The sequence below is a fragment of the Capricornis sumatraensis genome, chromosome 1 (genome assembly GCF_032405125.1).
Source record: "Capricornis sumatraensis isolate serow.1 chromosome 1, serow.2, whole genome shotgun sequence".
NCBI lineage: Eukaryota > Metazoa > Chordata > Mammalia > Artiodactyla > Bovidae > Capricornis > Capricornis sumatraensis.
In genome coordinates this window covers 56139259-56204658 of record NC_091069.1, presented here as the reverse complement: position 1 = coordinate 56204658, position 65400 = coordinate 56139259, and the positions used below count along the sequence as shown (strand labels likewise).

Genomic DNA, 65400 nt, shown 5'->3' with positions numbered 1-65400 from the left:
TATATTTGGAAGCCATTTCTTCCAAAAGAAAGATCAAAGCTCTTGACATTTCTGTAAGTGTATAGGAAGCGACTTAGTAGCGGCAGCAGCAGCAGATGAAACCTCCCCTTCAGAGGTGCTATAACCCAAAGAAGTGTAATGGGCTTTGAGAAAGGCTCTTTAAGTCAGAAAGTCCTTTGTCCTCATTCTTAGGCAAAGGTAGCTAAGCTAGCAGTGCCAGTTCCTATAACGGGAGAGGGAAAGAGCTGGCCTCTGCTCACATCAGTCAATGATGTTAAGCTGGTTCTTTCTCAAAATTGCGCTGAGTATTCTGCCTCTGTAGCTGTACTTGAGATAAAAATAATCCCCAGCCCTTCTCCCAATTTTCCAAAAGCTGAAGCTATTCTGAGGTTAAGTGTTTCTGATTTATGTCGTACCATCTCCCATAAACAAGGCCAAGAATACAAGCTCCCAATCGTCAACGTTGTTTTATGAAGGGATTAATGATACCTACTGAGGGTTAAGGCTGTCTCATCAGCCCTGAAGACCTAGCCTCTCTTGTTTACAACACAGCTCTCCCTACGCGTACTTTTATTACAAAGGATAAGGCAGCTATTTTTCCCTTTAAGAGGTAAATTTTTTCCCAGAAAGATGTGGGCAAAACTGGGCTTAAATAGAATGTTCTGAATGTTTGCATCACCCTCAAATTTGTATGTTGAAACCCCAAACTCCAATGTGATGTTTTAGGAGGTGGGACTTTTGGGAGGTAATTAGGTCATGAGGGTGATATCTTCTTAAATGGAGTTAGTGCCTTCATAGTGGGAACCCCAGAGAGCTCTCTCACCCTCTTTCTGCCATGTGAGGTTATAAGAAATAAGTGATAGAAAGACAGGTGGAAGGAAGTTTTCTCACTATACAAATTTTTTGTACTTTTGGAATTTTGACCCATGGGGATAAATAACCTATTTTTAAAATGAATAATGATGTTCCATTAGATCCAGTTTAAAACTTCAATTGTATGCCTCGTTCAAAGCTTCCTCCCCCTTTCAGGTCTGGCATGAACTATGGACCCCCAATCTTCAGCTAGATGGAGTAAGTTCTCTTTTCTTCTCTATTTACTCCTCCCCACTTCATTCCCTTGCTCTTGGCCTGCAGGGGTGGGGCGCAGTTCGGATAAAATCTCTTTGAATGTGCTGTTTGCGGTTCTCTCCTGATGGTCCACATGCTCTAGGTTTCTGGCTCTTTGTGGATTTTTCAGTAGCTCCTCTCCTCCTTTCCTGACTAGGGAATTCCATCTGGACAGCATCCTGATGTGAGTTTTATGCTCTTTGGCTGAACTCGGGTAATTCCCTCTGCTCCCTCTTGCTCCTGGGGGTGGGGGTGGGGGGTTCTTCCATGGTCTTTTATCCTAAGGTTCTTTGTTCCTGTAGATCCTTCTTAGGGGGAAGCTCAGCTTTCTTTCCTAACGTCCATTTCACCGATGGGACTATTACGCATTTTGCCGCATCAGATACTTCCCTGCCTGTCAATGAGGGCTGCTCCAGGCTGGCCCCCTGTCTGGAATTATCCAATCAGGCATCAGATGTTAGTCTCTAGGTTGCTGCTGCTGCTAAGTCGCTTCAGTCTTGTCCGACTCTGTGCGACCCCATAGATGGCAGCCTACCAGGCTCCCCGGTCCCTGGGATTCTCCAGGCAAGAACACTGGAGTGGGCTGCCATGTCCTTCTCCAATGCATTAAAGTGAAAAGTGAAAGTGACGTCACTCAGTCGTGTCCGACTCTTAGCGACCCCATGGACTGTAGCCCACCATGTTCCTCCATCCGTGGGATTTTCCAGGCAAGAGTACTGGAGTGGGGTGTCACTGCCTTCTTCGTCTCAACAAAACTCAAGTTTTCCTGAGTATTCTTTGACCAGATCTACTTTAAGGCAATGTGAAGGGGGCATGAATTTCTGCCTTGGATTTAATGTCATATTTTTTGTCGGTTTGCTTAGGAGCCCTCTCCCACTAATTTGTCTGGGAGTGGGGAAAAAACAAGACAAAACAAAACACACATCAAACTGACAACTCATGACTCAGAAGAATTCCCTCACTGAATGAATTCCTGTCTTTTGCTTATTGGAGCTGCTGGACAGTGACAGTGAAAATCCAAAGACAAGTTTGGCCACCTCTTACTAAAATCAGGAGAGAGGTAGCCTCTAGGCTCCCCTCCTTAGAATGTGGAGGTACTTATGACTTGTTGCCAAATGAAATGTCCTGTTCCACATCCAGTTACTAATATTAGTAAAAACCTCACAATATTATCCTACCACGTGAAAAAGAAAGTTCCTATTTTTAATAACTACCATTTACTGAAGGTTTACAAGGTACTAAAAACTTTATATACTAATACATTAACTGTTCATACCCCTATGATGAGTTAGGGAGTTTCATCCCCTTCTTGGTGAGAAAACCTGAGACCCAGAGGTCATATAGTCAGTGGCAGAGTTGGAATTTGAATCCAGATCTGTCTGACTCCAAAATCAATCTGCATACAAAGATAAATGGTATAGATCATGTCTAGTGCAGTAGCCCCTTATTAACGAGCTGTGGACTCGAGGTGGTGGTGTAGTTATTAGGAGGGGTTGAAATATCTTTAGGAACATCAACCACTGTGGGTGAACTCAATAAACAATGTAAATGGTATTTCTCTTACATGTTAAGTCAGTAAATAATGAGTTCTCTCTTTGTGCCTGGCATTGTTCTAGGTGCTGGAGAGACATCAGTTTCAAAAAAAAAACAAGAAACCACCCTTTCTTTGTGGAGATGAAAATTCATTAAAATCATACCAAAGTTATATATTCCATCATCATCATCCATTTTAGTAATTAAATGAAACAAAAATATAAGTATTATTATGTAAAACTTTGCTCTTTAAAATGAGTCTTTATTCTGGACCTATCTGGAAACCACTGGTAATATTTAAATGATAGCAAAGACATGATCCATTAGATGAGGGAGGAATTTGGGGTTCAAATCCAAGCAGGGACTTGTAATATCCGGGTCACAGAGCAAATACTGGGCAATCTCCATGGGTAATCCTACTCCTACTTTATACGTATCTCTGTGTAAATTATGATGATTACTTAAGTAAGTTAGGGTTATAATTTCATTGATGATAAAGATGAGGACTAACAATCAAGGTCAAAGGCAGAGAGGTGGGTTACTTTATTTCTTGCTAACCCTTGGACTCTAAGACTCTAGGAGGTCCCTTCTAAAGCTCTTACAGAGGAGTGAACACTTTGTTCAAACAAGGCGTGGTCTCATTTGATCTAGAGCGTCCCTAATGGCTCAGATCCCAAGAAAGGGAATGCCAAAGAATGCTCAAACTACCGCACAATTGCACTCATCTCACATGCTAGTAAAGTAATGCTCAAAATTCTCCAAGCCAGGCTTCAGCAATACGTGAACTGTGAACTTCCAGATGTTCAAGCTGGTTTTTGAAACGGCAGAGGAACCAGAGATCAAATTGCCAACATCCACTGGATCATGGAAAAAGCAAGAGAGTTCCAGAAAAACATCTATTTCTGCCTTATTGACTATGCCAAAGCCTTTGACTGTGTGGATCACAATAAACTGTGGAAAATTCTGAAAGAGATGGGAAAACCAGACCACCTGACCTGCCTCTTGGAAACATGAATACAGGTTACGAAGCAACAGTTAGATCTGGACATGGAAAAACAGACTGGTTCCAAATAGGAAAAGGAGTATGTCAAGGCTGTATATTGTCACCCTGATTATTTAACTTATATGTAGAGTACATTATGGGAAACGCTGGGCTGGAGGAAGCACAAACTGGCATCAAGACTGCTGGGAGAAATATCAATAACCTCAGATATGCAGATGACACTACCCTTATTGCAGAAAGTGAAGAGGAACTAAAAAGCCTCTTGATGAAAGTGAAAGAGGAGAGTGAAAAGTTGGCTTAAAGCTCAACATTCAGAAAACGAAGATCATGGCATCCGGTCCCATCACTTCATGGCAAATAGATGGGGAAACAGTGGAAACAGTGGCAGACTTTATTTTTTGGGCTCCAAAATCACTGCAGATGGTGATTGCAGCCATGAAATTAAAAGATGCTTACTCCTTGGAAGAAAAGGTATGACCAACCTAGATAGCATATTCAAAAGCAGAGACATTACTTTGCCAACAAAGGTCCGTCTAGTCAAGGTTATGGTTTTTCCAGTGGTCATGTATGGATGTGAGAGATGGACTGTGAAGAAAGCTGAGCCTGGAAGAATTGATGCTTTTGAGCTGTGGTGTTGAAGACTCTTGAGAGTTTTGAGAGTTCTTTGTACTGCAGGGAGATCCAACCAGTCCATCCTAAAGGAGACCGGTCCTGGGTGTTCATTGTAAGGACTGATGCTAAAGCTGAAATTCCAATACTTTGGCCATCTCATTCGAAGAGTTGACTCATTGGAAAAGACTCTGATGCTAGGAGGGATTGGGGGCAGGAGGAGAAGGGGACGACAGAGGATGAGATGGCCGGATGGCATCACCTACTGGATGGACATGAGTTTGAGTAAATTCTGGGAGTTGGTGATGGACAGGGAAGACTGGCGTGCTGCAATTCATTGGGGTCACAAAGAGTCGGACATGACCGAGCGACTGAACTGAACTGAATGGCTGGTAAAGAACCTTCCCACAACGCCGGAGACCCGGGTTTGATCCTTGGGTCGGGAAGATCCGCTGGAGAAGGAAATGCCAGTATTCTTGCCTGGAGAATCCCATGGTTTGGGGAGCCTGGGGGGCTACAGTCCATGGGGTCCTAAAGAGTCGAACACGGCTGAGTCACTTAGTTCCACTGAATGACTAACACTCATTTGATCTTTAACTTCAGTCCTCCGGGATCTCCAGAAGAGGCACTCTATAGGCTTCATAATAGCCTGTTTAACCAAAAGCTTCATATTCCAAGAAGTTAGGTGCCAGGAAGGTAGCGTTTGGTCTTTCTCGTCACATCCTCGTCTTCACTGCACGAGTTCAGATTCATCGTTCCCTTTGGTAACGATGGTCCTCGCAAGGGTAACACCCTCTCCATATGGTAGATGGGGAAATTAAGGAAGTCTGCATCTTGGCCTTGAAAGGGCCTGGAAAGGTTCTGCATTGCTCTTTGCACCTCGTTTCACTGTTTCCTCACTCCTTTTGACACCGTGCCGGTGGCTTTGACTCCCTCTTTTCTCTTTTCCTTCCCTTTCCGCAGGCCCCCACCCAAACTTCCCACAAACTGCGCCCATTGAACTACATTTCCCACAACGCCCCGCGCCAACCGGCATCGGTGGGGTGTCCCCTCAGCTGCCAGTTGTAATTATTGTCGGGCCAAAGCCACGTTTCCGGGGAAAAGCCGAGCTATTGGCCATTTTTCCGTTAAGAAGACTTTTTCTTCTCTACCTGCGAGGACCAATGTTGCGTGAAGAAGCCTCTGTGGAGGGAAATTCATACCGGCGAACTCTCTGGCCACCCGTTTCCTCCTTGCACCTCGGCCCCCGCCAGTTTCCTCGGGGGCCTGGGAGTGTCATTGGCGGATGACCGCAGCCCTCGCCGCTACTCGTGCCGCTGCGACCATGGCCTCTGGCTGCAGCGGCCTCGCCGCCGCCCGCCTCCTGTCCCGCGCCTTCCTCTGTGAGTCCGGCCGGGACTCTGTCCTCCGAGCCTCCGCGAGTTCCCGGCCTCACCTGGCCCGGCGCCGCGGTCCAGGCCGCGGCTGGGCCCTCCGGGGCGGGATCTCGGGGGAGGGCCCAAGCTTGGGACCCCCGGGGACGGAGGAAGCTTTACTCGATATGTGGGGCGGGGACCTGTTGGTCTGCTGGCGAGTGGGGAAGTAGAGCGACTCAGCCAGGATTCGGGTCTGGGAGCCCTGCAGACGCGGTGTCTGGCTCTTGCACGCCCTTGATCCTCCGGCGATGAGTGGGGGATGGGGGTGGCATCTGGACAGGCTCTTTAGGAAAGTGAGAAGTGATGTGGCCCAGGATGAAGTCTCTGGGAGGGTGAGTGGGTTGAGAAGTACGGGCAAGAAATCGGTAGGAAATTGGAGGGTCAAGCTGAGCCTTGTACAGGACGGTCCTATACTTTTAAATTGTCCTTTCCTTAGATTGTAAGGTGAATCTGCAGGAGGATCTATTTAGAGTCAGCACAGCCCAGAAAACTGCAAGCTTAGGGTTGGCTAGGACCTTAACCAACTTACTTGTAGTGTCTTCACCAGGCTGTGTGAATTCTTCAGTTCCTGAAAACTTAACACCCAAGGTTGCTAATAACGCTGACTGTTGAAAATCCTTACTATGTTCAAAGTCTCTGTGTTTGTTAGATAGGTTGTGTAGGAAAAGACTTTGGCATCAGCCACATCAGAGTTTGAAGTCTGCCTGGTTCTGTACAGTCTAGGTAATAACTCTGGGGGGGGGGGTTGTTTCTAAATCTGTTTCTCAATTTCTGTTCACATTCCATGAAATCATTACCATATTTTAATCAATCTGAGACAACTGTCACTTGCAAGATGTACTGCTGTTTTGTCTGCCACTAACAGTGGGAAATGATTGTTAATTAAAGTTGTGACACGCCATTAGTTGTCAGTCTCATCCTAATTTAAGAAATGTAAAAAAAGAAAAATTGAAAAAAAAAGTGCATCCTAAAAATGATGAAGTCCAGGATTCACCATGCAGAATAAAGGGAACAATTTATATAAAGCACCTTGGATGAAATAGGTACTCAACCAAAGTTAATTTTTTCTATCTCCCCTTTTTCTGCTTTGCTGCTAGTTCTGCTGCTGGTACGGAATATTGGATGAGATGATTCATTTCTTGAGAAAATTACATTTTAAAAGTATACAACAATGATTGTACACTCTGTTGCTACACTTAGCTACCAGATCACCTGAGGACAAACTTTGGCAAGTAGGAAGAAGTTGGGTTTCTTTGGAAGAGTTTTCTGGAGATTTTTATTACATAATTTAAAGGATAATCAAGGATGTTTTAGGCAGAAAGAAAAAAAGAATTAGTTATACCCATGTCTTTCTTGCTTTTCTGAGTTTCTGAAAAATCCTTGCCTCAGATAGGTTTGCTGTCTTCGGAGCAGAGTCTATAAGAAGAAAGTGTCTGAAAGATTAAGATCTTGAATCCACCCTTAGCAATACTTAACGATCCTGTTCTCACAGAACTTGAGCTTCTTTATTCTTTATTCCTAGACTTCGGGATCCTGAGGCCTTAAGAGGTCATCTAGTGTAGCTTCCTGTTGCTGGCATGGCCTGGAGTTATCCTAGTCATGTGATTACCTTGTCACTAAAGGTCTGAGATCTAAACCAAGGTATCTTTTATATTAGAGAGGTTACAAATAACAGGGTTGTTATTTCAGCGGTAGGAACCTCTGAATCTCCCACATCTTTTGTCTTGTCACATTCCTCTTACTAGAAAAATCACAGCCACAACAGTAGCACCTTGCAAACTTTTGTTTAAAGACAGACACAAATTATTTAGGCTCTGAGGTTGGTAGTAGAACTAGAGTTACTGTGGCGTTTTGTCCCCTTTATTCTCTTAAGTTTGAATGCATGCTTTGTGCTGAAGGTCATAAGTGTTGCAGTGTTGATTTGAATTAGGAAAAAACTCCAAACGCTTGTCGATGCCTCTGAGAGACCTGTTGAGGGCAGCCTAGAATATTTAGAAATTCTTGAACCAAAAGAACAGTCCTTAGGAAAAGAGAGAAAGAACTCAGTTGAAGTGTGGCGAGAAAATAAAATGAAAAATAAGGATTTCTCCCATGAGAATGCTTAAGGATTTTATTAGCACCCTTGAAATTGAAATAGTGAAAGCTTTCAAGAAGTATATAAGGTAGTGCAAAATTGTTTGAAACACAAGCCAGTAGTTCCTATAAATTTGGTCTTTGAGAAGAAAATAGGGAACAAGAGCTAGTATTTTTTAATCTTTATTGTGGTATAATCAACATGAAACATTATGTTAGTTTTAGGTATACAACCTAATGTTTTGATATTTGTATATATTGTAATGTCTGTCTACTGTGATATGTGTCTATCACCATGCATAATTTCCCATTTTTGTTTCTTGTGATGAGAACTTTTTAGCTACTTTCAAATGTGCAATATAGTATTATCAACTGTAGTCACCATGCTGTACATTACATACCCATGACTTATTTTATAAGTGGAAATTTGTGTCTTTTGACCCCCTTTCCTCACTTGGCCTTTCACCTTCCAACTCTGGCAACCACCAGTCTGTTTACCTGTGAGCTCAGGTTTTGTGTCTCTGCTTTTTTCTTTAAGATTCCGCATGTAGGTGAGATCATCTGGTATTTGTCTTTCTCTGTCTGACTGATTTTACTTTGTGTAATGCCCCCCAGGTCCATGTGTGTTGTCACAAATGGCAAGATTTTCTTTTTTAAGGCTGAATAATATTACATGCTGTGTGTCTGTGTGCACATTAACATACAGACCGTGTTTTCTTTATCCACTCTTCTGTCTATGGACACTTCGGTTGTTTCCATATCTTGGTAATTGTAAACAGTACTGCAGTGAATATGGGGCTTCCTTTCAGTTTAGTGGTTTTCGTTTCCTTCAGGTAAATACTTGGAAGTGGAATTGCTGGGTCATATGACAGTTCTGTTTTTAATATTTTGTGGAGCCTCAATTGTGTTTTCCATAGTGTCTGCACCAATAACCTTCCTAGTAAAGGCACACAAGGGTTCCCTTTCTCCAGATTCTCATCAACACTTATTATTTCTTGTCTTTTTGGTGATAGCCACTGTAACAGGGGTGAGGTAAAATCTCACTATGGTTTTGATTTGTTTGTTTCCTAGACAATTAGTGATGTTGAACACCTCTTCACGTTACATGTTTTCCATCTGTATATATTCTTTGGAAAAATGTCTATTCAAGAGCCAGTATTTTTTAACTTCAGAAGTAAGGCGTTTTGATGCCAAAAAGTGAACCGTACAGCCGAACTGGTCCCGTTCCTTTGTTTGGCAAATATGGAAATAAACTCCAGTGTTTCCTCACCAGTATCAGAATGGGTACCAGAGCTCAGGTCTTCTGACTCTGCAGCAGCCTTTCTAGTACGTGCATGCTGGGTGATACACTGAACCTCCTTTTTTGAAGTTCTGATTTTTCTTTTTCTTTGGCAGCCTCACTGGTTTGTTGAGAAGGTTACTTCTCTACTTAGAGGTGTCATCTGCCTTTTCCACGTGTTTGCCAAATTGTACAGTCCTGTTTCGGGAATTGGGAAGATATTTAGAAGTGTAGTTTGGAAAAGGGGACCCTCAACAGTGCTGTTTCTGATAACTAGTACCTGTTGTCATTGCATCTAAGAACCAAATCTTTATTTCAGAAATACAATATGGCTTTGATCTAAATGTATCAGTGTAGCCATGAGAAGGTGACTTGATTACCTGACCTCAAACTTGTTTTTCCATAAAACTTAGTTGAGGATATTAAAAGTAATTTCTCCAAATATAGGGGAAGGCAGGCATTTGGTTGCCATAAACCCACATTTTTTAATATATTAATAACATTCCTAAAATTGGGATGTCTTATAATTGATGGTATCTTACAGTAAATTGGCAGCATTTTCTCCACATTAGTTCTTAATAGCATTTCTTAAAATTGGTAGTGTTTTAGATTTGATGAAATATAGTACTTAGAGCCCATTATACTTCATCTGTAAGTAAATACTAAATGAATATATAATTTCACATAGGAATAGTAGATTAGGGTTTAGAAGTAGGTGGCTGCTGAGCTACTCTGCTATACTTTAAGGCCCTATAGGTAGGGACCCCAATAGTCTGCATATTATAGACGCATAATACATATGATTAGTAAGTGTACATTTGTTAATATCAGGAATACATACCTGGATAAATGAGCGAGCAACAAGAGCATAGTTTGAGAGAGCAGTTGGAGTGGGAGTATTTTCATGAATAGTCTCAGGCTACTGGTTAGGAGCACAGTACTGGTCACATAGCACCATCCGTGGTCTTAGTCCCATGTGGGCAGCTGCTTTTGGCCACACTTGCATCCACACCACAGCCATCTTGTGGATGGCGTGGTCATTCTGGTGGGGAGAGGATTTGCATGTGGCTGGCTGATACACATTTTTTTCAGATTACTTAGTCTCTTCCGTTCATAGCCTTTATTACAGTTGGCACTGTTGGGGTTTTGTGTTTCTTTGTTTAATGTTTATATCTCAGGAAGCTTCATGAGGGCCTGAGTCTATCTTGTTACCTCTGAATCTCTAGTATCTGGGAGAGAGCCTGGCACAATGAATATCTCAAAGCAGTCTGGTCTTTTCATTCTCTGTCAGTAATAAATAGCCAGTAGTGAAATCACACTTTCTCTACCCTGGTTATTACGCTGCATGCTCTCTATATTAGAAAAGTAAAGAAAGTGAAGTCGCTCAGTCGTGTCTGACTCTTTGTGACCCCATGGACAGTAGCCTGCACCAGGGTTGCCATTTCCTTCTCCAGGGAATCTTCCCGACCCAGGGATCGAACCCAGGTCTCCTGCATTGTAGACAGACGCTTTACTGTCTGAGCCACCACGGAAGTCCTCTCTATATTATTATCTCATCTAATTCTTATGTTGCCTGTGAGGTGTATAATATCCCCATTTTTACAGTATGGCTGCATCTTTAAAAATATTTCAGATGGTAAAAATTTGCTAGTACATGTCTTCCTACTGAATGTTTTACATAGACATGGATTAGTATATTTACATATAAGCATATATAGGTTATACATGAGAATGTAAAACCCTTCTGACTTATTTGATTTTAAAATATGAATTGTGTGCTCTCTCTTTTTAGGAAATGATTGGCCTTTGTGCTTATGTAGGATGTGGACCCAGTTTAGGGAGGACTAGGCACTTTACTACCCAGTTTATAGGCGTCGTCTCCCATCAGCATCACAGCCTCGTGAGCAGCTGTTGTTCCATTTACAGAAGGGAAGACTGAGGCCAGGGAAGATCAAAAGACCTGCCTCAGGTCACCGAGTTGGTGAGCGGCAGACCATAAATTCAAGCCCAGGCCTGTCTGATTCCTGGCTGTGCTTTCAGCTGCTTTGAGAGGCAGTCCCAAGGTTAGGTTGGCCCATTTCTGAGAACCTGGAGAGAAGGTGACCCCACCACATTCCCTGGAGATGTCCCAAGGCCTTCACCACTGGAAAATTCTGCCTGGTGGCTGACTTTAGGCCTTCCTGCTGCCCTAATATTTAATTAAAAATACTCACTTCCATAACATTAGTTGAGTCATTATCTTCTCATAGGTTGATTTATGATTTGTCTGTCACCAGTTGTGTTTGTTTATGGCCTTTGTCCATTTTTCTGTTGGGCTTTTGTCCCCTCCTTCCCGTTGGCCCCTGGGTTGCTCAGGTTGCTATGATCTTCCTCCTTGCCTGTCACATGTTATGAAGCCACGCTCCTGGTGGGCCATTGCCTTTAACTCTGCCTGCGCTATGTTTTGCTTAGGTTTTTTCTCTTCTCGTGTAGTGGAATAGTCAGTTTGTATTACATTACTGCTTCCTGTACTTCATTTGTTAAAAACAAAACAAAACTGGTTAGCATGGAATTTGTACTAGATTGTAACAGCATTGAGGACTGCTAGTAGTATTTAGGACTGGATTTTTTTTATACAAATTATTGGGAAACCAATGATCTTTGCATGTACAAAAATAGATACAGGATTTTCCCCCCTCTTTTCCTGGTAATGGATTGACATTTTTCTAGTTCACACAAAAAGAGATGGAACTTTTGGTATTTAGTTCTGTATGTGTTTCTTTTCATAGATCCCATCTCTTGTCCTGAAATTCGAACATTTCCTGTACATGTGCTTTGTACAGCCCTGTACCATATGCCATGGGAGATGCCAGGTATAAGACATGGTCCTTATACGCATGGAATTTATAGTTAGAAGTTTTGAAGATATTTAGATGATACCGAAAGGAACTTGTGTGTGTGCTCAGTCACTCGGTCGGGTCTGACTCAGTTGTGTCTGACTCAGTCGTGTCCGACTCTTTGCAATCCAGGGATTGTAGCCTGTCAGGCTCCTCTGTTTTCCAGGCAAGAATACTGGAGTGGCTTGCCATTTCCTACTCCAGGGGATCTTCCTGACTCAGAATTTGAACCCGCATCTCCTGTTTCTCCTGCATTGGCAGGCAGATTCTTTACCACTGTGCTACCTGGGAAGCCCCAAAAGAAACGTAGCCAGAAATAATTTTGCTTAGAAATAATGCGGTAAAGGAAGTAACAAAATGTGTGCACCCTTTAGCCTGCAGGTGTGGTGCTTATAATTAGACACCGCATGAAAGTATTTCGTTTCCATTCTTCTTAATCTCAGATCCCCTCCAGACACCCCATTGTATTCACAAGTCACAAATGTCATGTGAAAATTCAGATTCCTCACCACATAACATTTTATTTGAATGTGAACTTACATGAATCAATGCATGTGAAATTCTTAGGAGAATGAGTACATTGACTCATTGAAAGGTGAGAAATACTTGTCAGACAGTTTGACTAAAGTATGCCCTATGTTCTAGATTTATTTTTAGGAAATAGGGTACTCTATTATAGAGATCAGGTTTGTATTTAAAACCAAAATATGATTAGGCCTCTTGAAGCAATGGACAGACCATTGAAGACAGCAGAAATAGAATAAGCTTTTTTTTTTTTTTAATTGTCATTATTTAGGACATTTGATTGAGAATTTGGATGGAGAAGAAATCAAGTAGGGAAAGAAAATGACCAGTCTGACAGGTTTAATGCTTCTAGCAGCTAGTAGCTTGCACTCTGTACCAGTCCAAATTAGAGAACTGTGGAATTGTTGGGAGGAAAGGTGAAGAGGTATAGTAGTGGTGAGGAAAAGGAGAAGCTGCTTTCCTTGGGGAGTCTGCAGCCTGTGATTCTGAGCTTGGATTGTCTATGGTGGGGAAGAATTAGGAAAATGACATTGTTGTTGTTCAGTCCCTAAGTCATGTCTGACTCTTGCGATCCCATGGACTGTAGCCTGCCAGGATCATCTGTCCATGGGATTTCCCAGGTAAGAATACTGGAGTGGGTTCTCCAGGTTTCTTTCTCCAAGGAAAATGGCGTATGCAACTTAAAATTTGGTGAGATTTACTAGGAATATAAGTATATTTTGCATTATGTCCATCTGAATGCAAACAAATGGCAAAAGCAGAAGAATTTCCTTGATTCTCTGATGTCACCAGTGGTAAGATTTATCATTGATTTGATTATGATTCTGCCTTAAATATAGAGCCGCCTGTCTTTACCTGTGTTATGGTGGCTTGGGGTGGTGGAAGTCTGGGGTCCTCCTTACAACTGTGGCAGTTGGGTGAGTGCGACTGGTGTAAAGGGCCAGCGAAGGGGGCAGATTCATTTTCTGTTTTCTCAAATTAAAAAGGCGTTTTTAATGATTATGGAACATCATGGCTTGTTGGGCAACACAAGGTTTTCCTTTGAGTTTCATAAATGCTTGATTATTCTTGCTTCATCTCGTTTCAGTATGAGTGATACCTTGTCTGGCATTGTACAGGTTTCTTGTTGGGGCAGATTGTGGTCAGAATTTCATTTCCTTATCTTTGAACATGTATTTTGGGGTTGGCTCAAAGGTGACGATAGTCTGTTGGTTCCAGCTTACCTGAAGCCTTAGTATCAGCTCATACAGTGGAAGGGGAGAGTTCAGGTACCCACATGTACATGATAGATCTCCCAAGATCCACTTCTCTAGATGCTGTAGAATGGTAGGGTCATCACGTAGGCTAAGCAGTACTAAAGGGCTCCAAGGTTATCTGGGAGGTGAGCTGCTGTTCATCACACTTGCAGATGTAGTTTTTATAAGCACCAGTTTTTATAAGCACTGGTGATGTGAATTCTTGGGCTCCATAAAGCTGATCTTAGAGATCTGGAGTAGAAGAAGAAGTAGGAGAGGGTAATGATCGGAGTTGTACTGATATTGAAGCCATGCTTTACAAATGTAGGCCGACCTGTCCTTTCTCAGGGTGACAGGGCCACTCCTGCCCCATGGAAGGAGAAGTGAACTACTGCCTTTGTTAAGGTGGAGTGTAAGAGTACTTGTGGAGGATAAAACTGTACCTTCAGAAAGCAAGTGTGGGCTCCAGATATCCTCATCTTATTTGCTCTTGGAATCAGATCTTGTACTTTTCCTCACTGAAAACTCCTGACAGATGGGCTGTGTGTTGAATATTCCAGGAGTGGGAGGGACTGTTGGGGCAAGTTCTGCCAGGCATAGCAGAGGGGAGGAAAGCTCTTCTGAGTTCTGTGGTTTTGCATCTCCAGCTGGGAGAGCCAAGGGCAAGCACTGGTGAGAGTGGGCTCTCAGGCCACAGTTCCTGTTTACTGTCCCGGGTTCAGGTGCTTAGTTATGCTCACTGGGCCAGGACTGACCCTCATCACTCCCTCGGGGCCCCTAGTCTAGTCCAAGAATGCAGCTCATCTGTGTGCACACAGAATACTTCCCTCCGGGTTGGTCGGGGCGAATTCCAGGCCTCTCTCTTCCCTCGAGATACAGGGGACTCCAAAATTCAGTTGTTGAAAGCTCAGGTGAGTATGGGCTTCCCAGTTGGCTCACTGGTAAGGAATCTGCCTGCCGATGCAGGAGACACAGGTTTGATCCCTGGGTCAGGAAGATCTCTGAAGGAGGGCATGGTAACCCACTCCAGTATTCTTGCCTGGGAAATCCCTCTGACAGAGGAGCCTGGTGGGCTACATGTGAGGTCAGTGAAGATGAATCAAGGGCTGCTCAAAGGGCCAGAAGCAGATCAGTTGTGGAGTCTGAGGGCTTAGGAGGATATGAGCTGTGATTCAGGACAAAAAGCGGTGAGTGGACTCTGGACAAATTTATGATGAGATAGATGTCCTTTTCTAGACCTGACTTTCATGGGCTACCTCAGTGGTAGGTGCTAGCAATTCAAAAGGGCTAAAGTGGACCACGGAGACAGAATTTTGGGGCTCTGATGGGGATTTAGAAGATAGCCCACAGTTTTTAATTTGTCTGTGCTCTGCTTCCTACTGATTTTTGAAATACAGGGAGCTGGCTCTGGGAGCTACTTAAGTTTCTCAGTTTCACTGAGGTGTAATTAACTCAGGTGAAAATAGCTCAGGTGTTTTTTACATGTTTCTCCCTCATCTCCTTTTCCTATTTATTTTATTTTCCCAATATCTTTTAGATGTGAAGTCTTGAATCTTCCATCAGAAGAGACCAAATTTAAGTAATTTTTGGATTATGTTTTAGACACATTTTATTCTATGGAAGTGAAAGTCGTTCAGTCGTGTCCATGGAATTCTCCAGGCCAGGATACTGGAGTGGGTAGCCTTTCCCTTCTCCAGGGTTCTTCCCAACTCAGGGATCGAACCCAAGTCTCCTGCATTGCAGATTTCTTTACCAGCTGAGCCACAAGGGAAGCCCTTATTCTATGACTTAACATTCAATGTTAATATTATTGCCAGGGAATGAGTTGCAGAGTAGTTCTTAGTAGTTCTGACAAAGCTGGCCTGTTAGCTCATCTTTTGTTTAGAGATGTTGGGCTTAAAAATGGTGGGTCAAATAGGGAAAGCATATGGCTGTTTAGTAAAGAGTATTAGAGTGATACCTCATTTTTAATTTGAGCTATTTATCTGAGCACCAGATTTCTTTCTGAGGAATAAAAATTATAAACTTAACCTCTCCTTTCTTCATTGAGAAAAAGCTACAAGATTGGGGTTCTCAGTAGAAAGGGAATTCTGAAGAACAGTGTCCCTTTTTTGTTTCTTTAATCAATTTTTATATTTAATATGTCTTATTTAAAAAGTGACATTGAAAGCTGCCGCCATCATGTGATAGCTTCCTCTTCAGAGGATTTTTTTTTGTTTTGTCACTAGGTTAAGTCCGTAGTCCAAAAGTTTGGAAAAAATTGTAATGTGTCATATTTTCTTTACTTTTCAGTGCAACAGAATGGAATTCGGCATTGCTCTTATGCAACTTCCCGGAAGCATCTCTATGTTGATAGAAATACGAAGATTATTTGCCAGGGTTTCACTGGTAAGCAGGTATGTGTATCAAGATTTTTATTTTTTTAAATGTATATTAGAGATACAGAAACATTGAAGTATTGTCCGTTTTTTTTTTTTAATATCACAGAAGTCATAATACATGTTTGTAGCAGAAAGGGGTACACTACAGCAGTGGGGTTGTATCTCAGGAGGGGATTAGGTGCTATAATCAGGTAAAAATTGTATTTGTTACCTCGAAAATCCCTCCCTAGGAGTATAGTATTTTGTTGGAAACCCACATGTTTTCTTTCAGCAAGTATAACACAACTGATATTTCTCCAACAGTGGAACAGGTCACTGTTTCTTTAATTAAGCACACAGTAAAGTAGATAGACATGAACTTGAGCAAACTCCGGGAGATAGTGGCGGACAGGGAAGCCAGGCATGCTATAGTCCATGGGTCACAAGAGTCAGATATGATTTAGCGATTGAACAGCAACAACAAGGTAGATGGCTTGTGTTTAGGCCTTGCTGCCTCCCTATCCTCTGCATACATCATAGAATTTGCGTAAGTTTAAATATATCTGTGATGTGATTTGACATTAAAGTGCGACCTAAGACTCTCCTTTCCCTCCTTCCTACCATTTTACTCCCCTGGAAGTCTTTCTGATAACAAGTTAACATGTATCCTTCTAGATACTTTTCTTACTCATGCAAACACTACATAATAGGCGTTCTACAAAGTTTATTCTATAGGATGTGCTCTCTTTCTCTGGGTGTATGTATATATATATTGAAAACGTATTATACAGTATATAATATATGTCATACATATATGTCTGTTAAATAAGTTCCTGAAAGTAAAATTGGGTGTCAGAGGTTCTGTGTATTTAGAATTCTAGCAGCTGCTACCAAGTTGCCCTTTAAAACATTTGTACACATTGCTAGTTCTCCTGCAGTAGATGCACAGGTTTTTTTTTAATCTGAAGGAATGCTAGCAAATTTATTGGAAGATAATCCCTAACTTTAACCCAAAGTGTCTCTTCCTTGGTTATTAAGGGAGACATGGCAGAATACAAGTGATGAATGATTTTTGTGTAATTTAAAGTTAATGATTTTTCTGTGATTAAAGGAACTATATATTCATTCTGCAATATTTTGGTCATCTAGCATTGGCATGTTTATTCTGTAAAGACCAGATTGTAAGCATTTTAGGCTTAGTAGGCCATGCAGTCTCTGATACAACTACTCCATAGCATTGGAACAGCAAAAGCAGCCACAGATAATATGTCAGTGAGTGGACATGGTTGTATGCCAGTGAAACTTAATTCACGAAACCAGTGGCTGGCCAGATCCCTCAGGCCACACTTTATCAACTCCTGATCTAGAGGAGGATACTCAAATATCCAAACTTCTATAACTTTTTTTTTTAAGTACTTAAGAATTGCTTTAAACATATTTCTCTTTTTTTAAAAATGAATTTTGATTAGAAGTTGTTTCATGTGAAATGTCATTCTGCTTTTTGACTTTTCTGGGCACAGAAATGTGAATTGCAGTGGACCGTTCTTCTTTTTCTCCCATTCTTCTACTGTTTTTAAAAAATAGCCATTGCCAACGAATAAACACCCAAAACCTTGAAATTTTGTTCATAGATAAAATTGGTTCACTCATACACTTCTGAGAGCTGTGTATTTTATGAATACCACTTCCACATACATACCTTTTAAAGAAAGCTGATGCTTCATGCTGATGAAGTACAGTTTACCATTCTTCTGCCAATTAAAATCATATTCAGTCCCTTTGGGAATATGTATTAGTTTTATTGGCGTATAATTAAATGTTTGAGTAACCCAAATTCCACACATAAATTTATTTTATAGAATGTTGTTTTTCTATTTGCTAAGCTTTATATGACCCTTTGACATTTTACATGGAGGAGGGCATGGCAACCATCTCCAGTATTCTTGCCGGGAGAATCCCCATGGATGGAGGAGCCTAGTGGGCTACAGTCCATGGTGTTGCAAGTTGCAGAGTCGGACACGGCTGAGTGACTAAACAGAGCACGTGACATTTTAACGTCTGCCCTTTTTTAAAGAACCATTGTCTGTGCTGTAAGCACTGTTTGTAACTGTCTCTGCTTCTTAAATTAGATGATGATTTACCTAAATATTGAAATCCAAGGCTGGTTTCAGTGTCTTAGTTACTGGCAAATTCATTGTTTCTCATTCACTGGGAGCCTTAATTGTCTATTTGTTGGTTAAATTTCTGCTTCTAGAGAATGATGAAGTCTGAAATTTAGAGTTTATCTCCATAGAAAAGGTAAATTTTGTCTCATTCTTTTTTTTCCACTGTGCACATTGTTGCACATATGAATGAGGAATATTTGTATTTCAGAGCAGATTCCAACCATGCCGTTTTCCCAAGGGGTGATATTTCTTGTACTGGCTGTTATGAGCGACTAAAACTATTCTTATTTTAACCATACACTGGATGGTAATAATGAGAAAACTAATGGAAACAAGGACATTAATAGGAAATGTCATCCCTGTTCAGCACTACATTAGGACTAAAAAGTGTGACCGTTTAAATTTATTTAGCCGTGTAGTAGTCTAGCACAGTGCTTCTTTAACTGTCTGGAATGAAGGACCAGTTTGGGTGTGTCTTTTTATTTACACTCTGTTGCAGAGCAGTACTTCTTACAAAATACAGTAAGTCATAGCAATGTCATACTGCTATAAAAATTTGCAGACATTTTCACTTATTTTTTTATTAGATTTTTCTTGTTTTTTTCTCTCTTCTTTTTTGTCATTTCCCCCCCCTCTTTTTGCATTTACCTCACTGCACACCCATAAGAGTCTATAGATAACACTTTGAATGGTACTGCTTTAACGAGAGCACTGCCCTGTGGTCCTTTACAAAACTCCATCATCGACTGGGTAAGTCAGTTAATGTGCTTGGGATTAGGTTTCCTGTTTTGAAGAATGAAGACTTTGAAATCAGGAAATTTCTGAAGTCCCTCTTAAAGCCCCGATTTTTATGCTTTTAACAGAACTTGAGTAGTTGACTCAACATTTTTTGGTCCTCATAGAATGACCACGTAGATCCATTTGGTTTTCAACAACTATTTACTGAGTGCCTACTGTATGTAACTGCTTTGGGTGCCATTTCTCAGTGAACAAAGTAGATAGAAATCAGTGCCTTTATGGAGTGGTGAGTAGAAGGGGGATGTGAGGACATCAGGGGTTGAGGAGCAGTGAGAAGGAGGTGTTCTTTTCAGATCAACACCAGGGAGTTTCTGATCACCAGCTAAAATTGAAAACAGAGTGAAAAGAGACCGCCTATAAAAAAACACACACACACACAAAACAGTGATTTTGGCTCTGCAGAGACCTGTTTTGCTTCAAGGTTGAAAGCTGTGTTCAGAAAGTTGATGAGGATGCTTGGAAATATGGCTATTCCTACCCTGTGGCTCAGTGGTAAAGAATCTTCCCAGTGCAGGAGATGTGGGTTCGATCCCTGGATTGTGAAGATCCTGGAGAAGGGGATGATACGTATTCTTGCCTAGGAAATTCCATGGACAGAGGAGCCTGGTGTGCTACAGTCCATGGGGTTGCAAAAGAGCTGGACATAACCTAGCGACTGACTGAACAACAACAACAAACAGCAGATACTTAGCATATTTGTTTTTCTTTTCCAAGTTGCTGAAGATTGCCTTTCGGCTCCCCAGCCAGCCTTTCTCACTAGTCTTGTGCTTTTCCTTCTCAGGGCACCTTTCACAGCCAGCAGGCACTGGAATATGGCACCAAACTAGTTGGAGGAACGACTCCAGGGAAAGGAGGCAAGACGCACCTGGGCTTACCAGTCTTTAACACTGTGAAGGAGGTAATTAATGGTACCTGAGTTTGGCAAGAAGAAAAAACCAAGGGAAGAGTTAGCACACCTTGGCTCAAGATCTTAACTGTGCCCCTTTTGGAAGAGTCACTTGCCTTCTAAAATTCCAGCAACCTAGAGAAGTTTGAACCGTGGTAAAAATGAGTGGGTTCACTTTAGTCACGTAGGCTCAGGATGTCCTCTCCGCAGCCTGGGTCACTTTTGCTTATAGGCATACATCAGTTCTTCAGGGAAGAAGTGCCGTGGCTTGGCTTCTATTTGGCTTGTTTTTCTTTCCTTACCATTTCTTCTTCTGGGCTGTTAGAAGTGCGCATGTCAGCATCCATGCTCGACCCCATCGCTCAGTGTTAGTGGGAGCTTTGCCAGGCACTGTGCCGGGTGCTTCATCTTCAGGGCCTCGTTCAAGCCTCACCACAAGCCCCCAGGTAGGGGCTGTTATCATCCCTATTTTAAAGACAAGGGTATGGCAGTTACAGAGGTTGAGGGTCCTGTACATAGTCTCACAGCTGATCAGTGGCAGACAACCTGGCTCAGAGTAAGTAAGTAGTGGGTGGTGTTCCTGTGTGGAATAGAGTCCAACGGGCAACTCACAGAGGCCTGGTCTCTTCCTCAACTTGCTGATTTCTCAATACTTTTAGAATGACATTAAGCTAAACTTTCTTTGTTACAAGGCTAATACGTGCTTATGGCACAAAGTCAGATGATATGAAGGTATGTACAGTTGTTTTATATGGTGTTTTCCACTTCTTGGATTTTGCCTTCATAGAGAACTTATTTCAGCTCAGTGTATACTCTTTCATTCTCTTTCTACACTTACATGAATATATAAAAAATAATAGTATTATGAAAGAAGCCATAGTATATATTCTTGGCTATTTAATTTTTAAAAAATCAAAGAAATAAACTTAGTACTTTGGATTGATGTATTGAGGTTAAAAAATAAAAATGTAGCACTCCCCTTCTTCTTAAATATACTTTTAAGGCATGTTTTAAAGACTTTCTTTTTTTTAAAGTACAAATGTATAGATTTACTCTCTTTTTGGAATACTAACTTCAAATTGAGGTAATTTGAATTTTTAATGTAAATTAAGATAAAGGATAAAACAAATATTCAAATTTGGAATTTTACTTTAAACTTGAAAATAGGGTATTTATATATGTGTATGTGTGTTTTAAGTATCATATTTTAGAGAGTAAAAAATTCATAAATTCTGTAGAATAATCATTTAAAGTTTTGCTTTGCATTTTTTAAAACTTCCTAGTTAAATTTGACTTGTGTCATGAGCCTTTTTTTTGCTTTCCTTTTAAAAAAAGTTTTTATTCCTAGCAGTTTATTTATTATTCATTTGATACAAATAGATATGGCTTTTGGAAGATAATGTAAGTTCTTTGACAGATGCTATTTATTTCTCACCTGTTCTGCTCTTACAAAGAGATTTCTGAGTGGAATGGTTACCTTTCATGTAGTATTACTTGCGGACATAGACCCTGTGGTCATAGTCCAGCTTCTGAAAGTCTTTGTATCCTTAAGAGGTAGGAACCCAGGGGATATATTTTCCATAAAATACCTGCACATCTATGATGTCATTTCTGTTGGTTCTAACCTAGTTTTTTCCTTTGGTCCCCACTTCCCTGTTATCATCTTGAACATAGTTTTTAAAACATTGATTTCAATTATTTTTAACCCTCAGCAAGTCGGCATGCTTTGACTTGTTCATCTCTCACTGTCAAGATGCCTCTCTTTATTAGGGATGCGGTAGAGAAAGCTCCTCGGCCTCTGGGAACATGGGCAATCAGTTTGGGATGATTCTCAAAGACGCTATCTGTTACTTCTGCCCCTTCCAGCTGTACCTGTACGTTCTGTAACTTGGTATTTGTATCCATTTAAAATCTCATGGCACGGCCTTCTAAAATGTTTTGATTTATATCTTAATTAAGCTACATTTTGACATTTATAGGGAGGTAGCCTGCTGTAGCTGAAAAGAACTGACGCTGTGGAATCAGATATACTTAGGTTTGAATCTTGACTTTGCCACTTCCGAGCTCTGTGACCTCATGCAAGTTATTTAATATTTCTTGGTCTCTACATCTTGATTTGTAGATGGGGTAGTAAGCAGGCAGGGTTACATAGTCTTTCTCAGGGCCTCTCACAATAGGTGCTGCCTCTCTTGGAGAGTCAGAGACACTGACCGTCTCTGTCTTCAAGGAGCTTCCGTTATAGGAGAAGAGTCACGGCCACATGTGCAAGTGGGTGGAAGGCTACATCTGTATTGATACATGTATGAAATATATAGAAGATCATAGAGAGAACAGTGGTCACATTGGTCGTCTTTGAGTGCCTTGCAGTGTGAGGGGCGAGGTAGCGTAGACTCTTAAACTTATATGACCGATTCTTGTTCTGTGGCTATTTATACATGTGTATTTTAGTTTATTTCTAGTCAGCATGCATTAGAGTAAAAATTTGCAGCTGGGAATAAAACCACTTCATTTTGCTTCCTCTTGATAATATTTATTCTTTGATCTATTTTTATTTTTTTAATTAAAAAAATTTTATCTGTTTTGGCTGCATTGGGTCTTAGTCGCAGCCTGCGGACTCTGTGGTTTTGGTGCATGGGCTCAGAGGTGCAGCATATGGGCTTAGTTCTAGCCCCGTGGCATGTGTGATCTTAGTTCTCTGACCAGGGATTGAACCCGAGTCCCCTGCATTGGAAGGCAGATTCTTAACCACCATAGGAGTTCCATGGTTTGATAATATTTTTAAAAACATGTTTGAGAGCTGAGTTCCAAGGTTTGGGGCTCACTAGTCCTTTTCTCCTGAGGAGATGCAGGGCCTTTCGTACTGAATAAGTGCCTTGCAGAAGAACAGAAATAAGCGTGGCCTGGGAATGAGGGGACCTGAACGCCAGTCAGTGCGTTCATGTGTGCTGACACGCTGTCACATCGCCTGAAGGAAGGGGAGGTCACAGAACCTTCCGTTTTCAAGGGGTGTCCCATTGGGGCAGAGAGGAGGCCGCACTTAACTCTGCTGTTTTCTGACAGCAGAGTGAACTGGTTAATGGGAAGAATGAAGACATCGAGTGTCTCCTGGTGATGTCCTTTCTTGATCCCGTGATATCATTAAAACCATGGTATTGAGTTTGTCTTACAAAGTGTCTGACTGAACCTATAGTAAAGTGCTTTGTATTAATGTTTCAGGCCAAAGAACAGACTGGGGCAACAGCATCTGTCATTTATGTCCCTCCTCCCTTTGCTGCTGCTGCCATTGATGAAGCTATCGAGGCGGAAGTGCCCCTGGTCGTGTGCATCACTGAAGGTATCCCACAGCAGGACATGGTGCGGGTCAAGCACAAACTGCTGCGCCAGGGAAAGACCAGGCTGGTCGGGCCGAACTGCCCTGGAGTCATCAATGTGAGTGTACAGAACGAAACGAGCCCGATTTAGCCTCTGAAGGCTAACTGTGAGTCAGTCCAAGTATATTTGTGTGTATGATCTCAGAGTTAAAATTTTTTTTTCACTTTTCTGATACTGTCAATTACTTTCCTTTAGCCTGGAGAATGCAAAATTGGCATCATGCCTGGCCATATTCACAAGAAAGGAAGAGTCGGTGAGTATGTATTTCTTATAGATTAAAAAACAAAATTTCTTGCCCCTATGCTCAAAACTCACAAAGAGATTTGATGGTACAAATCAAATTCATTTTAATTCATTCAATTTTAAGTTTACCTTGAAAGTTTTATAGTGAATTGATTCTGTGTCCTGAATTAATGTTTGAGGAACACTAATTCTACAGAATCAAGATATTTTTGGGTCTTTTAAAAAGATTCTTTTTCTTCTCAAGCACACTATGGATTCTTCCATGTATTTGCATGTATCCATAATTTTATCACTTAGTAATATTTTATTGAGTGATTATATCACAATTTGTCCATTCTCCCATTGATGAACATTTCTGTTATTTCTAGGTTTGAGTCATTATGAATAAGGTTAAAGTAAACTTTTGTGTACAGGCCTTTTTGTGGATACGTTTTCCTTTCTTTTGGGTACAGTGCCTATAGGTAGAATTGCTAAGTCATAGGGTCAAGGTATGTTCAGCTTTATAAGAAGTTACCAAATAGATCTGCAAAGAGACTGTGTTCTAAACTCCCACTATCAATGTATGAATGTTCCAGTCACTCTGTACTTAGGCTTTATGGGTCCTGTGCCGAGTTGCCTTTCTGATCACTACCCTGCTTTCTGAGGGGCCCATAGACCTCAAAAACAACTAAGAGAAGTTTAGGAAAGTTCTTTCGACCTTGGTCCTCAAGATGGCCATAACACATTGATGAGGAAATCCTCTGGGAGACTGCCTTTAACTTAAAGGACTTAAAAAAAATTTTCACCTGAAAGAAATACACGACACTACAAGATTTTCTTTTTTTTTTTTTGACACTACAAGATTTTCAAGGAGGTAATGGAGAAAAGATGACTTTTTTGGTACTAACTATTCCTATTTTGATACCAGTACTAATATTCTCAGAAGCCTCATTAGCTTCCAGTCCTTAAGCTAAGTGTTTAGGAAAAGGAAGGAATTTTCAGTCCCTTGGGTATTTCTGATTGGGACATCATGTAATATAATAGCAGTGCAATAATATAGTGGCTTTCTAGTTTGTGTTAATGATAACTAAAATTGTATAACAGCTAAAGCTAATTGAGTATAATTGTAGAAAGTGATTAGATTCCAAATTGATATTTAATGGTGCAGTATTTTTGTATTTATGTTAGAATTTTTACTGTCAACCTCTTGTGACATACTAGACTCCTACATCTTTTTAAAATTTTTATTTTAAACTTTTTATATTTAGATAATTATAAATTCACATGTAATCATAATACAGACAGATCTCTGTGTACCCTTTATTCACTGTCCCCCAATGATAACGTCTTACAAAATGATAACGCCGTGTCACAATTAGTATATTGACATTATGACAGACATAGGGAATTTTTCCATCACTACAGGAATCCCTCATCTTAACATTTTATAGCTACATCCACTTCCTTCCTACTCCTACTCCCTTTTCAATCCTTGGAAACTAATAATCCTCTTATTTTTTTTTCTAAATTTTTTAAATTTCAGGAATGCTATATAAATGAGAGCATATAGTATGTAGCCTTTGGAGACTGGCTGTTTATACTCGGTATAATTCTCTGGAGATTCATTCAGATTATTGTATCAGTAGTTCATTGCTTTTTATGACTGAGTAGTAGTCTAGGGTACAGATGTTTGTTGAACCAATTACGTGTTGAAAGATGCTGGGATTGTTTCCAGTTTGGGGCTATTAAAAGTAAGTCTGTTATAAACATTTGTGTATAATTTTTTATATAACACAAAAAAATCTTCATTTCTTTGGGATGAATGCCCAGGAGTGCAGTTGCTGGGTTGGGTAACAGTTGTGTGTTATTTAAGAAACTGCCAAATTATTACCCATCATGGCTATACTGTTTTTCCTTTCCATCACCAGTGTACCTGTGATCCAGTTTTTCTGTATCTGTGCCAGCATTTATAGTCACTGTTTTTATATTAGGCATTCTGATAAGTGTTCAGTGATACCTCATGGTGGTTTTAATGTACATTCCCCTAATGGCTAACGGTACTGAACATTTTTTCGGGTATTTGTTTGTCATCTGTATATCTTCTTCCCTGGTGGCTCAGACGGTAAAGTGTCTGCCTACAATGCAGGAGACCCAGGTTCAATCCCTGGTCGGGAAGATCTGGAGAAGGAAATGGCAACCCACTTCAGTATTCTTGCCTGGAAAATCCTATGGACGGAGGAACCTGGTAGGCTACAGTCCATGGGGTTGCAAAGAGGCAGGCAAGACTGAGCCACTTCACTATATCTTCTTCAGTGAAATGTTTCTTTGTGTTTTTTTGCCCCTGGTCTAATTGGTTACTGTTGAGTTTTGAGAGTTCTTTCTATGTTCTAGATACTAGTACTTTGTTGGATATGTGGCTTGCAAATATTTTCTCCCCATCCGTAGCTTGTGTTTTCATGCTTTTAACGGGATCTTTCGGAGAGTAAAAGTATTTTCATTTTGATGAACTCTTACTTACTGACTTTTTTCTTTTGTGAAACATGCTTTTGACCTCAAGTCTAATAACTCTTTACTTAGCCTTAAGTACCTATTTTTTCCTGAAAGTTTTATAGTTTTATGTATTTTTATTTGCTTGCCTGTGCTGCACAGCAGCTTGTGGGATTTTATTAATAGTTCCCAGACTAGGGATTGAACCCAGGCCCTCAGCAGTGAGACTGCAGAGTCCTAACCACTGGACTGCCAGTGAATTCCTGAAAGTTTTGTAGTTTTACACTTAAATCCCATAGTCCAATTCAAATGATTTTTCTAGGCATGAGATTAGATCAAAATTCTTTTTGTCTATATGTGTTTAGTTGCTTCAGCACCATTTATTAAAAAGATCATCTTTCTTTCATTGAATTGCTTTTGTATTTTTGTCAGTAAACATCTTATTTGTGTTGATCTATTTCTGGGTTTCATCAGTACTGCACAACTTTAATACTATGTTGAAATAATAACTCTTAAAATTGGATGGATTGCTTTTTTGTACTTCACTCTTTTAAAAATTATTTTAGCCTTTTCTAGTTTACTTTTTCATATAATTTCAAGGTAATCTTGTCTCTATCTACAGAAATTATTGTCGGGATTTTTATGTAAATTGTGTTAAATCTGTATGTCAGTCTCAGGTGAATAGACACGTTTACTCTGTTGAATATTCCAGTCCATGAATGCAGTATATCTTCATTTACTAAGATTGCCTTTGATTTCTTTCATGGGCATTGTATAGTTTTTAACATAAAAGTCCACTGTGTGTTTTGTTAGATTTACACTAGGTATTTCTTTTTATTGAAAACTGTTGTAAATTTTATGGTATTTTAATTCTGGTGTCCATGTGCCTGTGGCTAATGTACAGAAATACAACTAATTTTGTTTATCTTACATCTTGCCATATTGCTGTAGACCTTAGGGGTTTCTTGGTAGATATTTAGCATTTTCTGTGTTAGACAACCCATGTTATCTACAGGTAGGGATAGTTTTATTTCTTCCTTTTAGGACACTCAAGAGAAAGTCTTTTTAACTAGCCATGTTTTGCTTGTTATTGTGTTCTTCGTTCTTGAGGCTCCAGGGTTCCTTCTTATATCATTTCTCTTCTTTCCAGAGACCTTATTAATATATTAGCCATTCTTTTATGATGGAACTGTTGGCAACAAATTCTTTACTTTTCCCTCATTTGAAAATGTTTTTATTTCCCCTTCTTTCATAAAGACTAACAACACTGGGTACAGGATTTAGGGTTGACAGTTCTTTTAGCAGTTAAAAAATGTTGACCCGTTTCTTGATTCCATGGGTTCTGATGAGAAAACTGATATCATTTGAGTTGTTTTTTCATGTATAGGAAGGTGTTATTTTTCACTTGCTGCTTTTAAGATTTTTTTTTTTTTGAGGGGGGAGTCTTTGATTTTCTGAAGTATATTAGAAGTTTTGGTGTGAATTTCTTTGGATTTATCCTGTTTTTAGTTTGCTCACTTTCTCACATGTAGATTTAAGTTTCATGAAATATTGAATTTGGTAAAACATTATTTCTTTGAGCACTGTTTCAGCCCCATGTTCTTTTTTCTCTCCTTCCAGGACTGTGATACAGGAATATTCAATCTTTTGTTACAGTTCCATAGGTCCCTGAGGTTCTGCTCATTGTTTTTTCCTAGTCTGTTCTTTCTGCCATTCAGGTGGGGTAATTTCCATTGTTTTATCTTTCATTTCACTGATTTTTTTCCTCTCTGCTCTCCATTATGCTATTTAACTCATCCACTGAGCTTTTAGCTTTGGTTATAGTATTTTTCAGTTCTAAAATTTCCATTTGGTCCCTCTATATCTTCTTTTTCTTTATTTTTTTTAAAGTGAGGCTTCCTTCATATTTCTTTGATAAAGCTTCTATTTTTTTATTTATTTCAAGCATGTTCATAATTATTGAAAGTGTTTTATCATGACTTCTTCAAATTTCTTGTCAGATAATTCTAACTTCCCCTCATTTTATGATTAGCATCTATTGATTATTTTTTGTTGTTGTTGTTTTTTAATTCAGTTTGAGATCTTCCTGATTTTTGGTAGGTCAGATGATCTTTGGTTGAAACCTGAAAGTGTGGGCTATTGTATTATGAGGTCTAGGTTTATGTGAACCTTCTGTTTTAGCTGACTTAATTCATACTGCTTCAGCAGGGAATGTGGGGGAGGTACCTTGTTCCTGTCAGGTGGAGGTAGAAGTCCAAGTTCCCTTCTTCCCTCTATCGTTCGAGTGAGTGGGCTTCTATTCACTGGGGATAACAGCCAGCTCCTTACTTTGTCTCCCCTGACACTAGTGAGGATGGAATTGTTATTGCCGCTGCTACTGCTGCTAAGTCACTTCAGTCGTGTCCGACTCTGTGCGACCCCGTAGATGGCAGCCCATCAGGCTCCCCCGTCCCTGGGATTCTCCAGCAAGAATACTGGAGTGGGTTGCCATTTCCTTCTCCAATGCATGAAAGTGAAAAGTGAAAGTGAAGTCGCTCAGTCGTGTCCGACTCTTAGCCACCCCATGAACTGCAGCCTGCCAGGCTCCTCTGTCCATGGGATTTTCCAGGCAAGAGTGCTGGGCAGTAGTGAAAGCCCTGATTTTCCTCTAGGCCTTTCCTGATCCCAGGAAATGGAGAGGCCTCACTGCTGCCAGATGAGGATGGACATCCATGCTTCTCAGCTGGTTCCCACTGGCACCGTGGGGGTGGGGCGGGACTCAGTACCAGCCTGTGTAGGTGAAAGTCTGGTTCTGTACGTGCTGGTGGGCGTGCTGCCAGGGTGCCTCATCTCAGCCTTGCAAATGGAAAGTCTGGGTTTCTTTGTTGGCCTTTGCTTATGGGAGTCGAGGGAGAGCCACAGGTTTTCTGTGGTGCACAGTCGGCATGGAGTGGCTATTGTCTGAACGTTTTCTGCTTTGCTAGACTGTCCTTGGTTCTTTTGCTAAAGAAAGCTGCTGTTTGGATGGGGATTTCTGTGCCTTTATGTGTTTCTAGGATGCGGGCTTCTTTATCTTTGTATCTGGGACACATGAGGCAAAAGGAAACTCGGAAACACTTCATTGTTCTACTCGAGTCTCAAGGTCTCTAGGACTCTACCTTCTATCTAACTTTCAGAGATTTCTTGTATTTGTTTTATATGTAGTGTCCAGGACTTTTACTTGCATTTAGCAGAAAGAATACAGGAAAATACCTCTGCTTTTTGGAAGCAGAAGTATCCCTATGGTAGATATTTTTAAGTGATAGTCTCTTTTACTATATATATATACTTCAAGGATGGCAGGAGTAATCTACCCTAAAAACATTGCTTTCATTACCTTAAATGTGTGTACTTTGCATTTATATAAATTATATGTCATTTTTATATGTATATAAATTATATATCACTTTCATTTTAGATGAAATCCCCTTAAAAGAATGGTAAAATCCTAGTGCTGCTATTCACTGATTATTATACTGACCATCAAAAGGCTAGAATAGATAACATAGTTGTGCTTCCCAGTAATCTAGGGTGTTGCATGAACAGGAACATGATTCTATCGTGAGAATCAAGTAGGAATGTAAAGGAGACTAGGTAATTACATATGAAGAAATACGACTAAGTTACTTGTCTTTGATTTAAAAGCTAAATGCACCAAATGTACATAGGTGTTGCCTACCTACCCTTCTCATTTATGAAAGGTCTCTCATGTTGGAGAGAGAGGTTATAGACAGGAAGCTCTTGAGAGTAGGGAAAAACTGATGAATGAGACACATGGGGTATGGTGTTATTGGCTGTCATTTGTCGTGAGATAGGGTCCAAATAGTGATTGGTCTTAAAACTATCTCCAGTTAGATTTTGTTGAAGAGGGTGATTGTACTCCATCAATTTTCAGTTTTGATCTATTTGGTACATATTTACTGAATTCCTTTTGTGCCTGAACTGTACTCTATATGGGGAACTCGAGGGTGGGGAAAACAGTCCCATTTACTAACCCCTGGAAGTTACAAGTCCAACAGAAAAGATAATCACTGCAGAATCTCCAACAGCATTGGTGGTCTCTACTGATCAGTGTAGGAAAGCAGGGTTCTGACTTGAGGAATCTTGTGTGGTCAGGAGACAGGAAGCCTAACTATGAATTTATTTTTTGAAACCGAGGCTCTTAACCAAAGGTTAATACTTGAAATACTTTGGCCACCTCATGCGAAGATTTGACTCATTGGAAAAGACCCTGATGCTGGGAGGGATTGGGGGCAGGAGGAGAAGGGAGGACGACAGAGGATGAGATGGCTGGATGGCATCACCGACTTGATGGACATAAGTTTGAGTAAACTCTGGGAGTTGGTGATGGACAGGGAGGCCTGGCGTGCTGCGATTCATGGGGTCGCGAAGAGTCAGACACGACTGAGCGACTGAACTGAACTGAACTGAATACCTGAAATTTATGCCTTCTTTTTTCCATGTGGACCTTTATATAGATCTATTGTTCCATTTTACTTTGTCTGCACCAGAAGGGCATTTTTTGTAGAAGACTTCAGGTATCTCTTAACTGCTTTTGTAGAAATAAAACAACCCTAACTAGCTGGATCTCATGCATGCAGATGGCGTTACCTGGAACTTGAGAAGCTGCATAAGGGTCTTGGAGGCCTGGTGAAGGACAACCACCAGGAACAAACTAAAAGGGCAGAAGTCCAGGAATGTATTCCATGTAGCCAGCCAGCCAAAAAACTTTAGGGTTCAAAAATAAAGTGAAACCAGTTACCACTAATCTTAAGAAGATAAACATTGTGAATGATTAAGAAGTTAAAAGAGTGAATGAAACTCTTGTAAATATACAGAAGGGACTTGCAAACTTCCCAAAAAGCCTTTCCACTGAACCTCTGAAGAAAGAGTTGATTTCTCAGCAGTGTCAAGAAACCACAGTTAATGTTGATGAGGCTACAAAACTAGTGGCTCAGTTGTAATACACTGGTGATGCACCAAAAAACCCAATAAATTAAATGTTTTATATATTAAAAAAACCCTAACTAATAAAATCCTTTCTTTTTCTAACTTTTAAAACCTCCCTGCTGTAATTTAGGCCTTTTCTCCTTATTCCATGACCTGACGGTGGTGTGTGTTTGGAGGACAAATTGTGGAATGGTTTATATACATGTGTTTGTGGTTTATTTTACTATATGAGAGTCACATGAGCACTCTTTAATATTTCTGAGTTCTCCTTCTTTAAGGTATCGTGTCTAGATCCGGCACCCTGACTTACGAAGCGGTTCACCAGACAACACAAGTTGGATTGGGGCAGTCTTTGTGTGTTGGTGAGGACTTTTTCTAAACTCGTTTTATCGGAGTTCAGTGTCTTCACTGAATAAATGTAATAATAATTATTGGTTTGACTATTTGTGAGAGATTTTGATGTCATTTTATGAAAAAGCTGTTATGATCTTGAGTTTAATTTGCTTATACATGAAGCTGGCTGTTAACATTTTCAAGATTCACTGTCCAGGATTTAACTCCTATGTTTCAGAACAAACATCCTGGGGTGTAGTCCCTGAGAACAGGACTCACTTTGCTTGTTGTGAAGCAGTGGCCCTTCAAGATAGGGCTTTGGCACTGTGTTATCATCGCCAGCTGTCACTCAGTGCTTCACAGCTACGAATTCTTTGCCAATCACTGTCTCACTCTTTAAGGGCGACTCTGTGAGGCACCACTGAGCTGGCACAGAGTCCTGTGGTAACTTCATTGGTGGATGGAGGAGGGTTGAGTTCCCTGGACCCTCTCTCTTTGCCCCATCATACTGCCTCCCATTTACAAAAGAGTTTTTACATTTTAAAATAATTTTGATATTTTTTGCCAAAAGCCAGGCAAATTTCTCATTTTTATAACAATTCCTTCATGTTTTTAGACCATCTTTTAAAAGCTTTTCAAAGGCAGCTTTTGTGGATCAAAAAAATTATGAAATATAACCCTGGAGTATTTTTATTGACTCAAATTGATAAAATCAGTATTAAACATTAAATGAGCTTTTCTACGTGCAAAAGCACAATCTTTAAGACAAGATAACTTAACGTGATAGAACATAAAAGGTTTTGTCATAGAGTGGCCAGTTCCATCTTCTCTAGCCTCTGTTTTTAATCTGTAGATTGAGAGTAGTAATTTCCCTCGCACAGAGAGTATAATGGTTAGGAAATGGCAGGTCTGATGTGTGCTAAGGCACAGACCTGACACGTGGTTTAAACTCAGTCGATGCTGCTCCCCTTCCTCAGCTTCAGTCCTGAGCCATGCCTTCAAGGGTAGGAAGCCAGTCCTGCCTTCAGTAAGTTTATAACTTAAAAATTTAGAAAGTGGCCCCCAGTGGAGGGAATCCTGACTTGAATCCGATCTAAGTACTTGTGCTAAAAAGCCGTGTGTTTGTGGTAGAGCCCCTGTGTGTGGTCTCTGTCATCTCCCACTCCAGGTTAGAGGGAAGAGGGATCAAGACACCTACCCCACCCACTGCCGGGGCATGTGTCTTAACTTGTGAGTGGTTCCTCGGCAGTGTCCCTCATCAGATAGTTACTTAGTGCAAATAAATTTTTTTTTTCTTTTTTTGCTGTAGAAGAAATACAAATATCCAGTATTTCTAATATGGCATTAAGTCTCCAATATGGTAGTAAGTTTTGCGGTTCATGTGAGCAATAATAAATCACAACAAACTGTGAGGGTAATAGCATACAGATGCACGCACGCACGCACACACACACACACACACACACACACACACACACACCCCACACCCACTAGCATACAGATGCACGCACGCACACACACACACACACACACACACACACACACACACACACACCCCACACCCACCCCCCCTGAGCTAATCAAGATACTTCATTAACCTTTTGTGCTAGGAGATGATAAAGGGAACTTTTTGATTATAATATTAAGTAGTATAATTATTTTTAATTTCAGAATTAATTGCCTATTATATACAAAGTACTGATACTGAGCTACTCACCAGAAGTCAGTGGTTAAAAGTTATAACTTACTAAAGAGTAACTGTATTCCTGAAAAAGCTAATGTGTTTTCAAAAGTAACGTTCTTCTAATTAGGGAAACTATATAAAGTGCTCATTATTAAAGAGCTATGTAGGAGTAATTTGCGGGGGAGGGAAGAGTCTTGATAAGGAGCCAAAGAAAAAGATGGCTTTTTGTGACTAACAAGACCCAACCACCATTTAATATTCATGTAAAATATTAAAAGCAGAAATAAGTCTAGCATTTTATGATTTTTTAAATGTTACATGCAAGAGTGATGACGCATTTAAAAATATTTGTAAGAAGGGCATATGCAAAATAAGAAACCTGTTGAAACAATATTTCCTGACTTAATTTTCAGAGGGTGTTGATATTCTTGACTTTTCCAGGCATTGGAGGCGATCCTTTCAATGGAACAGACTTTACAGACTGCCTTGAAATCTTTCTGAATGATCCGGCCACAGAAGGCATCATATTGATTGGTGAAATTGGTGGTAATGCCGAAGAAAATGCTGCAGAATTTTTGAAGCAACATAATTCAGTAAGTTTGGCTGTGGAAGGATACAGCTCTTTGCTCTTGAATAATATCACAGGTTTGCTTTAGAAGTTGTTTTTGTTTAAGGATGAATTTTTTAAGCAAACATGAAAGGTAAAATTAAATCTTACTGAGCTGAGCCTGGAACACTGACCACTCAGGGAATGTGGGACTCTTTCTGGGTTGATTCTCCTCCCCATTTCCCTTGATGCTCTTTTCTGATGAATCCTCCCTCCAGGCATCTCCTTTTATTTCCTGGTAGGTCGTCTGCTAAACAGAACTTTCAGGCCATCAGCCAGAAAGCTCTCACTTGACCTGCGCATGTCCATTTTCACCTGCCATTGATGTCCTTTCTTCCGACCTCAGGGGATGTGTGTCCTTTCTCTTCGTCAAGGCTGGCTGTCTAGTGATCCTGTCCTTTATACCTTTTCCAGAATCTTGTCTCCTTCTAGCTTCAGTCTTTCCTTATAGAGTAGCACTTTGCTTCAAAGGTCAAGTGGAGAAGCTTTATTGACTGTCCTATGAAGGCTTTCCTTGTTGCCTCTCCCTTTGAATTAAACAAAAAAGAATAGTGTGGTGTTGTATCATAATTTCATTTAACTCAAGGGAATTAAGCTCTGTTTCTGGGGTAAAGGAGGGTGGTAGGAAGAGAGCGGGGGGCATAGTAAAGACAGAAGCAGCTTGGTGCCCAGCAGTCCCCTCCCCACAACATTGAGCTTGTGTGCTCTGAATTACTGTGGCCAAAGCCTGGATGCAGATGGTTTCCAGGGTGTCCCTGACACTGACGAATGAGTGAAGAGTGAAGGGGAATCTTCAGGGGGCCGGGCAAGAGGGCAGAGAGAACTTGTGTCTATGCTTATGAAAGAGATTGAGAGTAAGTGTGTCAAAATTAAATGCCACAGAAAATGAGTACTGGAGAGTTAAAGGAAAAGATGATATCACCTGCAGAATAGCCTGTGCAAAATGATGCATATTTAGGTATTGCTGTTTAGTCGCTCAGTCGTGTCTGACGCTTTGCAACCCCATGGACTATAGCCCCCCAACCAGTCTCCTTTGTCCATGGAGTTTTCCAGGCAAGAATACTGGAGCAGGTTGCCATTTCCTTCTCCATATTTATATGTAATTGAAGGAATTTTCAAAGGCTCTTTTTAATCTATGTGTTTTTCTTCAGTGGTAATTTTAAGAGTTCCTCTTATTCTGATGAACTTTCCTGGTGGTTCAGATGGAAAAGAATTTGCCTGTAGTGTAGGAGACCCGGGTTCAATCCCTGGGTCGGGAAGATCCTCCGGAGAAAGGAATGGCTACCCACACCAGTATTCTCGCCTGGAGAATTACATGGATGAGGAGGCCTAGTGGGCTACAGTCCATGGGGTTGCAAAGAGCCGGACATGACAGAGCGACTGATGCTTTTACTTTACTCTCTGGATCTCTTTCTTTATTTTCTATTCACTCCCTAATCCTCAGCAATTAGGTTTTGTCTGCCACTTAGAAGCTCTGTGACCTTGGGCATGTTCCTTAACTTCACTGTGCCTCAGTTTCCTCACTGGCTAAATAGGGATACAATAGAGCTTCCCTTGGTGCTGTCATAGGGCTGTGGAGACACATGGCGCAGAGCTGCCCCGGGCATGTGGTAAGCACTTCTGCTGGGCTGCTGTGGGGTCTGCTCTCCATGCTGGCACTGCTTTGGCTGAAGTCAGCAGTGGCCTCCATTCATCCTGCTGGCCCTTCTCGTCTTTATCCTTTCCCAGATTTACCCTTTGTGCTTATCCCCTAAGTGTAACTGATCATGGTGTATAAACAACATTGTACTTCATGCAGAAATAAAAGCCATCTTTTATTTCTCTCGCAGCTCTTGCTTCCCCTCAGTTACTGAGATCTGTCTCTGAGATCTTAGTAGTTTGTGGAGATATAAAGTATCATCATCTGTAATTAGACCCTCTGCTCCAGTTCAGCCTCTTATCTTATCTCACCTGGCCCATCTCAGTAATTTTTTTTCCTGATATCTCTGCTCCTTTCCCTCCCGCCTGGCCAACCTGCTGTTTGCCATCCGTGTGGGATAAAGGGCAGACTTAGCGTGGCTTTCCAGCTCCCTACACGCTACCCTGACACTCCTTTTCAGATCCATGTGCTGCTTGTTTTCATCCTTGCTTGCCTTCGCTTGTTCCTTCTGCAAGGCATGCTGAACACCTGACTCTTGCTCTTGTGGACAGCAAACAACTGCTATAGCCTTGCTGCCCAGCCCAGTCCTCTGGCGTATTAGGAGGCAATAATGGTGAATAAGTGAAAGAGTAGGTAAATTAGTAGGAGACTGGAGTAAACAGTATAGAATTTGCATATAACCTACATATACCCTCCTCTATACTGTAAATCATCTCTGGATTACCTACAATACCTAATAAAATGTAAATGCTGTGTACACGGTTGTTAGTTTGGCAGATTTAAATTTCGCTCTTTGAAACTTTCTGGGATTCCTCCCCTGCCCCACCAGACGTTTTCTTTGTGCGGTTGGTTGAATTCTCCAGTGTTCAGACCTCGTGGATAATGGAGGGCCAACTGTACACTATGTTAAAATGAATTTTAAAATGTGTTTAGAATACACAAATCCCTTGATGGGAAAAGCTAAACTTTACATTTTGTTTCATTTGCCATGTTTTCCTATTACTGATTGGTCTCATGGAGCTAAATTTTACTGAGGACCTACTGTGTACAAGCTTCTAGGTTGAACAGTGCAGGTAACATACTAAACGCTTAGCATGGTACCTGACACAGAGTGAACACTCAGTAATCTTGTGTCCTGCGAGGACTGTGTTATCATCATTATAATGACAGTAGTTATCTGCAGGAGTAATGTTTTTTAACCTTTATCTTGATACTTTGAGTAGATGTTTTTGTCTTTTTTTGAGTAAGGAAACTGGTAATTTGCCAGTGGTAAGTACTTCAGAGCTGAGGTTCCCTCCAGGTGGGCCTGACTTCTCCATTACACCAGCAGGGGTCAGGAGTCAGGTCGCAGGGCTCAGGGACACGACACACAGTCCTGGGCATCTTTCAGATTCCGCTCATGCCATCCTAACTCATCTTTTTGTTTTTAGTCTTGCACACTTCACATTTCTGTGTCCTGTTCTCACACTACATTTCCTCATAGTCTTTTCTATTGTATTTTTCAGTCCTTAAAAAAAAAAATCTCAAGTGACTTTTCGTTGACAATAGGACAGATATACATTTGTCAGACATTCTAGGTTCATGCTAATCATGTTTCCTTCTAATATAACATTCTCACTATTTGAATATGGGACAGAGGGATCCAGTGGAAAGTGGTGCCACTCAAGTATCAGATGCTCACATTCTTTGCAAAGCACCCAGTGAATAAATGATTTAGCTTTCTCTTTTTAATTCTCTCCTATAGTAGATGCTGGGCATACAGAAGTAAATGAAAACATAGTCTTGGCATTCAAAGAGTCATCGTCTAGGAGGGGACTCTGTGGGGAATAAGTCATAGCCAGTGTGCTGCGGGTCATGATAGAAAGTGTCAAAGGCACAGCAGAGTCGCTGAACAAAGATGAGCAACTGAAGGGCATTTGTGGAGAGAGTGGGAGGAAGAGTCAGAAGGGTTAGCGGGGAAGAAGAGGCTCGAGCCACGTCTTAAAAGGTATCAGGATTTGCCAAGTATCCAAGGAGGATGGAGAACTTTCTCAGCAGAGGCCCCGGAGGCAGAGCAGTCTGGCATTACTGGAGTAAGCTGGCGTCTAGAGGCTGGAGTCAGCAGCGTCAGACCATGTAGAACCTGTAGAATCTGGCATGCTGGCGCCTTCACGAGGGTCAAGCTAGTGGAAGCAAACTGTGCCAGTGAACTTGCACTGCCATGCGCTTAAAAAAAGTCAGTTTTATTTAAGAATGTCCTTAATGAAGTAGTAAAGATTATTAATTTTATAAAGTCTTGACCCTCAAGTCAGTAGTTTTGTGGTGAAATGGAAAGTAAAGCACTGTCCTAGTTGAATTTTGAGCTAAATTAGCTGCTTTTTTTGTGGACCACCAGTTTTACTGGAAAGAATGACTGCCAGGCACACTGGTTATTGGGTATTTATTTGGTGAATCTTTCCTCAACAGTGAACAAAGCAGTCCTGCTGTGTTTGTGTGTGTTGTCAAGGAAAACAACTCATTGCATTTGTTGACAGTGATTAAGTTTGAGCTTTCAAATGAATATTCTTAAAATACTTGTTTCTGCCACCATGAACTTGACAACTTCCCCCTACTAAAGACTTCTCTAATGAGGCTGGAGGTAATAATGAAGAATGATTTGTTGATATTGAATGATGAAATGTATCAGCATTTAGAAGATCTCCATAACTCTGTGAACCTATATTTTCCTTCTGACCAATGAATGTTACACAATCATTAGAGGTAAAAGATCCAAAAAGATGAATGGATTTTAAAATAACAAAGAAAGAAATAAAATAACAAAGGACTGTGGTTCCAGATTCCAGCATTGCATCATCATCGTCATCTTTAGTCATTCAGTCATGTCTGACTCTTTGTGACCTCATGGACTATATAGCCCACCAGGCGTCTCTGTCCATGGGATTTCCCAGGCAAGAATACTGGAGTGGGTTTCCATTGCATGTAACCATTAAGAAATTACCACTTGAAGAGGTTTGTTTCAGTGTCAAAGAATATCCTCAGTTATCTGACAGATATTAAAATATTTCTCCCTTTTCCAAGTACATATGTGTGTGAGGCCAGATTTTCTCTTGTACTTCAGCCAAAATAACATTTTTGCAGTAGATCTAACATAAAAGCAGATATCAGAATTTATTTGCCTCTTATTAAATTAGACACTTAAGATTGACAAAAATGTAAAATAATGCCACTCTCCTCACTAAAATGTTTTTAAAAAATAGTTTTAAAAAATTATTATTTTAAGGGAATTAATAAATACTTATAAAATTTCTCAGCTTTAATTTCTAATACTGTAAATATCAGATATAATCTACATTAAAAAAAGTTCTTTGGGATCCACAGTCATTTTTGTAAGTATGAGGGGTCTCAAGACCAAGTGATTTGAGAACTGCTGGTCTGGGAGAAGATAATAGTGCCTGAAGGCACCCAGGTTCCACTTGTGCTCGGGTTCTGCTTTCTGTGGGCCGCTCTGTTTTACCGGATGTCTTACTGCCTCTGAGTTACTTCACTCACTGTGAATCATAACTGTATGTTCATACGTTGCTCCATGACATCTATTAACTGACTGAGATATATACGTATTTTATATTATTTCTTCAACAACATTATAAGTCTAGAGCACAGGAATTCTTTTTTTCCTCCCACAGGAATTCTTACATTTCCTGTGTGTTGGGTTTTTATTTTAAACCTCAGAATCTACTGTGCTGTTTATGCATGTGGCAGTTGTGCGTTAGAATGGATTTTTATTGAATAAGACCAGTCCTGATCTTCCTTCTTACACATCCTATAATGTCAGGAGAAAGGACCCTCAGCTCCCAATCTAATTTAGCTATTTCGTTTCATAGATGAGGCAGCAGAGGCCTAGAGGTGATGGGCCTTGTCCAGGGTCCTGTGACTTTAGTCAAGTGGAGATTGAGACTGGAGACCCCGACTCCTCAGTCCTTTCCAATACACTATCTTTTTCCTTTAAACAAATTTATTAAAGCTAAACTAATAATGAATTAAGACAAAACAACCTGATCTGTGTCTTAATTTGTTATCATCACAAATCATATAACATGTATTTTCAGTTTTTTTTTCAAATGGAAGAGTCACATGTGTATGTGGAAATCAGCTTATGCCAGTGAAGTTGAAGTTTAATATCTAAATAGTTAACAGTTTTGCTTCAGGATTGTTTTTATGAGTTTGGAGGAAAAGCTGAGTCATCTTAAAGGAGAATGCAGTAGTTTCAGTCACAGCTCAATATTTCTGTTGGTTTTCTTAGTGATGATGAGTGACTGGCCCCAACCATTTGTCATTTTCTGGCAGTCATGAATTGGAGGTCCAGTTTTGATCAACTTCTTCATCAGTATGTTTAAAATCCCACTTTCCAGGGTCCCAAGGCCAAGCCTGTGGTGTCCTTCATTGCTGGTTTAACTGCTCCTCCCGGCAGAAGAATGGGTCATGCAGGGGCAATCATTGCTGGAGGAAAAGGTGGAGCTAAAGAGAAGATCGCAGCCCTGCAGAGTGCTGGGGTTGTGGTCAGCATGTCCCCGGCACAGCTGGGAACCACCATCTACAAGGTGAGCTGGAGCAGTGGCCTGAGTGCTCGGAGGTTATGGGCCTTAGAGTGGGAGGCCACACTGGTGGCCTGGGAGCCGTGGTCTTTTCTTCTGAGTCTCCTCTGTTTCTTTCATGCTGGTCTGCAGCTTAACGGTCTCTAGCAACCCCACCAAGATCCCAATATCCTGGTTGGGCATGACCAGGGATAAGGTTCTGATTCAAAACCTGAATTCGTTAAACATTTCCCTTTGCTATTTTGTGAGTAGTGAGATAAGATATACAAGAAAGGGTTTCAGAGTCCATAAGTGCTGTGAATTCCATTTTAGGAGTGGTGCAGAAAATTGCCTTGTGTTTTTTTTTTTTTCCATGGAGAGCCTTTGGGGTATAGTTGTGCTGACTCCATAGGTATTTTTCCAGGGGGAGAGGTTGAAAACTGACTAAGAAGAAATAAAAACTGGGAGTCAGGATGGATGGAGACTAAAGACGAGGATGGGGATTTTTAGTTGGTGTCTTCCATAATCTCTGCAGTGATTTTTGGCAGCCTATCTCTTTGACTGATCATTTAAGGCTCTCTCTCTTTACTTTTATGATGATTATAGACTTTACCAAAAAAAAAAAAAAAAAAAGAGCAAACAAAAGCCAAAGTGTTGTACACGTGCTGAAAACAGGCCCATATTGTCTTCCCAGGAGGGAACATGTTTTGGCATACTCTTCTTTGGCACTGTCCTAGCGATAATAAAATAAACTCCTAGTTTATTGAATCTTTGCGTGATCCTGTCTTATGGCACTGTGTGCCATACTGTTTAAAAGAAATCTAGGTAGGTAGTGAGTATTGTGAGGAAGAATCTTCTTTATTTGAGAGAAGAGGGAAGAAGGGAAAAAGCAAATGCTTCAATTATTGAAGATATGTATTACCATTTTATTCCAGCAGGTGGCAGCAGGCACCTACACATCCTGTTGTATTCTAATTCTCACAATGTAGAGAAATTATTACAATCTAGAGAAACTGATTTTCAGTATTGCTGCCTTTTCCTATATTTCTGAGGTTCTTGATGTTTTGTTTAAATCTGCACTAAATCTGTGTTTAGTTTTATTCTCTGAGAAACTAGACAAACTTGTTTCCATTGCCTTATTAAAAGGGCTGTTGTGGCTCACACATAGCATTACATGTTTGGATAAGCACAATCAAGTTTGTCAGCTCCTAACTCTAATACTGCAGTAGAAAATAAGCATAATTTAAAACCTCACAGCCTCTGCATTTAGGAGACATAAAGTCTTAAGTTCTGAATCTAACTTAGTGAAATCAGACTGACACGGACTCATTTGAAAACTGTCATTTTGTGTTCAAGCCCCTCATCCTGGTGCATTTTACCTCTAATTTTTGGTTGCTCAAGGGATCCTAAAGACAAGAGTCTCAGAATCTAAACACAGTTTAAATTCAGAATCACTTTGACCATGAATGTAATTTGAGGCTTTAATCTTTTTATCCCCTCTCTCTTCTCCTGTTCTTCTGTTCCTGAAGGAGTTTGAAAAGAGGAAGATGCTCTGAAAGAAAAACAGACAGAAGATTCCTTAAGCCTATGGATGAATCACTGTAGCAATGGGAGCGGTGGCTGTTTGCTTCTGATGTCCACTGACCGTCCGCCCGCCCACCTGTTGCTGGTCTTTTCAAGCACAACAGGAAGCCAAAACAAGGTTTAGAGTGTCCTACACTGAGGTGTTTTCACCTCACTAAATAAGAGAAGCAGCCAATAAATCTACCACTTGATTTGAATATGGTTTTAGAGACTTTTTACTGTTCCACTGTGGGGATGGGGAGAGGGGGAGAATTGGAGGGGGCTGTGTGTGCACATGTATGCCTGTGTGCGTGTTTGTGTCTTTCATTGGGCTCTGTAGAGGACATTCTAATGAAAACTTTTGAGAGAATGAGTATAAACATTTCAGTTTGGCATTTATCATAGATACAGAGTGACTAAGTTTCTCTGAATTACAGTTTTGTCATATCTACGTACATAATAGTCTTCGTCTTACAGGATAGTTTTGAGGATTGGAGATAAATATATGAAGTCCTTGGCACATGATAAGGCAACCTAATTTTTGCCAGTTGCCACCATCATTATCACTAGGATTATAGGTAGGAGCTCATCCAAGTTTCAGTTTTTGCCTAACTGGGAAGTGGAATCTTCAATAATGCTTTGTTTTTCTGTGGTTCTGCAGAGGGCTGTTTCCTTCCCCACCCAGAGCCTACATTTCTTTGCTTGAGGTTTCAGACATTTCACTTTGAGAAAGCAGTTAGCCATTCTCTAGTTTGAAAGGGAGCTTGTTAACAAACAATTCCAGTGAAGAAGCAAGAAAATATTCTTACTTTGTGTAGCTGCCCTGAAGGAAACAAGAGCTTCTGAAAATAGTAATAGAAGACCCTCAAGAAGGCTGTTTGGGGAGGCCTTTCCAGGGAGGAGTGATGAGTAGGTCCTTCAGGGCTGGGAAGGTACCAGCCGTGCAAAAAGGAGGACACATACTCAGGCAAAGGCAGGGAGCAGGAAAGAGCTCGTTTTGGGGAGGTGCCTGGGGGAGTGATCCTGAGAGGGCTGGAGGAGGTTTGGAAGACTGGGGAAATGGGTGTTCTGGGAGCTCCCATGACTTTGCACAGGCTGCTGCAGGTGCAAAGAGCAGGTGTTGGGGGATGGATTCAGCCCAAGTATTCTGCCTGGGCCAAGGACCGTGTCTTGATGGGCTTTGGGTCAAGAAGACTTTGGTTCCTGTTCAGTTGTTTCCTCATCTTGAAAGTGGGGCTCATGACCCCATCCCACAGGGTACCCGGCTGGAGTATACATTATGCATATGTGAAGGTGGGCTCTACCAGGGCTTTATGTCACTTCATAACACTTTTGTGGGGGGTTATTTTTTTAAAATTATTTTTCTTACTTTTTTATTCTGTAAACTTTTTTTTTTAAGGCATTGTAAACACTTTTAGTTAAAATCCAGATTTCTGAAACAACTGTACAACACCTAAGAATGGCATCATAGGTCTTTAGCTAAATAAGACATAGCACGAAAATAATATTAATTTTAACTTTTGAAGGTTCTTTTAAAAGCACCACTTAAAATGTACATGTTACCCCCAAAATGAAATACAGAAAAAGTGTTCTATCTCAGGAATGAGTTTGAAAATGCACAAGGAAAGAAGAGAGACAGTTTTTTAACCCCTGGTTATTGATTGTTGGGGGGGGGGGGGTTGCTAAATTCAAAAGGATTTTGAGATTTTCTTACGTTGTTTATTTAAAGGTCAACGGGTACAGAGCTCTTAGGAATTTCCGGGTAAATAAGGGCTACAGCTTTTCACAAATATGGTGACTGGCCAGGTTTCTAAAATCGTCACCCCTAAAAAATAGGATCGACAAGTATCTTTCTGTTTTGAGAAATTCCGAGAAAAGACCACAAGTGCAGCACATCAATAAACAAAAACAAAAACTGGAACTAGTTTTAATAATCTCCGAACACTTATAAATTCTAGATTTATTTTGAAACCAACTTCCAAACAAGACAGAAGAAAACCCAGGCGAATGTATATTACACTGCCGAAGCCGCTTAAACCTGCCGGGACGTCGCTGTGCTCCTTCGTGGAGCGTCAGGTGACTGTCCGCCGTCAGGACGGAGGCCCTGCTGTAAACCCGTCCTGGTGTCTCCGCACCACCCCAGGCCCGGGCTCTGGGAGGGTCTCGCTGGGCCCCCACCTCACCGCTTGCTGGACCGTGTCTGTGACTTCTCGTGGCCGCCCCGCTTCCCCCGCTTCCCGGGCGGCGAGCGCCGGGCGTGGACGCTGTGCTTGTACGGGTGAGACCGGTGCTTCTGGCGCCCTTCCTCCTTCTGGCTCTGGCTTTTCGCCGTGTCCTCTTTTTGTTCGTGGTCTTGCTCTTTGTGGGAGGGCAGGGTGTTCTTAATTGTGTTAATTAGAAATCATTTATTTGTCCCGGCAAGAGGACACTTCATCCAGCCCATTGGTCCCATTGTTTCTGCTCTTGTTTTCCCACGTTTTGTCTCTTTCAGCAGCTCTTCTATTGCTTTCCTCTCCAGCTCCTGGTCCTCTTCCATGGCGGGGGCGGCTTCCGGGATCCTCAGGTGGTGCGGGCTGGCCGGAGGCTCTGCCCCATGCCTCGAAGCGTGCGGGCGCGGCAGGAAGGCTATTCTGTAAACTCTTAACTTGCCTCATGCTTATGCTCAGGGCAGCACAGCTGACATGATGGCCAGGGAGGAAGTCACTTCCAGTCTCCCTGGTTGGCACCTCCAAGATCCTTCCAGGGCAGACAAGTCCTCCTTTTGTCTGAGGCTTTGTGACAAGTACCAATCCAGATGAGAGGCCAGTGACCTCAGCATTCTTTTGAGGGTCCCAGATTCCAGGCTCAGCCTCCTGTTCTGTCCCCCAAACACCCATCTCAAGATGAGCCCTCTCTTCTCACACCTCTGGTCCTAAACCAGGAAGTTCAGTGCCCTCTTGACCCCTTCTCTCTCCCACCTGGCATCTTCCCTTTCTAGTTCCCTTGTCTTTGCTTCCCATCTTCCCTCTCCAACCCCTGCAGCATCTTGAGAAGTCACCCACTCCTCACCTCTCACTTCTCTCCCCTCCTACGACTACTGCTCTGAGCAACTCAAACATACCGAGCAGGATATTTGGTTCTGGTTTTTCTGATTTCATATTTATAAGCAAAAGGTAAAAGTTTAACTCATAACCCCCGTGCATTAAAAAAAATTTTATTACAGAAACTTTCAAACATTTACAAAATGATTATGGTAATATAATGAAGTCCTGTGCACCCGTCACCCAGCTATGACAATGAGCAACATTTTGCTATTACTATATGATGTCTACCTCCAACCCATTCCTGCCAGTGTTTTTATTGTGATAGGTGTTTTGTCAGGGTAAAATTTATATTTGCTGAAATGCATAAATCTTAGCTGTGCATATTTAACAAATGGACAAAGGTATGTAACCACACCCTAATGAGGATATACAACATTTCCTTCATATGAGAAAGTTCCATCCTATTCCCCCAATAGATAATCTGTATTTTTATTCATCTTAAATTAGTTTTTGTCTGTTTTAGAAATGTATATGAAAGGATTGCTATAGTATGTAGTCTTTTTTTTAATTTTTATTTTTAAGTGGAGAATCATTGCTTTGCAATGTTGTGTTGGTTTCTGCTGTACAACAGGAATCAGCTCTAAGTATACATATATCCTCTTCATCTTGGGCCTCCCTCCCCATCTCACCACTCTAGGTTGTCACAGAGTGCCAGGCTGAGCTCCCTGTGTTATGCAGCAACTTCCCACTAGCTATCTATTTTACATATGGTAGCTTTTGAACTGTGGTGTTGGAGAAGACTCTTGAGAGTCCCTTGGACTGCAAGGAGATCCAACCAGTCCATTCTGAAGGAGATCAGCCCTGGGATTTCTTTGGAAGGAATGATGCTGAAGCTGAAACTCCAGTACTTTGGCCACCTCATGCAAAGAGTTGACTCACTGGAAAAGACTCTGATACTGGGAGGGATTGGGGGCAGGAGGAGAAGGGGATGACCGAGGATGAGATGGCTGGATGGCATCACTGACTTGATGGACACGAGTCTGAGTGAACTCTGGGAGTTGGTGATGGACAGGGAGGCCTGGCGTGCTGCGATTCATGGGGTTGCAAAGCATCTGAATGACTGAGTGACCGAACTGAACTGAACTGACTGAATGTATGTTTTTCAATGCTACTTTCTCAGTTCATCCCACCTGCTCCTTCCCCAGCTGTGTCTCTATTCCTGCCCTGCAAATAAGTTCATCAAGACACGTGTACCCCAATGTTCATTGCTACACTATTTACAGTAGCTAGCACATGGAAGCAACCTAGATGTCCACTGGCAGATGAGTGGATAAAGAAGTAGTGCATACATATATGTACATACATATAATGGAGTATTGCTGCTGTACTGTGTGCTGCATGCTCAGTTGCTCAGTCGTGTCTGATACTTTGTGACCCCATGGACTATAGCCCGGCAGACTCCTTTGTCCGTGGGATTCTCCAGGCAAGAATACAAGGTGGGTTGCCATTTCCTTCTTCAGGGGATCTTCCCAACCCAGGAATCAAACCTGTGTCTCCTGCATCTCCTGCATTGGCAGGCAGATTCTTTTCCCATTGAACCACCTGGGAAGCCCCTACAGTGGAATATTACCCATCCATGAAAAGGAATGAATTTGAGTTAGTTGAACTGAGGTGGATGAACCTACATCTAGTTAATACAGAGTGAAGTAAGAAAGAGAAGCAAATATATTAACATATATGTATGGAATCTAGGAAAAAAAGATACAGTGTTTTATGTTTGGTTTCTTTCACTCAGCATGATTTCTGTGATGTTCTTCTATCAGAGCTTATATGCTTGTGTCAGAGCTTATTCCTTTTCATTGATGAGTTCTGTTCCATTGTATGGATATACCACAGTGTGTTTACCCTTTCTCTGGTTGCTGGCCCTTGAGTTGTTTCTAGCTTTCAGCCCTGGTAGATTAAGTTGCTGTGATCCTTTGTGTGCAAGTCTTTTTCTGAACATAGACTGTTTTTTTTTTTTTTTTGCTTGGAGAGATACTGGGAGTGGAATTGCTAGAAGACATGTTCTCCCCAACAAAATGAGTCTGGCTTTGTACATCTTCATCAACATTTGGTATTTTTGATCTTTAGAATTTTTGCCATTTCTAATAAAGAGTCCCTGGTGGCTCAGATGGTAAAGCATCTGCCTACAATGCAGGAGACCTGGGTTCGATCCCTGGGTCGGGAAGTTCCCCTGGAGAAGGAAATGGCAACCCACTCCAGCATTCTTGCCTCAAAAATCCTGCGAATGGAGGAGCCTAGTAGGCTACAGTCCATGGGGTCTCAAAGAGTCGGACATGACTGAGCGACTTCACTGCTGTGATCCTTTATGTGCAAGTCTTTTTCTGAACATAGACTGTTTTTTTTCTTGGAGTGGAATTGCTAGAAGACATGTTCTCCCCAACAAAATGAGTCTGGTTTTGTATATCTGCATCAACATTTGGTATTTTTGATCTTTAAAATTTTTGCCATTTCTAATAAGAGGTGTGAAGGGTATCTCATTGTGTTTTAATTAGCATTTCTCTGGAGAGTAATGATGTTGAACATTTTTTAATATGTTTATGCTTTTGGTATTTCTTCCTTTATGAAGTATCTTTTCAAGTCTTTTGCCTATATTCTATTTCACTGGATTGTTTTATTTCTGAGTTCTGATAATTCTTTATATATCCTAGATAAGAGACCTTTCTCAGATATATACCAATAGCTTATGAACATTTTCTTACACTCTCTGACTTGTTCACTCATTTTATTGCTGGTATCTTGGTTAATGAAGGTTTTTCATAAAGAACAACATTTTTTTTCCTTTTAATTCACTGCTTTCTGATCCTGACATGTTTAACTACTTCAAATTTTGTAGCATCATAAAAATTTTAGAATAAATTTGTTCATTTCTATAGGATGATGGTTGGGATTGAGTTAATTAAGTTTTATAAACTGTTTTGGAAAGAGTTGCCAGTTAACCTTATTGACTGTTTCATATTCCAGTTTTCTTTCTTGCAAAAATATACAAACATAAATTGATTTTTGTACATTGACCTTCTATTCTAAAATGAATTTATTAGACCTGGCAGTTTAAAAAAATTTTTCCTTTTAGCTTTTTTAATATACAAATTCATGTGAACTCTGGGTAGAGTTTTGCTCCCGTTCCAGTTGTCATGCCTAGTTTCTCTTTTTTCTTGATGTGTTGTGCTTACTCAACTGCAGTGTTGAATCAGTGTGAGAACAGATGTCTGTCTAGTTTTTCAATCTTGAGGTTGTTTTTCTATATTTCACCATTAAAGTGATGCTAGCTTGAGGATCTTCATAAATGTTCTTCCTTTATCCCATGGGGAAAATTTCCCTCTATTCTAAGGTAGCTGAATGTTTTTTTTGTTTTTTGTTTTTTAATCGTGAATGGGTGATGAAGTTTGTCTACTGATTTTTCTGAATCTATTGAAATGACTATTTCCTATCTCCTTTATTTGATCATTTTAAATGTTTCTTTCTGGGGGATTCCTGGCAGTCTAGTGGTTAAGACTCCATGCTCTCAATGCTGAGGTTCTAGTTTCAATCCCTGGTTGGGAAACTAAAATCCTACATCCTGTGTGGCATGGCTAAAAAAAATTTGGTTTTTTGACATTAACTTGTATTCCTGTTCACAAACGCCACTTGGTTATGAGCCTTCCCTTGTCGCATGTTGCTGGAATACTTTGCTGATATTTTGTTAAGGATATTTGTCAAAACTTTGTTTCTTTGTAATATCTTTGCCAGGCTTGGTATCAGGATAATATTGACTTTATACAGTAATTGGGAAATTTTCCTTTTTTCCTCTATTTTCTGAAAGAGTTGGTGTAAAATTGGTACTGTGTCTTCCTTAAATTTAATAGGATTCTCCTTGAATTCTTCACACCCTGTTCAGGAGGCTGGGTGTGTGGTAGGTTCTTGCTGAGAGAAACAGCAGGGCGCTGTCAACCCAAGAGTAAGAATTGGTCACACCTTTTCTGGAGTCCTGCCAAAGCCTCAGAGAAATCCTCTCCAGGAATCTTGTCTCTTCAGTTCCCACTCCAACCCTTACCCCTCAGGCAGAGATGCGGCTTCTCCTGCCCACCCAACACTCTTGCTGTAGTTCTTCTTTTTTTAATTGGAAGATTCCATTCATATGAAATGTCCAGAAATGGCAAATGTATAGAAACAGGAAGTAGATTAGTGATTACCTGGATCTAGGGGTGATAACTGTAAATGGGCATGAGGAATCTTTTTCCCCCCATTCAAGCATTTCAGTGTTTTATTTTTTAATTTATTTTTAATTGGAGGATAATTGCTTTAGTATATTGTGTTGGTTTCTGCCATACATCAACATGAATCAGCCATTAGTATACATGTGTCTGTCCCCTCCCTCTTCTCCCACCTCCCACCCCATCCTACACTCTAGATAGGATGAGAGCTCCCAGTGTCATACAGCAAATTGCCACTGGCTGTTTTACATATGGTGAATATGTTTTTATGCCGCTCAGCATGAGGGAGCTTACTGGAAGGATTAGAATGTTCTAAAGCCAGTTCATGGTGATGACTGCATCATTTGGTAAAGTTATTAACAAGCACTGAATAGTTACCAATATGAAAAATTCAAGTTAGGGGGAAGGTTACGGGAGTAATGCAAGGCATGCAAAGCATTTTGCAGCATATCAGGCATATAGTGAAAAGGTCATTAAACCTTAGGTAATGGTGAATATTTAAATAGTAATTTTTCAAAAATTCTTGTCAGTCTTTGATTTCTGATCAGGTCACATTTGCCTTCCCATCTATAAGGTTTGTAATTATTTTTTTTTTCTATATTTTGACAATGAAATGAGTGGTTTGAAATAATAAACAAAAACCCTTGGCTAATGGTAAATTTTTAGATGTTTTCGATATTTATTTAAAATTTTTCTTTTAATTTCGGGAGAAGGCAATGGCAACCCACTCCAGTACTCTTGCCTGGAAAATCCCATGGACGGAGGAGCCTAGTGGGCTGCAGTCCATGGGGTCATGAAGAGTCGGACGTGACTGAGTGACTTTACTTTCACTTTTCACTTTCATGCACTGGAGAAGGAAACGGCAACCCACTCCAGTATTCTTGCCTGGAGAATCCCAGGGACGGGAGCCTGGTGGGCTGCTGTCTATGGGGTCTCACAGAGGCATACACGACTGACATGCCTTAGCAGTAGCATAGTTGATTTACAATATTCTGTTAGTTTCAGGTGTATAGCAAAGTGATTTAGTTATACATATACATATATCTGGGCTTCCCAGGTGGCGCTAGTGGCAAAGAACCCTCTTGCCAATGCAGCAGACATATGAGACATGGGTTTGATCCGTTTTGGGAAGACCCCCTGGAGGAGGGGATGGCAATCCACTCCAATATTCTTACCTGGAGAATCCCTGGGACAGAGGAGTCTGGTGGGCCACAGTCCATAGGGTCGCAAAGAGTTGGACACGACTGAAGCGACTTAGCATGCATGCATGTATCTATTCTTTTTCAGATTCTGTCCCATGTAGATTATTGCAGCATACTGAGCAGAGTTCCCTGTGCTATAGTGTAGGCCCTTGTTGGGTGCCCATTTTATATATAGTGGTGTGCATCCACTGCTGCAGTTCTGCTCTGCCCACTGCTCCAGCTGTAGCTGTTGCTAGCTCTGAAGCTGCTCTGCATGGACCCAGCACAACCCAGTTCTTCAGGGAAGGCCTGGTCTTCATAATCATTCACATTAGCAACCTTCAAATAATGTTCTAAACAGCCAAAATGACAACCCATGGGAGGAGTTCTGGGCTCAGTACAAAATGGGATTCTCTTTTTGCCCTGCTTCACTATTCCCAGCCTTTAATCTGGCTGATTCCGTTCCCACATTGCATTCCAAAATCAATTAGCTGTTGAACAATTTAATTCAATTCTGACATATAGCTACTAGGAATTAACTCAGACCTCATGGGTTAGGGATCTCAGTCCCAAAAGACTGTCCTCACTTCAGAGACCAGCTGCAAGTCCTGGCTGTCCCCAGGCCACTCATCCTTCTGTCCTGTGTGGCTGCAAATTTGGAGCATCCCACAAAGCCCTCAGGTTCAATAATTTGCTAGAATGAGTCACAGAATTCTCTAAAAGCAATATACTTGCGGTGACATTTTTATAATGAAGGATGCAACTCAGGAACAGCCAAATGGAAGAGATAAATAGGAAGCTCTGAATGTGGGGTGCAAGAGCTTCTGTCCCTATAATGTTGGGTTGCATCACCCTCTTGGTACATCAGTATGTTCCTTAACCAGGAAATTCCCTGAATGCCACTGTCCAGAGTGGTACTGATATTTTGTTACGTAGGCGTAATTGAGTCAATCAATGGCTACATGATTGAACTCATTTCCAGTCCCCCTCCCCTCCCTAGAGATCTGCAGGGGACCCTGAAAATGTCAACCCTCTAACAACATGCTTCGTCTTTGTGGCCTGCCCAGCTGCTCCCTTGAAAGTATCCAAGATCTTACCATGAGTCACTTGTTGCCATCAACTCAGGTGTGACCTAAAAGGGCTCATTTTAAATACAGGCAGTCTGTAGTGAATTTGGTCCCAGAATACTGCAATAAAACTAAAATCACAATAACAGGAGTCACACCAATTTTTTGGTTTCCCGGTGCATGTAAAAGCTATGTTACCCTGTACTATATTAAGTGGTAATAGAATTATGTGTTAAAAAAAATGTACATACCTCAATTAAAAAATCCTTATTGCTAAAAATACTCACTATCATCTGAGCTTTCAGGGAATAGCCATAGCCTTTTTGCTGGTGGAGGGTCTTGCTTCAATGTTGGTGACTGCTGACTGATCAGGGTGGTGGTTGCTGAACACTGGGGGCTGTTGAGCAATTTCTTCAAATATGACAGCAAGAAAATCTACCAGATTGACTCTTCCTTTCAAGAATGATTTCTCTGTAGCATGCAATGCTATTGGGTAGCATTTACCCCCAGCTAAAACTTCTTTCAAAACTGGAGTCGATCCTATTAAAACCTGCCCCTGCTTTATCAGCTACATTTATGGAATATTCAAAATTATTTGTTGTCATTTCAGCAATCTTCCCAGCATCTTCACCAGGAGTAGATTTCATCTCAAGGGATCACTTTCTTTGTTCATCCATGAGAAGCAGCTCCTCACCCATTAAAGCTTTGTCATGAGTCTGCAGCAATTGAGTCACGTCTAAAGGCTCCACTTCCAGTTCTGGTTCCCTTGCTATTTCTGCAGTTACTTCCTCCACTGGAGTCTTCAATCCCTCCAAGCCATCCACGAGGGTTGGAATCATCTTCTTTCAAACTCCTGCTTGTGGTGCTATTGAGATCTCTTCCCATGAATCACAAGATTGATGGCATCTAGAATGGTTCTTTCCTGTGGACTTGGGCGTGGATTACCTTTCAGCATGCTGGGCCATCCCTTGTAGGTGTCTGACACTGTTCCTGAGCTGAGGAACAATGAGAAGCCCTCACCACCTTTGGCTCTATGTTGGCAAGAGGAGGAGGCTTTTTCCAAAGCTGAGAGCAGAAGCTGTGCCAGGATGGGGGGTTGGGGCTGACAGGAGCTGCGGTCCTGCTTGGAGGAGCACGAGCTCTGCCCAGGTCGAGACCCGACATGGAGGAAGTGAGGGGAATCAATACTCTGACTTCACATCCCTCTGGTCTGATCTCCTGCCACAGGACTGGCAGAACCCAGCGGGAAGGCAGAGGGTGGGGAGCCCAGGGAATGCTGTGCATAATGAAGCCTCCTGGGGGCACAGAGCAGGGCAGATCAGAACAGAGGTGGGTAGAGAAAGGATCCAGAAGGGTACATGGAGGGAGAGACACAATTCCATTCATCTTGACTCTTAACATTTAGGCAACACCCAACCAGGAGAGCGCAGGTCCCTTTGTAGGAGAAGCTGGGGAGAAGGCAGCTTTCACATAGGTCAACATGGGCACATTCGGGGCAATACCTGATGACATCCTTAGGAGGGTATTGCACTGCACCCTATGCTAAGTGGTATTCCCCAGGAAAAAGTAGTTAATTGTTGATGTGCTCTCTGGGCTTCCCAGGTGGCGCTGGTGGTAAAGAACTCACTTGCCAGTGCAGGAGACATAAGAGACAGGGGTTCGATCCCTGGGTTGGGAAGATCCCCTGAGCATGGCAACCCACTCCAGTGTTCTTGCCTGGAGAATCCTGTGGACAGCCTGGCGGGCTATGGTCCATGGAGTCACAGAGTCAGACACAACTGAAGTGACTTAGTACACATGCACGCACATGATCTTTAAAGTGTTGAAAGATAAAAAGACCACTGTAGGTGAGTATAGTTTTGTATTAATGTTCCATGGGATGATGAAGATGAATGGAGAATGTTAAGGGGATGAGGGCTGCAGCTACAGATGGGTACCCTGGGGTCCAGGAGGTGAAGGGCCTGAGACCCAGGAGGGGTGGGCTCAAGAGGCTGGGCCAACTTGCCATCTTTGGAGAGTCCAGAACCCATGCTCTGTAGTTTTTCAAATTCTTGGTGGTGACTAGGCAGTTGTGAGCTCCACTCTCTGGCTGGCTTTTCAAAGTGGTTCTTGGAAAGTCACCCAGCATTTTGCAGGGCACAGAGGACAGGATGGACTTGTACCTGAGGCTCACACATGGGTAGCACTGGCCCAGGAATCTCTGTGTGATTTCTAGACAGTTTGCCTTTGTCTCTTGTTTCTGGGATGGACGCAGAGAAGCTGTAATGGAGATGATCTGAAGATTGATCTAACCTCGCTTTTGAGGTTGGAGAGCTAAGACTCTTAGAGGTGAAGGGCAAGTTGGCTGTAAAGCTGAAATTTGAATCCAGGTTGCCTGTCCTGGCCCCTAGACCTGTGTCTCATTTAAGAGTCATAAGGAGGGCATGGGATCTGGTCCTCACCAAGCAGTTTAGAAGTAATGGGAGGTACATGGAATAGACAGCTTTTTCAGTATTATTGAAGGCACAGAAAAATTATTCAAATATAGGGATCAAACATATGGACACCAAAGGGGAAAGTGGGGGTGGGATAAATTGGGAGATTGGGATTGACATATATACACTACCTTGTGTAAAACAGACAACTAATGGGAACCTACTGGATAGCACAGGCAACTCTACTCAGTGTGATGGCCTAAATGGGAAGGAAATCCAAAAAAGAGTGGATGCATGTATACATATAGCTGATTCACTTTGCTGTACAGCAGCAACTAACACAATATCGTAAAGCAATTAAACCTCAATTTAAAAAAACTTATGCAAACAGTATGAATTATGACTGTGACACACCCTCCTTGAATTTTGCAATCAAGAAAGATAGGCTTGCCCTGGTGGGAGGCATGGTCAGAGTAAGGTCTACAAGAGATGTAGGGGAGCTGGAGGCCCAGACACAGTTCAGTTTAGTTCAGTCTCTCAGTCATGTCTGACTCTTTGCAACCCGATGGACTGCAGCACACCAGGCTTCCCTGTCCATCATCAACTCCCAGAGCTTGCTCAAACTCATGTCCTTTGAGTTGGTGATGCCATCCAACCATCTCATCCTCTGTCGTCCCCTTCTCCTCCTGCCTTCAATCTTTCGCAGCATCAGGGTCTTTTCTAATGAGTCAGTTCTTCGCATCAGGTGGCCAAAGTATTGCAGTTTCAGCTTCAGCATCAGTCCTTCCAATGAATATTCAGGATTGATTTCCTCTAGGATGGACTGGTTGGATCTCCTTGCAGTCCAAGGGACTCTCAAGAGTCTTCTATGACACCACAGTTCAAAAGCATCAATTCTTCAGCGCTCAGCTTTCTTTATAGTCCCAACTTTCACATCCATACATGTCTACTGGAAAAACCATAGCTTTGTCTAGACAGACCTTTGTTGACAAAGTAATGTCTCTGCTTTTTAATATGCTGTCTAGGTTGGTCATAACTTTTCTTTCAAGGAGCAAGCATCTTTTAATTTCATGGCTGCAGTCACCTTCTGCAGTGATTTTGGAGCCCAAAAAAATAAAGTCTGACACTGTTTCCACTGTTTCCCATCTATTTCCCATGAAGTGATGGGACCAGATGCTATGATCTTAGTTTTCTGAATTTTGAGTTTTAAGCCAAAATTTTCACTCTCCTCTTTCACTTTCATCAAGAAGCTCTTTAGTTCTTCTTTGCTTTCTGCCATAGGGTGGTGTCATCTGCGTATCTGAGGTGATTGATATCTCTCCAGGCAATCTTGATTCCAGCTTGTGCTTCATCCCACCCAGCATTTCTCATGATGTACTCTGCATATAAGTTAAATAAGCAGAGTGACACTATATAGCCTTGACGTACTCCTTTTCCTATTTGGAACCAGTCTGTTGTTCCATGTTGAGTTCTAACTGTTGCTTCCTGACCTGAATATATGTTTCTTAAGAGGCAGGTCAGGTGGTCTGGTATTCCCATCCCTTTCAGAATTTTCCACAGTTTATTGTGATCCACACAGTCAAAGGCATAGTCAATAAAGCAGAAATAGATATTTTTCTGGAACTCCTTTGCTTCCTCCTTTTATTCAAATGAAGATGTCATATCTTTTAATAACTTTTTAGTTCATTAGGATTCTGAACTGGAAAGGAAAGCAGCTCAGTTGCTGATTTAAAGGTGGTTCAATATGAAAAAATTTTAATTTTGACCTCAGGGTGTGTAGGGAGGCCTCTGAAATCTTAAAGGAAATCAGTCCTGAATATTCATTGGAAGGACTGATGCTAAAGCTGAAACTCCGATACTTTGGCCACCTGATGCAAAGAGCTGACTCACTGGAAAAGACCCTGATACTGAGAAAGATTGAGGGCAGGAAGAGAAGGGAGTGACAGAAGATGAGGTGGTTGGATGGCATCATTGACTCAATGGACATGAGTTTGAGCAAACTCTGGTAGATAGTGAAGGACAGGGAAGCCTGGCGTGCTACAGTGCATGGGGTCGCAAAGAGTCAGACAGGACTGAGGCACTGAACAACAACAGTAAGATCAAAAGACTGGTTAGGTATGCTGTACCCTAAGGGAAAACTGAGCTGAGAATGTGAAGGTCAGCACTCATGTCTTTTATTCAAATAAAGATGCCATATCTTTTAATAACTTTTTAGCTCATTAGGATTCTGAACTGGAAAGGAAAGCAGCTCAGCTGCTGAATTAATGGTGGTTCAATATGAGAGAACTTTAATTTTGGCAGCAGGGAGGGTAGGGAGGCCTCGGTCGTGTTATCTGGTGGGCCTTTGGTGATTCCCAGCAGCTGGAGATGAAACACGCCGTGATCCAGAGAAGAGAGTGTCACTTTAGCAAGGCATCTGGGGACAAATTTTCACGGGTGGGGTGAAGAGGAGGAGATGCTGAGTCCAAGAAAGTATCTAGGGAAGCAAGAATCATTCCCCGACACTACCCCCTTGTTGGTCATGTAAGAACTTTCCTCTTCTCTGGCTCCAATCCCAGAAGGGTGAGAAGAGCAGCTGACAAGTGAGGAAAATGGTGATGGGGAATCTGACTCTGCCCCCACCACAGCAGCTGACTGACTTCCTTCCTAGAGCAGGCCCTGGACCTGGTGGGGGAGGGAAGTGGGGCTGGTGAAGGTCAGGAGCCTTACCCGGGAGTGGAAATGGTTGATTATAGCTTGGAATTGAAAATACTAAACTCTGACTCAAACTTCCCCTAGCTTTCAGGGAATGTTTTTTTTCTCTTAAAAAACAATTTTTTTTTAATTGTTGGAAAATTTCTTTACAATGTCGTGTTGGCTTCTGCCACACAGCAATGCTGCTGCTGCTGCTGCTGCTAAGTCGCTTCAGTCATGCCAACTTTGTGAGACCCCATAGACGGCAGCCCCCTAGGCTCCTCTGTCACTGGGATTCTCCAGGCAAGAATACTGGAGTGGGCTGCCATTTCCTTCTTCAAGGCATGAAAGTGAAAAGTGAAAGTGAAGTCGCTCCTTCATGCCTGACTCTTAGCGACCCCATGGACTGCAGCCTACCAGGCTCCTCCGTCCATAGAATTTTCCAGGCAAGAGTACTGGAGTGGGTTGCCATTGCCTTATCTATCATAATTTTATATATATATATATATATATATATATATATATATATATTTACCCTCCTTCTTGAGCATCCCTCCCCCCATTCCTCTCCTCTAATTCAACATGAAGGGCCAGGCTGGGCTTCCTGTGTTATACAGCAACTTCCCGCTAGCTATTTCTTTTGCATATGATAGTGTATGTATGTTAATGATACCTTCTCAATTCATCCCATCTTCACCTTCCCCTCCTGTGTCCACAAGAAAGGTTATTAAAGATAGGATGTGACTAGCTTGTGGACATGCTTCTGATTGGTTTGTGGTGAGGGAACCCCGGAGTCAACATCATTAAGCTGCTGGTTCCAATCGTTCTGGGATCTACATGCTTGAGGGCAGCATACAGTTAACTTCTACCTGGTGGGGATTTCAGTATCTGCAAAATAGCTTAAAGGATATGGCTCAGAATATTATCTATAGCCCTTGAGGAGGAAATAAAAGTCCTGACTTTGTTTAATGGTTAAACTATGATTATTTTGTCTTGCTTGACTGTTTTCCTTTGCTTCTGCATTTTTCTCACTTCTCTGATGAAATTTATTCTTTGGAACTCAGGGAAGGCCTAGGAAGCTAAAGTTTTCTTACAAGTAAGAGGCAGGCAGAGAACACGGGGGAGGGGCCTGACCCTGGAGAGCCCCATGGGGTCCTGCTCAGTTACAAGGTCTGGGTTTGAACCTTATTCTGAAAGCCCCAGGTGTTGGGTCAGGCAGCTTTTCAGTGTAGCAGGAGGGAGACAAGACTCTGAGTCCATGGACACCGTGTGGGAGGATGAAGGGGTTGCTGTGTGTTTGTTTCTTCTTCCTTTTTAATATTTCTCAGTGAAATGTAGACAAGGTCATCAGCTAAAAGTGAAAGTTGGGGAGGGTTGTTGGAGGGTTGAAGAGGAAGGGCAGTGAGACTGTCCTCAGGAGAGCAGAGAAGAGACACAGTCTGGGTCCGGGTCTGTGTCTGTTACACCTCCACTGCTGCTGCTGCAGTCACTGCTGTGTCCGACCCTTTGTGACCCGACAGACTGTAGCCCGCCAGGCTCCTCTGTCCATGGGATTTCTCCAGGCAAGAATACTAGAATGGGTTGTCATTTCCTTGTTCAGGGGATCTTCCTGACCTGGGAACTGAACCCACATCTCCTGCTTGGCAGCTGGATTTTTTTTAAAATTACTTTACAATATTGTATTGGTTTTGCCATACATCAACATGAATCCGCCACAGGTATACACATGTTCCCCATCCTGAACCCCCCTCCCTCCTTCCTCCCCGTACCATCCCTCTGGGTCATCTTAGTGCACCAGCCTCAAGCATCCAGTATCATGCATCAAACCTGGACTGGCGATTCATTCCATATATGATATTATACATGTTTCAATGCCATTCTCCCAAATCATCCCACCCTCTCCCTCTCCCACAGAGTCCAAAAGACTGTTCTATACATCTGTGTCTCTTTTGCTGTCTCGCATACAGGGTTATCGTTACCATCTTTCTAAATTCCATATATATGTGTTAGTATACTGTATTGGTATTTTTCTTTCTGCCTTACTTCACTTTGTATAATAGGCTCCAGTTTCATCCACCTCATTAGAATGGATTCAAATGTATTCTTTTTAATGGCTGAGTAATACTCCATTGTGTATATGTACCACAGCTTTCTTATCCATTCATCTGCTGATGGACATCTAGGTTGCTTCCATGTCCTGGCTATTATAAATAGTGCTGCAATGAACATTGGGGTACATGTATCTCTTTCAATTCTGGTTTTCTTGGTGTGTATGACCAGCAGTGGGATTGCTGGATCATAAGGCAGTTCTAATTCCAGTTATTTAAGGAATCTCCACACTGTTCTCCATAATGGCTGTACTAGTTTGCATTCCCACCAACAGTGTAAGAGGGTTCCCTTTTCTCCACACCCTCTCCAGCATTTATTGCTTACAGACTTTTGGATTGCAGCCATTCTGACTGGCGTGAAATGGTACCTCATTGTGGTTTTGATTTGCATTTCTCTGATAATGAGTGGTGTTGAGCATCTTTTCATGTGTTTGTTAGCCATCTGTATGTCTTCTTTGGAGAAATGTCTATTTAGTTCTTTGGCCCATTTTTTGATTGGGTCATTTATTTTTCTGGAGTTGAGCTGCAGGAGTTGCCTGTATATTTTTGAGATTAGTTGTTTGTCAGTTGCTTCATTTGCTATTATTTTCTCCCATTCTGAAGGCTGTCTTTTCACCTTGCTTATAGTTTCCTTTGTTGTGTAGAAGCTTTTAATTTTAATTAGGTCCCATTTGTTTATTTTTGCTTTTATTTCTAATATTCTGGGAGGTGGGTCATAGAGGCAGCTGGATTCTTTACCACTGAGCCATCTGGGAATCTCACACCTCCACTAAGTACTCACAATTGTTTCCCTGCCCCAAACTCTCCTCTGTCTTGATTGTCACATCTTTCCCCACTCTTGCTCAAAAACATTCGGTGAGTCCCTATTAAGACAGTGAAGCTGACATTCCACAGCCTAATAAGCCCCACCAGGATCAGGGCCCTGACAGTTTCCCTGCTCTTTGATCTGTTCAAGGGATTGTTCCTCTGAGAAACCAGGGGTGGCACTTTTTCCTGTAAAGAACCAGATAGTAAATATTTTAGGCTTTGCCAGCAGTAGCTCTTCACAGTGAGCCCTTAATTCTAATGTTGTCATGAGAAATCAGCCAGGGACAGTTCTCAGCAAGTAAAAATCTGTGTGCCCATCTAACTTGATCTGCTTGGAAATTTGAACTTCCTACAATTTTCATGAATTATGAAATATTTTTTATTGTTTTCAACCACGAACAAATGTAAAAATTATTCTTAGCTTGCAGGCCTTGCAAACACATAGCAGGCTGGATGTGATCTATGAGCCATCAGTGGCCGAACACTGAGATAAACCACTTTTGTTCCACTCTGGCTACCCTGCCTGCCTAAGATCCATCTTATAAGTAGAATCTTCCCTAGTGGTTTAGTGGTAAAGAACCCGCCTGTCAGTGCAAGAGAGGATGACCCAGGAAATGGCACTTCACTATTCTTGCCTGGAAAATCCCACGTACTGAGGAGCTGGGTGGGCTACAGTTCATGGGGGTGGCAGAGAGTCAGACATGACTGAACATGAGTACAAATTGCTTATTGCTTGTCCTATACTTTAGCCTAAATGCTTCCTCCTCTTTTTCCATCAGTATTCTCAGTCTCTTACCCTCCCCAGACTGCATGGGTACTCTGCTGGTGTTTGACTTCCTAGAGTCCAAATCATCTGAGTTTCTTTTCCTGTTCAACTGGACTTCTCTCTCTTTTTAAAATCTTCTCTATCATATGCTTCCCAAGCAGACTGTCTATTCTGAAGGGCAGAGCTTGCATTTTATGTCTCTGCGTGTCTCCTGCAGTCATGCCCTATACCTACTTGGAGCTCAATAAATATTCCAGAAAAAAAAAGTGCTTCTTAAACCCTATTCTGCAGGGCTCAAAGGGATTATTTTATGTGCAAAGTTCAGAAATAAAAAAGCCAAACCCCAGCAAAATTGCTTCTTTTTGCATTCTTCATTTTGATGATGTCTCTAAGGTGTGGTTTTCCATATTCTTTATGCTCCTAATATACTCCAAATTACCTTATATTTCTGTTGTACCTAATAGAAAGGAGGTGACATGTAAGGGTACAGGGCCCCCGGTCACCTAGAGTCATATACCAAAACCTGTCTGAGTGATCTCCAAAACAGACTGCGCCAGACATTTTATTAAAGGCTTTTACCTTGTGCCATAAAGTTAATCCACACTGGAAGGAAGCAACAGGAATTTTGAGTGGGTTGACTGTAAATCAGCCAGTTGGGACAATGGTGATTGGGACTACTGTGGGTGAAACGACACTATGTCATTCTGATCCAGGTATTATTTGAAGGTCATTGAACATATGTTATTGGAGATACTGTTACACTCAGGGAAGGGAGGAAAGGGAGAAAGTAGCAGAAGATTTTGAATGGTCTAAATTCTGTGCCTGAGGTATTTAAACCTATAACCTTCCCATCCCATCAGCACTGCAGAAACATTCAATGTCAGTCTGTAAAATCTTCAACTTGAACTCAAATTAGTCTACACACTATTTCTGCAAAGTAGATAATGACAATAGTTGAGGATGTATCTCACTCTAAAAGCATTGTTTTAAAAAATGAGGGTTGACCCAACATTTTCCCTCTTCTCTCAGAGTCATTACCTGAGGTACTTTAGGGCAGTGGTTTACTCCAGATCAGCCATGGGAATCCAGCCTTCAATGCTGCAGCCAAATCCTGCTCTTGGACTTCAGCTGGGAAAGCCAAAGACCACACACCCAGAAACCCACGTGTGGAATTCGGCCCCTTCTTTTCTCACCAGTCTCTATCTCTGCCTACAAAACCTAACTAGTTGCTAAGTACAAAAATGTCTTACACAGAAGAGCAATATATATACATAAAAAATGCAGCAAGCAGCAGAAAGCTGGAGATCATACCCATTTATCTTACAAGGCAGTCTTTCTCTGAGACTCTTCAAGATTGGCTTTTCATAGAACTTGATACTCTCTGAGAAGTCATTAACTGTGGTGACCAGGTCACTGGTTTAGACTTACAAAGGAGACCTAAAATCTTCTCAGACTTGAAAATGCTTAAGGCAGATGTAAGATGCTCCATCCTTGAGCTCCAAATTCTTAGGCTCTAAAATCACTGTGGATGGTGACTGCAGCCATGAAATTAAAAGATGCCTGCTCCTTGGAAGGAAAGCTCCTTGGAAGATGCTTCTTAAAAGATGGCTGCTCCTTGGAAGGTGGGTGCTAGACAAACCTAGACAGCATATTAAAAAGCAGAGCCATCACTTTACTGACAAAGGTCTGTATAGTCAAAGCTATGATTTTTCCTGTAGTTATGTACAGATGTAAGAGTTGGACCATAAAGAAGGTTGAGTACCAAAGAACTGATGCTTTAAGATTGTGGTACTGGAGAAGACTTTGGAAAGTCCCTTGGACTGAAGGGATATCAAACCAATCAATTCTAAAGGAATATTCATTGAAAGAGCTGATGCTGAAGCTCCAATACTTTAGCCACCTAGTACGAAGAGTTGACTCATTGGAAAAGACCCTGACGCTGGGAAAGATTAAAGGCAAAAGGACAAGGGAGTGGCAGAGGATAAGATGGTTAAACAGCATCACCAACTCAATGGACATGAATCCGAGCAAACTCCAGGAGATAGTGTAGGACAGAGAAGCCTGGCATGCTTCAATCCATAGGATCACAAAGAGTTGGACACAACTTAGTGACTGAACAACAACTGAATATAGTTCTCTGTGCTATATGCTAGAGCTTTGTTGTTTATCTATCCTATGCATACTAGTTTGCACCTGCTAATCCCCAACTTCCAATCTTCCGCCCACCCATCTGTTGCTGCAAATGGCATTACTTCATTTATTTTTATGACTGAGTAGTATTCCATTCTATATATTAATGTTATACCACATCTTCTTTAACCATTTTTTTTGTCAGTGGACACTTAGGTGGTTTCCATGTCTGGGCGATCGTGAATAATATTGCTGTGGACATAGGGATGCGTGTATCTTTTTGAATTATAGTTGTTTTCTGGATATGTGTCCAGGAGTGAGATTGCTGGGTCATATGGTAGCTCTAGTTTTAGTTTTTTTCTTAATTAATTGTTTTTAATTGATGGGTAATTACAATATTGTGTTGGTTTCTGCCATACATCAACATGGATCAGCCATAGGGATACATATGCCCCCTCCCTCTTGAGCATCCCCTCCAATCTCCCTATTTTTAGTTTTTTAAGGAACCTCCACACTGCTTTCCATAGTGGTTATATCAATTTACATTCCCACCAACAGTGGAGGAGGGTTCCCTTTTCTCCAGACCCTCTTCAGCGTTTATTGCTTGCAGACCTTTTAAGAATTACCATTCGGAGGAGTGTGAGGTGGCACCTCATTGTAGTTTTGATTTGCATTTCTCTGAGCAATGTTGAGTATCTTTTCATTTGTCTGGCTTAATTTTTATTTGTTTATTTTTACATTATGATTTCACTGTACATTCCTGCTCTAATGAAAGAGACCATATGTTTTGTATATCAGGCACATAGATAAGCACTTAAAAACGTAAGAAGTAAAAAACTAGTGCAGTCTACACAGTCCATATGCAGTGATTGCTGAGGTATCTGAAGCCTCACTCATGTGCTTGGTTTGATTTCTGCTGGAGTAGAAACAGTAAGCCAGGGAGAGACTCAAAACCCTTCCTATCCAGCTTTCTGCTCCTGTCCTTATAGGTGATGGGCTTTAAAAGCAGGAGGCAAGGCACCCTTTTCTTTTTGTTGTCAGTTCTAAAGAGCGTCTGAAACATTGGGGTAGCAATGCTCAAATTGGGCACCAGGAGGATTTCCGGGGAAGCTTTGAAAGAGCACTGCTGCTCGCATCTCACACCAGAGCAATCACAGCAGAATCTCTAAGGTAGGGTCCATCACCAAGCTCCCAGGTGAGAGAGAAGGACAGATACTGCATGACATCACTAATATGTGGAATCCAAAAACAAAGTTGTACTTAGGAACAGAGAGTAGGATGGTGGTTGCCCAGGGGCTAGTGGTGAGAAAGGGCAATGTTGGTCAAGGGGTAGAAACTTCCAGTTAGAAGATGAGTAAGTTTTGAGGATCTAATATATAGCTTGTTGACTATAGGTAATATTCTGTATTGTATACTTGAAGTTTTCTAAGAGAGTAGATATTAAGTGTTCTCACCACACACATATATACCCCCCCCACACACACACACAAGGGTAATTATGCAACATGATGAATGTGAGTGTTAACTTGCTTGTGGTAGATATTCTATAATATATACATATATCAATGCATCACATTGTACATTTTAAATTTACACATTTTTCATCAATTTTATTTTAATAAAGTTGGAGAAAAAATAAAAGCTCCCAGGTCATTCTAATGTGCAGCAAGGTTTGAGAAGCACTGCCCTGGAGGACTAAACATGGCTGATGCACATGTCTGACTTTTTGTGACTCCATGGACTATATCCCGGCAGGCTCCTCTGTCCATGGAACTCTCTAGATAAGAATACTGTAGTGGGTTGCCATGTTCTTCTCCAGGGGATCTTCCTGACCCAAGAATCCAACCTGTATCTCCTGCATTGCAGCAGATTCTTGACTGTCTGAACTACCAGGATAGTGACTGTAGTGATGACCAATTTAAGTTTTCTATGATAAGCAAGCTTTGCTCCCAATCAGTTTTTTTCTTCACTCAAGTATGGAAGGAATGACCCTAGAGAGTCCCTCCCTGTGGCCTAGAAATAGGACTTTGGGACCTGGAATTTCTCATCTGATTTCCTACACTCCTTTTGTCAGTGGGGCAGGCAGGATTTATGAGGTCTGTAGGCAGTGGGGCCATGGTGCTTTGAGGCTTATTATTTGGGGTGTCAGAGTATTCAAGAGAGAGATATCACTGGGAGAATCAGAGGTGCTAGAATTCTAGGTAGTCGTTCAATTTGCAGTCAGGAGGCCTGGGTTTTCTTCTCAACTTGGCTACTTACTGTGTGTGATTCTGGACAAGTCATTCAATGGCCTGAGCCTTGAAATTCTTCTTTGCTGAATGGGGATGATGGTACATATCTCACTGGGTTGTTGTGAGAATTAAACAGCTAATATTTGTAAAATACTTAACATAGCAACAGATGCCTAGCAAATACCCAACAAAAGGGTACCTGTTGGTAAAAGGAAAAGCAAGTGCAAGGTTTCTGAACTCTACATGGCCAGGCTTGGGGTCCTTGATAGCAGGAATTATTTCACTTGTGTTTCTGTGTCCAGCCCCTACTGTGGGTCTTGATTGTGTGTGTGGGCTTCCCAGGTGGTGCTAGAGGTAAAGAACCTGCCTGCCAATGCAGGAGACATAAGAGACACAGGTTTGATCCCTGGGTTGGGAAGATCACCCTGGAAGAGTGCATCGCATCCCATTCTAGTATTCTTGCCTGGAGAATCCCTTGGACAGAGGAACCTGGCGGGCTAAGGTCCATAGGTTTGCATAAAGTCAGATACAACTGAAGTGACTTAGGAAACAAGCAAGCAAGCTATCATGTGTGCGGAACTGAAACGAGTAAGTTGCAATTCTCCGCCTGTGGTGAGGCTGGGGATGAAATGAGAAGTAAGGCTCTTCAGGAAGATTCCCCTGAGCAGAGACCTGTTTCTAGCCTAGACTAGTCATCTTAAACCTTAGTGTGTGTCTGAATCACCAGCAGGGCTGTTATAACAGATGTCTGGGTCCCATCCCAGACTTGCTGAGTCAGTGGGTCTGATGGGTATCCTTTGAGATACCCGCTCAATGATCCCTCCTCCTGGTGTTCAAGCCTCTGTGTGATCCCTTCCCCTTGAGTGTGGACTGGGTTTAGGGACTCACTTCTAATGAATAGAATATAGCAATGGTGGGCTAATATAATTTCTGTGATTAAGAGACTGTGGTTTCCATGATGCTCTACTTGTTGTGAACTGCCCAGTAAAGAGGACCCAAGTGGCAGGAAACTGACATCTCTGATAGCCAGGGAGGACAAGAGGCTGGCCACCAGCTCTGTGAGTGAGCTTGGAAACACATCCTCCCCACTCCAGCCTTGGAATAACTGCAGCCCTGGTCAGCATCATCACTGCAGCCTATGAGAGGCTCCAAGGCAGAGGCACCTGGCTAAGCCACACCCAGGTTTCTGACCCCACAGAAATGGTGAGATAATAAATATTAGCTGTTTTAAGCCACCAAAATTTGGGATAATTTATACATAGCAATAGGTAACTAACATAGTAGCTCTGGAGTGAAGCCCCCAAATTACATTTTTATCAAGCTCCCAGATGGTGTTGATGCTGCTGACCTGGGAATCACATCTGGAAACCACTGGCTTATTATCCTAGGATTATTCTGGCTTTGACTTCTTAATTCCTGATCATTTTAGGCTAAATGAAGCATAATTTGAATATATTT

General features: G+C 41.5%; 1 protein-coding gene, 1 non-coding gene and 2 pseudogenes across 2 annotated transcripts; 3 read left to right on the top strand and 1 right to left on the bottom strand.

Moving 5' to 3' along the window:
- The first annotated feature begins 5515 nt into the window (after positions 1–5515).
- On the top strand, positions 5516–41487 carry SUCLG1 (succinate-CoA ligase GDP/ADP-forming subunit alpha). The gene is made up of 9 exons (XM_068977455.1): positions 5516–5634; positions 15948–16051; positions 19760–19876; positions 23081–23293; positions 23432–23489; positions 31192–31275; positions 33372–33523; positions 39565–39753; positions 41256–41487. Exons 1-9 carry the CDS (start codon positions 5538–5540, stop codon positions 41280–41282), a joined length of 1041 nt encoding a protein of 346 aa, XP_068833556.1. The 5' UTR covers positions 5516–5537; the 3' UTR covers positions 41283–41487.
- Positions 25563–25634, top strand: TRNAC-ACA (transfer RNA cysteine (anticodon ACA)). The gene has a single exon. It is a non-coding gene; the product is annotated as a tRNA-Cys (tRNA).
- On the top strand, positions 28647–30927 carry LOC138090500 (ribosomal biogenesis factor-like; annotated as a pseudogene).
- A 1981-nt stretch (positions 41488–43468) lies between the features above and the next one.
- Positions 43469–43825, bottom strand: LOC138091727 (protein POLR1D-like; annotated as a pseudogene).
- Positions 43826–65400: the final 21575 nt, after the last annotated feature.

Excerpts from the sequence above, each read along its gene's own strand:
- SUCLG1 (XM_068977455.1), top strand. The coding sequence starts at position 5,538 with ATGACCGCAGCCCTCGCCGCTACTCGTGCCGCTGCGACCATGGCCTCT. Across the intron at positions 19,877-23,080 it reads TCTTTAACACTGTGAAGGAG|GCCAAAGAACAGACTGGGGC; the intron begins GTAATTAATGGT and ends TTAATGTTTCAG. Across the intron at positions 31,276-33,371 it reads GGGGCAGTCTTTGTGTGTTG|GCATTGGAGGCGATCCTTTC; the intron begins GTGAGGACTTTT and ends TGACTTTTCCAG.